This window comes from Ornithodoros turicata, chromosome 1, assembly GCF_037126465.1.
Source record: "Ornithodoros turicata isolate Travis chromosome 1, ASM3712646v1, whole genome shotgun sequence".
Lineage (NCBI taxonomy): Eukaryota > Metazoa > Arthropoda > Arachnida > Ixodida > Argasidae > Ornithodoros > Ornithodoros turicata.
The window spans coordinates 58,972,244-59,044,332 of NC_088201.1; the positions used below are offsets into that span (position 1 = coordinate 58,972,244).

At 45.2% G+C, this 72,089-nt stretch overlaps 1 protein-coding gene and 1 long non-coding RNA gene across 4 annotated transcripts; one reads left to right on the forward strand and one right to left on the reverse strand.

The window, feature by feature from the left end:
• Positions 1–1,589: 1,589 nt before the first annotated feature.
• On the forward strand, positions 1,590–2,239 carry LOC135399189 (uncharacterized). Its single transcript, XR_010424213.1, has 2 exons — positions 1,590–1,625; positions 2,050–2,239. It is a non-coding gene; the product is annotated as an uncharacterized LOC135399189 (long non-coding RNA).
• Positions 2,240–11,554: 9,315 nt separating this feature from the next.
• LOC135399193 (shematrin-like protein 2) lies at positions 11,555–41,328 on the reverse strand. Of its 3 annotated transcripts, none has more exons than XR_010424223.1 (3): positions 41,305–41,328; positions 12,323–12,616; positions 11,555–11,667 (listed from the first exon to the last, which is right to left on the reverse strand). XR_010424223.1 is itself a non-coding variant. In XM_064630970.1 (3 exons), exons 1-2 carry the CDS (start codon positions 13,654–13,656, stop codon positions 12,323–12,325), a joined length of 306 nt encoding a protein of 101 aa, XP_064487040.1. In that variant the 5' UTR covers positions 13,657–13,868; the 3' UTR covers positions 11,555–11,667. The 3 variants fall into 3 exon arrangements, 1 of the variants encoding a protein (XP_064487040.1); XR_010424224.1 differs by lacking the exon at positions 41,305–41,328 and adding an exon at positions 14,617–14,751; XM_064630970.1 differs by lacking the exon at positions 41,305–41,328 and adding an exon at positions 13,645–13,868.
• Between the last annotated feature and the right edge of the window lie 30,761 nt (positions 41,329–72,089).

Below are 72,089 nucleotides of genomic sequence, written 5' to 3' on the forward strand. Positions count from 1 at the left end.
CATGCACCTGCGTGGCTCAAGGACGCGTACACTGTAGACAGGGGATCTATTATTTATTGAATCACTATCCCATGATTATTTCCTTTATTCTTCTATAACGATTGCATAGGAAACTATTGCAGAAGAGCACCATGCATGAAAGCTGATCGTAGGAATTCCAAAGTCTTACTAAATGAGACTTGCAAAAGAACAAAATATCCTAACACGTAACTCCATCAACGGCAAATAAGAGGACTAGGTACTCAACAAATCAACACAGAGTACGGGTAAACAGGAGCGCAGAACTCAGGGCAGCACTATCGTCAAGACAACAATGTTCCTTGTCAAAAGAGAAAAAAATACTAAGTGTCAACAAAGGAAAGCATGCATATCGGGGCATGTCAGGACACGTCAGGACAAATCGTACGACTGCTGGGCAACAGAGGAAAACAAACACTTGAACAGAGTGAAAAAGGCACTCACCATCATTTTTCCTGTTCACAGCATTCCCTCATTGTAAATCCGCTCGTCACAAAATCCACCTGCATCGTCGAACACCATTCACCAGTGACGAACCACACATCCGAACCGCATCAGAGGCAGACAGAACCCCACCGAAGCTACGCTCTTCCACTGACGGCCAACGCCAGGAGCAGAATTTGCGTGTCGACACGCAAATTCTGCTCCTGGCGTTGGCCGTCAGTGGAAGAGCGTAGCTTCGGTGGGGTTCTGTCTGCCTCTGATGCGGTTCGGATGTGTGGTTCGTCACTGGTGAATGGTGTTCGACGATGCAGGTGGATTTTGTGACGAGCGGATTTACAATGAGGGAATGCTGTGAACAGGAAAAATGATGGTGAGTGCCTTTTTCACTCTGTTCAAGTGTTTGTTTTCCTCTGTTGCCCAGCAGTCGTACGATTTGTCCTGACGTGTCCTGACATGCCCCGATATGCATGCTTTCCTTTGTTGACACTTAGTATTTTTTTCTCTTTTGACAAGGAACATTGTTGTCTTGACGATAGTGCTGCCCTGAGTTCTGCGCTCCTGTTTACCCGTACTCTGTGTTGATTTGTTGAGTACCTAGTCCTCTTATTTGCCGTTGATGGAGTTACGTGTTAGGATATTTTGTTCTTTTGCAAGTCTCATTTAGTAAGACTTTGGAATTCCTACGATCAGCTTTCATGCATGGTGCTCTTCTGCAATAGTTTCCTATGCAATCGTTATAGAAGAATAAAGGAAATAATCATGGGATAGTGATTCAATAAATAATAGATCCCCTGTCTACAGTGTACGCGTCCTTGAGCCACGCAGGTGCATGATGACGTCATACTGTGGCTTCATTGTAGATTGACCAAAGGAGCATTAGTGGAAAAAACAGTGTAGCCCTGAGACAATAGGATGATGTCTGGACCAATGAGAACGGCCAGCAGGGGGCGCAGGAATGCTCTTCTCTCTTAGCCTCTCGCAGGTGGCGGTAGGAGCGCGCAGAGGGCGCTACGAGCGCGCGCATGCGTAGCACCCGTAGAGTGGCGCTTACGTCAGTCCACCTCTGGCTCTCGTTGGGAGAAGACGTGCGGTCGTTCGCTCCGTCGTCACTTGATCCCTGGCTGTGGACGAGAGCAGTCGCATCGGTCTGCGCTCCTACTGTGGTGAGGTGATTTGTTGTGTAACTAATGATTTCGCCAACTTTGTTCCCGCTTTGTTTGCGATTTTCGTGCCGTGCACGTCGGGTGCTGGTTGCTGTTGTCCGGGCATTCCCGCCATTTTCTATCATCTTCTGCCTTGGGACCGGGAGTAGCGCTGGCGTGATTCTTAATAATTTTGTTGTGAGATTAGTTGAGAAAGTAACCGCTAGGGGGTGCAGCTGCGGGGCTTTATACAGGAGAAAAAAACCATTACGAGTCAGTTCTCTGCCTGCCTCTCGGATGGAGCAGTCGCATGGTTCTGCGCTCCTGTTCTGGTGGGCTCATTTGTTGTGTAACTAATTGTTTTTTCTTGTTAGCTATTGATGGTTTGCATACTCTTGCTTTCCCAGCCTCTGTATTACGAGTGTTTTTCTCCTTGCATGTCCAGAGCTGTCCTATCTTGCCCAGACATGCCATGATGACGTCACAGCTGACGTCACAGGATGTGCGGAACTGGTGCTGCGATGCTTTGCAACCTGCCTCTGTGCTCCGTCGCCCAGCGACGGTCAGCGGCCGTTCCGGGCCGCTTTCTTCAAGATGACGTCGTTGATCTTCAACTAAACTCCTTCTCTCCACTCTATTTCTATCTTTTCATTTTATTTTCTACCTATTTTTTTATTTTTTTATCAGCTCAACTAGCCGGCAAGTCACATCTTCGTCTGGACGTGTCTTAGATGGTCCCCAATTAGTGTAATGACTCCCTGGTGGGTCCTGATTAATGTGGGGGGTCCCAATTAGCTCTAATTGCTCATTAATGGCGTCCAGACGAAGATGTGACTTGCCGGCTAGTTGAGCTGATACACTACTACTCAGTTCTGCAGTTAGGGTGGACACCCTGTATAGCTGAGGCTGATTAGTATATTATTATAATATATGTCACTTCATGAATGCTACCCAAAACTGTCGTTGATCCCTAATCCTTATACGTGGTGTTTCAGTTAAACCCCCAGGCTAAATAATTCGCGAACGGGTGCGCCAATCGAAGAACTTTCTTTTTTACAAGTATCTGTCCGATACCACCTACAACCTGCGCACTGTGTGAATGAGTAGGAGGCGCTCATTATTTAAATAAAAATTCAAATGGGTTTCGAGAAAAAACAAAACTTCTAAAGCACGGCGCCGCCGGCATTCAAATGGGTACTACCCAATTGGGGACCTTCAGTGGACACCTTTTAGAGAAAAATCTGGCAGACGCGCTAATTGCATTGTATGTAAACCGCGAGTAGCACCTGCACAGATTTCACGCAACGCTTGAAAGGCGTCGGGAATTCTTAACCACGGTTATGTTGATGCGCACCATTTTACTTATCCACCCAGAGGAAACTGTGGTGTCGCAGTTAATAGCGAGTTTATTTTGCCCGCATCCGGCATACATTCTTATTTTTAGTCCGAATATTATTTCATTACACATTTGAATACAAAATGTGTACACAGCACTACATCCGATGCTTTGACCAATTAAGCTTTCCGTAACATGTGTAGGCATTCGAATTTTAACTCTGGATCTACAGCGAACTACCCGGTGTTCTTCGCAAACTACAAAATTCCTAGTGTGCACAGCATGAACAAGTTTCAGTAAGCAGAGCCAAAAATAAAATTATGAAAATCTTGCTTGTGCAACGTAGCAGGGTTAGCAAGCATTTTAAATTCCATATTACAGATTAGTGATAACAAACATTTTGCTGTGCTTCCGCTGAGCGCTTTGGTCAGTGTAACTTTGCCTGTTATGACAGCCTGTTGTCGAACTGTTTTCCAACAAATACAATTATAGAAAAAATGAAATTATGGACATTATGAGCTAACATTCAGCTCTACCACCGACTAATAATAACAATCAGAGTTAATGATGCTGTTGATATTACTCTTAGAGTGTGAGATCCTTGCTTAACATGCGCACTTATGTTAATGTTTTGTTCACTCCAACACTAATCAGCAAGCCTTCCTGAGAGAAAAATTTAAATGTTCGAAAGTGCGTAATATGTGACAGGAATAATCTGGTGTAAGAAGTAAGAAGAAGTAAGAACGGTGATACTTAATTGGAAATGAATACAGTGAACAGTGAGCTTCACCCGTGAAAGAATATGTGAAGACAAAAACATATAATGACGGGAACAATCCATTGAGTACAAGCCACAATGTTGTCGTCCATCGCGGCAAACTGTAAGAACGCTCCTTTAAGACTACACCACGTATACACAGAAAAATAATAACTATGTTCGATGTATGGTTCAACAAACTAGAAACCGCATAGAGCACCTGCGGTATCGCAGAAGTTTATTAGGTAGCATACCCTCTGATGACTACTGTTTTCGCTGTTTACTTCTAAGCCTAAACGAAGCGCGGGCGTATAAAGAAAAATATACACTTATGCATCTAAGCCGAACAACGAACCGTATCCCGAACGCACGGCTTCGCCAATGGACGGAGCAGGAGCGCCCACAGTCCCCGCATGAAATGCCCGCATTGTGGCGCCACAGTCGCTACAAAATGGCCGCGCAGTCGATATGGCGAAAATTCTGGTCTAAACACAAGATGTAGCGTAGAACAATAGGTATGTGTACTATGTACATTACAGCACTAGTTTCTAACGACACTCCGTAAACAAGCATCCAACATACAACACTACCCAAGCGAGAGGGCGGGAGGGAACAATACGTAGACACAAAGCTGTCTCAGTAGTCAACGGGTCCAACCCGAAGGAGGTCAATCACATGCAACCACTTCTGGGATGTCTCCTCACAAGACGTGCATATTAAAAAAATCACCGAGCGAAAACAGCATTCGTCGAAATATGGGCCACGAAACACGACCCTACAGGCGGTTCATTGGCGTCATGTATCCTACGCGCGACCCACAACCAGTGTTGTACGTATCGCCGTTATAAGTAATGCCGTTACAGTAATCGATACTTTTTCGGTATCGGAGTGCGTATCGCGATACTTTCTTAAGTCGGTATCGGAAAAGTATTTCCATTACAAATTTATGGTAACGCGATCTCTGTATCGCTACCGATACCGATACTTTTTAGTGCCCCACCCTTTTTTCACCGACCATATTTCTCACTCTGATTCATTGTCAATGGTCCGCCTAGCCCTCGACAAGAAGCTTTTGGACACGCCTTCGTGTTCCGTAACCGGAATTATGGATTTATACCACACACGTGTTCACCGTTTTTCTTTGAAGCTGAAGGAAATGACCACCTTGTGTTCAACAAAAGAGTTGAGGTCAACGAACAGAGGTCAAGACTTTGACAGTGCGCTCTTGATTCCACTACTAAGCTGCCGTGTCGCACTGAGTCACGCTCACATATACTGTGGCATTGTTAACCTCGGATAGGATTCCTTGGTCATTGGACTCCATGGTATGTGTGGGCGTGACACTAACGTAAATGTCACACTGGCCTCTGTCAGCTGCCGGAGAGACCACGGCTTGCAAGGATGGCAGAAGACGATTTCAAGAACCAGCTATTGATAAAAGTCAATCATAACGTTTCCGAAGCTACATATGAAATATGCTGTCTTTTCACTGCAAAACTGTTCAACTGTGAACGATATTTCTATGTTGCGTCATCTCTGTATTTCAAACAAAAGTATCGCCCAAAGTATCGCATTACTTTTTTTTAGTAACGGTAGCGGTGCTCCGTTATTTAAAAAAAAAGTATCGATATCGGTATTTCGATACTTTTGCTCAAGTAACGATTATCGGTATCGCGATACCATATTTCGGTAACGGTTACAACACTGCTCACAACGATTACAATCCCAACAGGATTAAAATATCCCAGGTCAGTGCGCTACCACCCGCACAGGAAGATAGTATATTGGACGGGGGGACAAGAAAATATCTTCCCTGAAAGTGCGCTGGAAAACGTCCCAGAAAAAGATGGTATCAGTATCACTACAGCCGAGAAAAGCATGTTCTATTGTTTCCCACTTCTTGCAGAGACGGCTGTTGAAATTATTCCAGAAGCCCCGGTCACGAAGCCACGGGCGTAGCGGCAACGTTACCGTGTGAAGGCGGAAGAAGAAAGTTTTTGCTTTTGCGCTAATTCGGAATTTCGCATAAACGTGCGTAGGCACCTCTGAAGGCGGTTAACATAAGTCCTAGCGCACGGCAGCACTTGCAGATCTTCCCTCGGGCTGACTTTTCGTGTCGAAATAAATAGATCCCCCCCCCCCCAGACGCAAAAAAAAAAAAAAAAAATTGTTCGCACTTATCTTAGCTACTTCACGTGTGAAGTTTTACCTTCCGTTTCCACAAATGTAGTTTAAGATGGTGCGTATGCACCGCTTTATTATAGTGAGATAGAAGCAGAATTCTACACGTATTCGAAAAAAGGTAATTGGTTACCGTTACTATTACTCGTGTGGCAAAAGTCATCTTTTACTAACGAGAAGATAGAGAGGTAGCAAGCGAGCTGATGGTATAGATCCATAACTTAAAAACCCGAGACTAGGGGACAAAAAACGACAACACAGACAGTAGAAGACCTTGACCAATTGAGACCTTGTCTGTGGTGTCGTTTTTGTCCCCTAGTCTCGGGTTTTTAAGTTATAGATCAGCTTTTACTGTTACAAAATACTTGACTAAGAATCTAACGGCTAAAATGGTAAGATGTAGACGCGTGGGTAAGTAAGTACACCGTTACTTCCCATAATAATAGGTAATGTGGTAAAAAAAAATCATCACATTGACGTGCTTTCTGAAATTGGAGTTCGTCCCCTTTAAAGAGAACATTTTCTTTAGGTATACACATCATGGGGGGCTTTAAACAACAATGAAGACGCTGCATTAATTCATCGGATGCGGCTCAATAGTGAGTTTTAGTATACCGTTGATAAGGTTATCGTGCCTATCGGAACCAATCGCAGTGGCGCGTGACTCAGAATCTTATTCACTGATTGGTTCCGGTTGATATGGTTGGACGCAAGCCACCCCCGTTATCAACGGTCTACTAAAACCCTCTAACGCCACTTTTACACCGTATACGGTGTAAAAGTGGCGTTATCGTTTTCGACAAGTTGACTCTCCAAGATGCCGTCACTACTGTGATATGGAAGATCTCGAGCACATCCTTCTCCATTGCCCGCACTGGCAACCTTTCAGAACATCACAAACAGTGTCACTAAATCAGGTGGACTTTCGCCCTCTTACTACGTCGAAATTTTATGGTACATGGTCGAATACAGCCGGCCGTTCTACACTAAACGCAGGGGCGGCGGAAGGGGGGGGGGGTACAGGAGTTACCGTAGGCCCCCTGAATTTGTGAACGGGGTCACAAAACGTCCATGGAGGTGAGGCTCCGAAGTGTTATCACAGATGCCGCAAGCCAATGAAATACCATAAACCCTTTCCCGAATCGGTCAAATTGCCAGTATAGTCAATGCCTTGTCGATTGTTGTGGTAGAACTCACGACGACATGACCTGAAAGTGTTCACGGGTTCGAGGATGTTTTACAGAACCCTAAGTCTCATGTGTGCCATGAGCAGTAGAATCGAAAGCTGCACCTCACAGCACGGCGCGTACAATTCCAGGCTCTCTGGTTCCCGTCCGCGGTGACTGCCTTCCAAAAAAGCCGCCACAGAAAAGACAGAGACCCAAGACAGAGTGGCGAATCGGGCGCGCCGGTTTGGATCTAGGGTGCCCCTGAATTGAGGACGTTGCGCCGCCCCTGACTAAAAGCATAGACCTTTTGGACACTGTAAGACTTCTGTCCTCACTGCGAAGTGACCCATTATTATATTTCACCAAATTACCACTAGCTATTGGGTAGAGTGTCGCCCTTGGCAATGAAACTCCCCAATCAGCAACATCATTAAAATAAGGTTGTTGGTTCATACGAAACGCTGGAGGATACGGAGCATATGGTCATCGCCTGCCAACGCTTCGGCACCTGTCAGCAAACATTGAAGGACTCCCTCAATAAACTAGACCATTTGACACTTGAGGGTTGAGACGGTACTGGAGAGTTGTACAAAGCAGCATCGAAAACCCACACTGTGCGCCCTTGCGCACTATCTCAATCATACTCGACGCTCAGTACTGCTCTCATGCACCATGCGTCAAGGAGCAGTTTGTCGGATCGGTACGACTATGGTGGGACTAGAATTCATTCTAGTCCCACCATAGTACGACATATGTTTCCATTTTTTTCTTTCGTCCGTCTGTCTGTCTGATGATGACCATGATGATTGGGGTGTTTCATCGCCAGGGGCGATACTCTAACCCATTGCTGCACTCTAAATCTTTTCACACCTTTAAAGGTGTAATAACGTGCATGGCGCACGCCTTTTTAGGTGTAATTTTCGTAACACCATAATGGAGCACGGTTTCGCACAAATTTTATTTACTCGAGTGTTGTCTGTCCTCCAAAAATTCAGTCTTGCAACATCTCAACATTGTTCAACAGTATTGTAGACACTTGCGCGTGCTCGATTATCGATAGCGATGCATATATGCATTAGCTCGTACGTACGATATCCAAGACATAATGAAAGCAAGATTTGCACTGACACTTGATCTTTAGTAATGCTTTCCAAATTTTGTAAAATATCGTCCTGGAGATGCAATGTTACGCAACCAGGTTGAATGTTCATAGCGCACACCTTTAAAGGTGTGAAAAAGTTTACAGTGATGGAGGTAATCTGGTGTGATATAAGCACCTAACAGTGAGGACCGAAGTCCTACGGTGTCCATCAAGTTTAGGTGTACTTTTAGAGCAGAGCACTGGTGATTTGGATTGTTTGGCCATGGACCAAGAATTCCATCCCATTCCGCCAATTCCCATTTCGCCTAATCCGGATTATCGGATTAAAGCGGCAGGAGGGGTAACAGGCGTTAGGCGAAATGGGACTGCCGTGCAGTCTCATTAGGCGAAACAGGACTGTCGGCAAGTGACCCTTTACATTTGCAAATGAAGGTGCGATGGAGAGCAGACAATTCCTCAACGGACATTTTCTCACCGGACATTTGCTCGCCCCGTTCTGTTTTAACACGAGCCCACCCTAGCAGGTTCATAATTTATCTTCATCTTTTCCAATGCGTGAAACAGTGAATTATAGTAAGATAATAAGCGTTGCAATTTTCAGATCAATTTTATTTTTTCTACCTTTCCGAAACGAATACATCGTTCGACAGCTGATAAAAAAAGAAAAGAACAGTTTCGGTCTTCCCTTGGTGGAGGTAATGACTCCCATAACGTAAACTATGGCAATCTTAGATGCTAGCAGTTGTTTTGGCCCTTTATAGCCGTGGCCACAGCTCGCTTTTCTTTGTTGTGTGGAGGCATTGAACACAAAATTTTAGTCAACATTTGTGTGGTACTCATTTTCAAGAAACAGAGAAATATGGGGGGGGGGCACCTTCCAGTGCTCGTTATCTGTACGGGGATCACTAGAAGGAATAACACCACCTCGCATACACTAAGCAGGACCACTCCCTGAGATATGAAGTAGAAAATTACCATTCCGACGTTTACCTACCCATGGAATTTCCATTCCTTGCAGTAGCTGTTGAAGCATACCATTAAAAAAATAATTTTGGTTCCAAATTTTCACGCGACACGACCATATGGATTATATGCGCCCCCAGTGCATTCGCGAAGTCAGGGTTGAAGCATGTGACTGGACTAGTTTACTTAGCGCTGATCCGATATGACTCTCACAGCATCTCGTAAACACATTAGCTTTATTCGCTTTTGCACTTGCCATGCCCGCGAAATTTTCGCTAGTTAAATCAGTCAGCTGCGCAACTATTAAAGATATTTTTTCGAAGTAAGTGAACGACCAATAAATGCCTTCAATGAACGAACTTTCTTCCCGCCTCCAGCCTCTCGACCAGCCTCTAAGGCCCCCTTTTGTGTTTCTTGGATTTTTTGGTTTTCTTTTTCTTTTTTAAACGAATAGCAAGTCGGCCTATGCCTGACTAAGCTTCCCCCTTTCTCTTTTCAATAACCATATCCCCCCAATAAATACTCGTGCTCTGCCTTTGTCGATATAGCGTACTATCTCTTGAGTCCTACATTGCTTCTATGCTTGCGCACATTTATAAATTATTTTACTATTAACGGGAGCTACAGTAATGCGCGTGGTTGTAAACATGACGCAGAAACTTGATGTTTCCCGGGTCCCATCACTCCCCCCCTCCAAAAAAAAAAAAAGACACAACAAGGTATGTTCTCCTGTGACAAACATTTTTCAATTCTACTGTGCCACCAGACACGACACCTAACTTACGGGGGGGGGGGGGGGGGGGGGGACAGGCGCATATGAAAACATTGTGAACGTTTGTCCGCCTTGAGCGTTCGTACGGTGAACAAATGTCCTGGATCTGTGTGGTACCACTAATATTAAAATGGATAGATTATTACCGAGTAAAATGTTTTCATTGATTCATGAGTGGATGGGTGGATGGATGAATTAATGAATGGGTACGCCGCAGTGTTGTTGTTGCGCCGTTACAGTAACCGATACCTTATTTCGGTGCCGGAGTTCAGGTCACGATATATTTTAAAAATGGGTACCGGGAAAAGTATTTCCGTTGCAAGTTAATCGCCCGCAATTAACACGAGCGAATAAAACTAGCAAAGAGTTAGGGTTGTTATGTGGAGTTGCGTAATTAACGTTGACTTTCCGATATAGAATAACGAATTTCTCACATTGACTGTTGAGGAACTAAAAAAATGCATCAACTCAAGGCTATGCTTGGATGAAACCAACAAGTTTGTAAAGTTACGTGAAGATGCGAAAGTGACCTTTGACGGCACGCCAGGGGACCGCCTTCTTTCCTCACGTGACACGGATCAGTAAGCGAAGTGTGACTGTCCGCAGCATACATTAGACCAAATGGGACCCCCTGCAGTTCGAAGTCGGTGAACCTGCTAAGGGATGGCGAGATAATCCGCTAAAAAGCATTAGGCAAAATGGGAATAGGCGAAACGGGAAGACACGGGACCAAGTAATTTTGACATAGTGAGAGGGCGAGAGCCCACCTGATTTAGAGACACTGAAAGTGTGGTCCTAAAAGGTTGGTAGGGGGGGTAATGAGGAAGGATGTAACGTAGTATTATTCAACTGAGGAAGGATGTGCTCCACATCTATACAAATGGATCCTCTGAAATGGTTCCTCTGAAAGTTACCACGGCGCAAAAGTACCGAGTTAAGTTACAAGTTATAAAAAAAAAGGAACTTAGTTACAGTAACGAATTACTTTTAACGAGTTACCACGAACTCTGGTTTCGCTTGACGTACTTCAAGTATCCTTCTGTGAGCCTTTCTAGCTCGTCACATGAGAGCCGGTACCGCACCCGGTCCGCTACCGCAGTGTCCGCGTATCTCGGCCTATTTTAGCGAGTCCGCAATTCTGTAAGAGCCGATGAACTAGCACGCGTCAACGTGCTCTTCCGCTTGGTGTGCTCATACATATAGCGTCTGTGTGTGATTTGTCTAAGAGATTGCATTGGAACGTATGTATGTGCATATTAGACCCCATATATGTTGTAATTTATTGTATTTGTGGGCATTTAAAAAAGTACTTCCCGTACATTTCGCACTATTTTACTTTACTTACACTATATAGCGTCGGCAGGACTTTCTGCTGTATTTAACGTACATATTTTTGCAAGTACTTAATTACTCCAAGTACTTTTCCTCGTACTTGTCCTGTCACTGTATACGGGGAGTCGTGAAGGAGAACAGTACTAGATAACTTGTATTGTTGACTCTATGAGATGAGCCACAGAAGAAGAAGGAGTACTAGAAAACTTGCTACAACAGAGACTGTACTTCACGACTGTGCATCATCAACAAAAATAGATTCGCAACAGTCGTTCGTATATTTATCAAGTTGACAGGTGAACAGAAATAGTGGTGTGAGGTATGTTTATTTACAAGAAGTGTGTACACGAAATCAGCACCCTTCATTTCAGCCTCCAAGAAAGACGGCGTTTAAATGGTACTGCAAGAGGGCTTCCTATGTCTTCCTTAATTCTTGTGGATTTCAAACATCCTATACAAGGATATAAAAAGCAAGACATTCGTTAGAGTGTGTTGAGCTCGGGCAAATGAAAATACACTTCTCTACAAAAATAGCGCAGCGCACTAGTACACGTACACTGCGCACGCAGCGCACGCGATATTAGTGAGTTTTAGTGAATCGTATATGCTATCGCCTTTGCGTGCGTAAGGCATAACGTTGGTAGTTCTGCGCACGCACAAAACATCAAGAGAGCTTCGCGCAATGCGCAGAACCACCACGCTATACCTTACATACGCAAAGGCGATAGCGTACGATGCACTAAGCCTCACTATTAAAATGCACTTCAATTTAAACATCTACTGATACCCTATATAACAGAAGCACAACTGACACTGTGTCTTGAACGTATTGTCGGCGATACTTTCCAGGGTGAAACTCCACGACATATTAATTACAATTAATAGATTGCTTATTACATGCTTGCAATTACTTGCTTACAGAGCGTGTGCAACATATTCATGGCCTAAGCTGTTAATGAACGCTCAAAATAATAAAATAAAATAAGCGTTGTAACGTAATTCAGATGTTCGGTTTGGGGAGACACTCGTTTCCTTCTTCAGCGCTGCAGAACTAAAGAACAGGTGGACGCGTTGTGAAAGCTTTTCTAACAACATAATATACTGACCTATCGCCCGTGCCAGCCATGACTTCCGAAGCCGCCGAATCCCTTGAGGCCAACGCTGAAGCCATGCCCGTAACCACCAAGGTGTCCGCCTCCGCCGTGAAGCTTCTGCACGTGATGAACAGTTTTCACCAGGTATGTTGGTCCTCGAAGGGCATGCACCTCGTGGCCATGGCCACCGCCAAATCCGAAGCCAGCACCAAATCCCCCATGGCCAAGAACGAGGCCACCGCCATGGCCGGCAAACCCACCAGCCGTAGCTGTGGTGAAGAGGCCGAAGGCGAAAAGAAACACAACCTGCAATAAACATTACAGGAATGAATGAAATAAACGAAAAAGAAACAGCGCTATAAAATAAAATAAGGGAGAGGTTGATTTATACACAGGTGGATTTGCTATTTGTATCATCCCATTTATGTGTGTGTGTGTGTAGAAAAAGAAAAGGTACACAAGCATATTATACGACACATCTACCCGTTTCTGGTCAGGCGTTCAGTATAATGTGCTTACTTGCACACATGCATATATATGTTTATTTGTAGCATAGAGGAGAGTTGAAGCCAAACCTTTATGCACCCGTCCAGAGAGAGAGAAAAAAAAACAAAAGACTGGCAAAGCGTAGGGTCCATGTTTCTATCGCCCTATGCATATCTGTGTAAGTCATCCGGCGTAATATGTAGCGTAGGTGACGATATCAGCTTGAGAGCATATTGTGTTGAAGTTAGTGTTGGAAGAAAGCATGAAAGTGGATTCAGAGAAAATTTTCAGCAAACCAGTGTTATGCCAAGGCTCTTGTGTTGGGCAGTGCGGAGCAGACAATGCATTATACCTTATAAAGTTATCGCGCTGCTGGATCAAAGCTGGAACAACAGCTACCTGTAATATAATTTAACACCTAGATATGCGCACCGCGTCATTCCTTTTTCTAAACGACCATGTCACGAAAAAAAAAAAACAAGAAAGAAGAAAAAGAAAACGCTGACAATAACATTTAAATACTCAGTTAAATAACTCGTAATTCATGAAATTCACTACGAAGGAATTATACTGATACGTCGATTCTTCTTCATTTTTCTTACTTATTTTTTATTTTTTTTTTATTTTTAGTGTTCGCCGCGTCTGTCAACCTCGGCAATCGTACCTTCCCTCTATCCCGACGTCCTTCTCGCGGTTCGAATATATACGTTAAGTGCCTGCAGAAAGTGAGAAGTGTCGTGGTTATCTGGAGAGTTCCGAACAAATACATAGTCGTCAGCGTGCTAAATAGCGGCAATGCGTCAGAGTACTCTACGCGCCTTCTTGGAATACCGTACCGACGTACTTACCAACTTGTTCATCCTATAAGCTCAGCGATGCAACTGACATACACCTTCTCAGGTAGCCGCACCTTTTATATTAGTCGGCAAGACGGGTAGTGAAACTCCCATTTCCTTGAGATTCACCCGTTTGACAAGTTGGGCACGCGAGAATTTTCTTCTTTATTCTTTTGCGTTTCAACGCTTATCAGAGAAGGCACGAAATGGAAGGAAATTGGAAGCCGTAGATTTCATGCTCGTACAGCTGAACGAAAACTGTTAGCCTGCCATTGTTCCGTTTAACCCAGTTAATAGCAAATGAGGATCGATAAAATTTTTCTCGTCTTAAACAAAAAGTACAAAGTGTCCTCGAGGTGACCGTTCCAAAATAGCTTTGTGTTATGTGGGAGGAGGAGTGTCGTTGGGAGGAACCCGAGAGGTCTGCCTGCCTGATTAGGCGGCATGTTTTCTCGGGAAGGGAAAGGTGGTGGAGAGGAGGAGAGGAAAGGGTGAAGTGGAAGACCGAGCGGAATCCGCTCGGGGGGAGGATAGCTGCGTCCACGGGCCGACTTCATGGGAACTGTGCCGGCATACGCCTATTACACATCTGAGGGAAACCCAGGAAAAACCCCTGACGGCACAGCCGGCCCGCGGATTCGAACCGCGGACCTCCCAGTCTACAGGCGCACGCGTTACCGCTGCGCCACCGGAGCGGGTAATGTGTTATGTGAAAGAATCAAGCTACGGCATTTTTCCTTCCAGCCTTTACTTGCAACCAATGATATGCAAGGGACACGTCATTTTGCAGATTGCTTTTAACAACAAAAGAGTAAATACATTAGAAGGGGAGTGGACATGAATGTTTATTGAAGGAAAAAAGGAAAGGTCAGCAAGACAGAGGTCGGCTTGCTGTTCCAAATAAAAATGAAAAACGGAAAGGAGGAAAAGGGAAAAAAGGAAAGAAAGAACAAAAAGGAGAAAAGAAAGATAAATCACACACACCATCACCGGGCGTTGATAAGGTCCGTAGTTTGGAGAAAGCTGAGGAGGGCAGTGTTGACGGCCCACTGGGTAGGCAGGGGGTTAAATTTCCGTCTGCAAAATGGCCTGTTTCGAAAAGTTGAGGATTTCCTACCGTGTTCTCGTCTTCCATTTTTTTCATAGCTGCAGGTCTGCACGGTTGAAGCATTCATTTGTAACATAGTATACTCAAACAAGGTTGCAACTCTTCATGCGGACACTTACCCATTCACGAAATTCACGAAAAAGCCAAAGAGTGCCATCGCCTGGTGTTGAACCTTATGTGGCCGCACCTTGTGTGGCGAATTTCCCCATTCATTATCATTAATTTATTTGTTGGCAGTGGTGGTGTTGAACCTGGACCCTGCTGATTCTTGGTCAAGGATACCTTTACACCTCATTGGTCTCGATTCGTCGCCAATATGCAACAACGTCTCCGTCACTTTTGGGAGTTTTTGTCATCAATCGGCCCCTCCACCGTGCTCTGATCACCTGAACTGCCATCTCCATCATCATCCTTCATTCTCTACAAACTGCATGGAGGAAGGAAACACAAGGAGCGGCCCTCCCTCTGCTTTTCTATGGGAAGCTCGCGTAGCCTCCGGCGCGCAGAACTCTGGGATACTCCTGTCTACCACGTGGTCAGGTCACGTCACCATGCGCGTCACCCAAACAACATGGCGGCCCCTTGAGATCAAGCCAGAATCTGTGTCTCCTGCTTTCAGAGTTAGTTGTTCAGCTGGACTGCGCTAAGTTACTTTATCTGTTGAATGTTGTCGTTCAGAGGTGAATATTTTAAGTTCTGCTTGGATAACTGGACAACATTTATAGCTGAATTTGGCACGTGTGTGGCTCACCCGTCGTGCGGACACTTCATCGTGACAATGTTATCGGATACAATAACTGAAGATATTACCTTCTCTGAAGTAACAAGGCAGTTGTTTCTCGCTACTCGTGTGCTCAACCGTACGTCAACAGCCTTCTGGCAGGTGGACACACTATCCTCACACACCAGCCCACGCTCGGCGCTCGAAGATGTTGCTCCACCATTTCGGAAGGTTATTTTTGTTTCATGTCAGGTGCCGCGACTCAAAGCACGGCCTTGGACACGTGATTTTCGGAGACGAAGAAATGCTGGCCACAAAATATTCTCTCCACGGCATATATGGAACATAACACCATTGTGTTTTACTCCTATGGCCACAAGTGCGTGCAGCCACAAACTGTAATACTACCTTAGCATAGTTTTCAGAGAGGAAATCGAGTGAACGCAGCTCTGGGAACTATGCTGCGTATTATTACGCTTTGTGGCTACACGCACCTCTGGCCACTAGTTTAATGCTTCATTTGAATACTATTACAGCAAAAGTTAAGAGAAACCAGAACATAAAATGTAACTATGGAATAATGTACAGACCCCATTCTACTTGAAGCCTGAACTTACTGACCTTTGAACAATGTCAGTTTTGTGAACATTTGACGGATGTGTTCTTTGTGCAGGCTGGCTGTTGCTTCTCTCGAAGCATGGCGCAGGCGTATGTCTAAATACTTGTGCGCTATGCTTTTCATTAGATGGTAGCAATGGTTCTCAAGTGGTGCCTGCTCAAGCATGTGATTATCTCGCAGTGAGTCAAATGCCTTGCCATGAATAACATGCTCAAGCACTCTGGTAAGCATCCTCTGAACCACCATACTTGATGAGAGTCCAGATCGTTCTAGTGGACCGGAACACTTTTTCACTTTGCATGCACACTTCAATTACGCCCTCAGAAGGGTATAATAACCAACCGACACTCTTCTGACGAATAAGAGAGTGTTGAGGGACACAAGCTGCAGGCACTGTCAGGGCCGAAACACAGATTTCACACTTCAGGTACCTTTGCAGATACCGTACTACATAGCCGGCTATGTATGTAACAACCCTATGTGCAAAGTCTGACAGGGCACCAGGTTGCGGGAGATAGCTGTGGTCGTGCTCGACTGCTAATGGGGCTTCACCATCATCTGCAGATAGTTGGTTTCGTTGTGTAGACCAATTAATGACATCCTCAGAGCGATGCATGGTTGAGCTTGACACATGGAGAATTGTTATGTTGTCAAGAGGAAGACAGTTGCCAGTAGTTTTGTTTCCAATCTCATTTTGAACTATCAGTTTTTTGAATGCCGATGCAAACTGAGAAGCAGTTGGGTTGTTATTACATCTTCCGTAACCACGAATTGCGCCAAAAAAGAGTTCCAGATGGTCTTGGCTGACCTTGTATGCTGGAAGATACTTTAGTTTGGATGTATTTTCCACCAAATTCTTGTAGAGGAGATCAATGCTGTTTAGGCAAACAAGAAATCCAAGGAAGCCTGTCTTGCGATTGGAGTTCAGCAGAAGTGGTCCACCTCTATTAGTTCTAAGTGTTGAGATATACTTAGATGCTTCGTGGATAAACTTTCTCGTTTCATTAATGTTTTCCGGGCAAAGTGGCTTTTTCCACGATCGCTGTCTTATGTTCCGTGAATTCAATATGTCAAAGCAGTTGTTGATTATGCGGATAAATTCTTCTGTTGTTCCGGTTTCTGCAAAGCCAGGTAGTGAGAGTTCACGGCATTCCTTGAGTGCGTCAGCAACGGATGTACTGAAGAGCTGAGCTGCCAGGCGGACCTTCATCGGCTGTTTCCTCCAATTAATGTGTGCTTGTCGTAGCTTATTTGCAGCATGGATGCCTTCCTTTTGTTGCAGTGTATGAAGTTCCTGAATGTGAGTCCAGCGCACCATGCCCCCATTGTTGTTGAAAACACAGTGCTTGTCACAAAGTGTGTTCCTCACAAGCTTGAGCATGTGGCAGGCATCTAAAAACGCCACAACTGGCTGTCCGGAATCTGGATGCGAAAAGCTTGTTTTGAGCCCAGTTTCGTGGTTTAGGCTGCATCCTAGGCTTCTAAGCATGGCAACATTGGCTGCAGCACCATCACAGGTGAGTGAGACCACTTCAGCTCCTGCTTCATGGGCAGCAGAAAGCCCTTGACGGACAAGATTTGCTCGTTGCTCCCCGGAAACCCCATCAACTAGAAAGTACCCCAGTGGAAGCTTCCATCTGCTGTTGATAGCAACAAGCATAATGACAAAGACTTCCTTCGCTACAGAGTTGTCTGTTCTGGCACCTGTACCAAAGTCCACGTAACCACGCATGCTTTTTCCATCCCATTCTATATGTTTTCGAATTGCCATCTCGTCAACCATCATACTGCATAATGTTGGTGTGTTCTCTGCTGCAGCGTCATGTACCTTCATTTTCAGTGCTGCTTTAGCCTCTCGACAAAATCCAGGATTTCCATCAATTGACTCGTACCATTTTCTGAGTGTTCGTGGGTTGGGCAGACAGGTGTCGAATGTCTCTCTCACATAGTCATACGCCCGGTTTGAATAGAAATGTAGCGTCAGTGCAAATGCTCTGAGTTCTGGACTATATTTGTTTGATTGTGTGCTGCCTGTCCGTTTTCCAGCATGCCTCATTAGCAGGTCCCTCTTTGCTCCTGCAAGGCTGGACAGAATATCAGCATTCTCTTGAAGAATGATGTTTTTCGATGTCAGGTCATCAATCACATTTTCGAGCTTTGCAATCTTGCGCTTCATGCGACGCCTTTGTTGCTGTAGTGCTTTTATCCTTTTTTTGCTTGTTGTCTGGAGGTTGACTAGCCGCTTCACCTCCTTTTTCAAGAAGGCTTTGACAGGTGTGTCCTGAACTTGTGATGCTCCCTACAGCAGGAGATGGCAGCAAGAGTGTCGTTACTCACGTTGCTGGTATTATAAATTTCCAATGTATTTAAGTGGGTAGATACTTTCTGTAACTTTACTTGAAAAGAACACTTAAGTAATTAGAATGTAATCATTGTTTTGTTTTCATAATCAATAACCATAATTAATTAACCAGCAACCAAATTTTTGCCTTGTCTACTGCAGAACGTAAAAAAAGAAAAAGACAACCTATGCATCAAGTATGGAGCATGCCCATTACCACTGTGTTTCTAAAGGAAATTCAATGTGTGACACTGGAAGAGCCCGTTCGTTTTATTGAAGCTGATGTTGTCATGTAATCAGAATTGTCTGTGAGAAAGAGTTTGATTCAGGAGTCATGCAAATCATACAAATGGCAGTTCATCAAGGGTGTAGCAACGTTTATTCAATCAATAAATTTTTTAATACAGAATGTTTTAGTAGTTTTAGTTATGTAATCAACACATGCTGGAAACAAGACAGTTATTGTAGTGGCTCTCTCCAATAACAATCTCAGAAAATGCATTCTGGGTAGACCTGACAAGTTTGAACATCATTTACTATGCAAATTTTCTAGTGCTTCGGTATTAGTCTTTTTCTTTAAAGGTACAATGTGATGGCAATTTTCAAAGCCCCCACAAAGTAATGTAAATGAGTTTGCATTGAGGGGGGGGGGTTATTGTAGAGAGACATTTAATTGTAAGGTTTGTGACAATTAAAATGGTATGCAATTTATAAGAAAGACTTATGCACGTACCTGTCACTTCACGTTTCAGCTGGTGCATGCAAATGAACGAGAATCAAAGTATGTTGACCATTGTATAAATATTCAAAACATGCAAATCTTTCAACATTAGAACCACTTTATAGTGAAATTGGTTGAGTCATTCAAACCCATTCATTAACCCATTCAAAATCATCAGCTATCATGGTTCATTACTTGGTTACTTTAGCCTCCATTGCGTGTATTCTAAAGACTTCCTTATAATCATTGATATATATGTCTACAATCCCCTATGCTCCACAGTGCAAGTGGAACACACTTCTGTGACAGTGCTTGATTTACCCAAACCATCTGTTTGGACAATGGAAATTATAATGTCCCTCCCGGGTTCAATGCAAGCTCCAATACTCTGTTTGACAATTGCACTGCACATTGGAGTGTTCAGTCCACATACTTGCAAGGAGACTGCACAACATACATTATTATTTTCCTGTAACTGTGTTTTTCTCGAATTTTTCTCAGATATACTGATTTCCCTATTACTTCTCATCACTATACAGATAAGCAGGCAGAGCACTGGACAAAAGTTTACGGAACATGCTCCGGGACATTCTCTCCTCAAAGTGACACGCTAGCAGCAATAAAACCGTACAGACTTGCAAACAGGTGACTGGGTTACCTTGGCACATGTTTAAGTCTGTACGGTCCCATTTGCTGCTAGTACATCAATCTGAGGAAGGAATGCACTGGAGCGTGTTCTGTTAACTTTTGTCCAGCACTGTACATGCTTACCCATAGATCCCAAGCTATCTTCTATATGTGGTGGTTCACTATCTTGGGGTTCTAACATATGTAGTGCTCCTGCATGCATGATTGTCTCATTCACCTTTACACACTTTACAGCAGGAATTGAGAAGTTAGTACATGCAAAGGAGCAATTGACATTCCCAATACTCCCTAATATGTATCGCCTTAAGGTGAGCTTTACTTTCACTGGTGGCTTATGAGAGCACTAGAAAAGTGTGTCCCACAATGTGACACCCAAAGGTTCTATGAAAAAAAAAGCAAGCTGCAAAGCTGTGCTAATTTTTCTATTCACATAAATATGTCCTCCCAAATCATGACAAACGTCTCAACAATCAGTAATCTCAATGCAATCATCGATCTCATGGTACAACCCCTTCTGACCAAAAATAAATAAAATAAATAAATAAAAGACAGTATGAGTATACTAGTCAAAGACCAAAGCCAGAGATTAAGCACCGTCAAGCTGTTGTCAAGGCCACTGCTCTAATCATCTGCTTACCATTTCAGTACGGCTGCTTGTGCTCGGGCTCGCATAATGAGTGGTGCTAGGTTCAGCAATGAGTTGCTGCGAATAAAAATTTATTGTACTAAGTCACTGTACTTCACTGTAAATATAGGCATGTGACCATCACAAGGTCAGTATCTCATGCCTTATTGAGATTGCTACTCTTGTCCCATGTCTGGAATATTCTTGTCCATGTCTGGTTCCACCATCAGAATGGACCGATCTGGGCTGAGCTACTAGAGGCAAGTAATGCATATTGCTGAAAAGAGCTCAGCTGTTTCTTAATATAGAGTGACTTATCTTCTTGTGAAGTCAACATTCAATCCGATCCAATGATTCAATCCTCCCGCCAATCCCCCACCAATTTCCAAGAGCTAAAATATCAGGGTTATTGAGGTTCTAAGAACGTACCCTATATTTTGTGCGAGCCCAAATTTTCTGTCTGCTTATCTGTCCATTTCATGACATCCCTCTTCTCGTCACTCGTTTATGTCCAGATTTTTTCATTATTGTTTCATAGTATACACTACTCTACATCATGATGATAGAACCAGACTTGATATTGAAATTTGAAGCTTTTATCTTTTGATATGTACTTGTGCCCGAATGTAATTTAAAGAACCAAGTATATGAGTGTCCCCCACATTTGCGCTATTTTATTTCATATGGCTGACTAAACAATGTGAGGTCTTTAAAAGTGCTAAAAAATGTGAATTGTTAATTCCTATAAATTGAAGAAGGGGATGCATGTGTGTCAGCGTAGGTTCTTTAGTTTTGGGAAAAGGCTTCGAAGCGAAGTCCATTTCCTTCTTAATAAAAATGCATATGACATTGTGAATATGCCCCCTGTTGAAAATGAGTGCTCAGTATTGTGTCCATCCTACATGCGCAATCTTTTCTTGATTAATGTTTTTTAGGCATCAAAGTGTACCAACTTGTCCAAGGAACAACTGTAACTAGCTATGCAGCGTGGACTTCTACACACTTAGATAGATCACTTTGGTAGCGTATAAAATGTAGCTTCAGTATGATATCATCTGCTGGTAAAAGAAAGCAAGGCTGAAAATGACACACAGTGTCTTACCACTTCCATGATATCCGGGTGGCCATGTGTGCTCGTGTCCTAATTAAGGTATAGAATAAAGCATAAGTCTTACAATTTCCTGCTGCTAAGCTGAACACAAGAATGAAAACTGTGCCAGAGAGCCAGCTCACCACATCAGTCAGTTGCTGTCCTTCTTGATAGCGTATCTTGCCCTGGGAAGAACAGTCATCATATACATTTTCTATGTGAATGGAAGCATGAAGGAATTGTACAAGCCAGATATATAGTCCTCTTCTCAAGAAAATCTCTGTATTAGCGTTTTCTTCAATATCGAAATGTATTATAAGAAATTAAGCTTACCAGCTCGTCTACAAGCCCTACAAAAGGGTTGAATGTGATATCACAACTGAATCCAGTGCTGTCCTATAAGAAACAACATACTGCAAATATATGCCACCACAAACGCGATTTCACTCACATTACTGAGGTCAAGACTTTCCTCTACACATTCTGAAGCAGGTGTCACGTCTGATGTTGAAGCTGACATGCTTTGTGTGCAGGCGACATCCTATATGCAACAACACCTCGCGTCACATTGCCAAACATATATACAGAGAAACAACAAATGACACGCATTAAGAAAGTTACCTGATGAGCGCCGAAGACAGGGATAATCTGCGGAACGGCACCAGCCCGGAGTCGGACACGCAAGGGGGACGTTCTATCGAAGTCCGTGTTGTGGAAGTGTTTTGAACACACTACGCTCCACTTCGTTGGGGACCATCCTATCCTCCCGATGGCAACAACCCAATCATTGCGTAGTACAGGGTCAGAAGGGAAGCTACCGATTAAAAAAGAACAGAAAAGGAAAACATCGCCCACGAATCCGCCTGTACAAACTGAAACAAGATATGTACTCACGAGTGAAACGTTATTCCAGTGACAGCGCTACTCTCTGTTGACCGAGAGCCACAGCCAGGACAAGAACAAGTAACCATCACTGTGTTTTCACGGTTCAACCTTCATGTCAGATAAAAGCCTCACGAACACAGGCCCAGCGCGAACTGCGTAGCAAACTCCTTCGGCGCATCCGGCAAGCTGTCAGCGGCGCAAACCGAAACTCAGAAGAAAGGTCACGTGGTGGACAGGAAGCAATGGCGGTTTTGACACGAGCACCCGCCAGAGGGTGGCTACGCTAGTCTGGAGGGAAGAGCCGCTCCTTGTGTTTCCTTCCTCCATGACAAACTGGCACTGGGGCAGCGTCCAGCCTGCTCGGCGGCATCAACCCCATCTCATAATCGTCTCTTTACGTCTGTGTCGTCTTCCTATCCGGACACTTATCTTAGCTAGTTCGCGATGTAGAGTTTTACGTTGTTCCGTTTCCATAAATTTAATTTAAGATGGTGCTTGTGTACCGCTTTGGTGTCATGTTCCTGAGATAGAAACAGTGTTTTACAAGTTACTATAAATAGGCAATCTATTACCGTCACTATTACTCGTGTGGCAAAAGTAATTTTTTTATCATTGCAACGTTGTAGTGGATGAGGTAATTAACCACACAAGGACAAACACAACACAAGGCTCACAACGCCCAGCTGCATACTTCAATTGAGTAATGACAGTTGTACCCCACTTCTGGTGCCTTATATCTTCAACTGCCATCATTCAACTGAACTACGTGTTTTACCGTTAAATTACTGTACTAAGAATGTATCGGATAGAAAGGTAACGCATTACTTTGACCGTTACGTCCCATAATAATAAGTCATTTAATGTGAGGTGCATAGGGTACACAGTCAGGGGTGGATTTAATGGGGGAGGGGGGTCCAGGCGTCCTGACCCCTCCTCAATTTCAGTCATTACATTGAGTTTCAGTTGACCTCGGTGGTGTAATAGCATGCTGTCCAATGCAGGACACCTCCTCAGAAAAATCCTGGATCCGACTCTGTACACAGTCGTCTGTCTGCAAGTGTATCTGTTCCCGTTCCCTGCAACGTGTTGCTCCTATTAAGGTATACACCACAATTTTTCTCTGCATTCACATTCAAGAGTCCCATCTCTTACGTGCCAAGTAAACGCATGCAAAAGGGGTATTGACAAAGTGGCTCACAAAAGTTTTTAAAAATGTGCTCATGTTGTTTTTTGTGAAACTAGAACATAAATTACAAATGTGGCTACTGCTAATGTGGCAATCAACTTTTGTTGTCACATATTGGACAACTCATGTTACAGATGTGTTTATTAGCACCAGCTTTATGAAATTCTGCATGCTGCATGCAGGGTACACAATTTAAATCTGGGTTAGAAAGTGTTTGACAGATTTTTCAAATGCTGTCATAGTATGAATATTCGTATGTGGCTATGAATGACCATGAGCTGTACTGGACCAACTTATGAACATAAACTGTCCATATAGTAAGTCCACTCTTTCGTAAATATGAACGAAATGATGGAAATTATGGTAAGACGTACCTCCACCTAGTATCTTGGATATTGGATCTTGGATATCTCTGAACATGCTGTGACAACGAAACCGGCTCAGAACAGTAGTCCAATGTCCCAATAATCATAACACAAATTTTCTCAGATGTGTTTTTCGAGCGATTTTTTAAAGTTGCCCTGGTGCCTGCAAGGGCCGACCTTGTCTCAGCCGAAGCACGCGCGACACGGCGGCTTCTCTTGTATTTCTTGGAACAAAGAGAGATTAGGGCCACCTACAGCGACAAACCTGTGCTCATTACACCGCCGTGTTGACGCGACATGAGTCTTCCGGTGGCTTCTACCCATGTCACCGTGAGGGACACTACCGTGTGGATGGACCTCCATGAGCAACTGTTGCCTTCCGTACTGTAGGACGAAAGACCTTGATCAGCTAATCGTTTCGCGCTAACATAGACCCGCTGCCGACTTCGTCCTCTTAGAATTCATTCTCAGACCTGGCGGCGTCTACATGTAGGAAGTGGTGGATGAGTGGAGGTATAGTTAGTGTACATAACCAATTTCGTGAGAGAAGAACAGAGAGAAGAACGCAACATATCCTTGAGCCTGAGTAATAGAGGGACAACACAGGGAACGAGTAGAGACGAAGTGCACACGGAGACTCACAGAAACAAACAGAGAGAAGTCAGTGCTGTGATCATTTGTGAAATCCCACTGGTTTGCTTCTTCAGTGACTTGTGCATTGTAGTTGTGCGGCCGGCGACGGTGCGCGTTGCTTATGGAAGGAACAGCTGGTGACAGTGGCTCAGTCGCATGAGATCCTGATTTGCCGTACTTATGCTCGCTCGGACGTCAGAACTGCACGGAAACTGGATTGCTTGATTTTTCGTCTCTAGAAGATGACGAGCAGTCCCTTATATCGTCCAGGGCTTGTCGTGACGGCAGAAATATCACGAAGATACGCCTGTACCACTATGACATGTACGTTCGGCACTACTCGCAAACTGCAGCGTCGAAGAACTGTGTTAACCCGTTTTCCAGTCACAGGAAGAAAGTGAGGGGCACGAAAAACATTAACGTGAATTTGGCACGAAGGGCTGCATCACTGTCTCTGTACCTGGCGATCGTCTTTGCGTAACGTGCTACAAGCAATGCCTGAAGTTTGAAGAAGAACGCGTTCCCGCGTCGCAAGGAGCCCAAGCTTCTTCCGGTAGTAGCACAAACGATGATGAGCCGTTGGCACTGTTAAATGCATCGCTGGAACTATTGGGCGAGACACCGGTGAAGAAGAAGCGGTCGATGCCTCAACGGGAGACATATGCCAAGAAGAAGGCTATAAAGATTCAGACGCGTGCGAAGCCGATTATATCAAAAGGGCTCGGAGTAAAACTCGCCGGAGACTCAACCGACAAAACAGCCATGGCTCGTGACTATGAGAACTTCCTGTATGAGCTCAACGAAAAATACAAAAACGAAGTTTTGCCAGCTGGGAAGACTTCAATTCTGACCCTAGCCCCTGCCTCCTGGTCGAGGCAAAAAGTGATGGACTTCGTTGGAGCCCCCGAAAGGCAGGTGCGAAAAGCTAGGGAACTAAAGCATAGCACTGGGGTCCTCGCGGAGCCTTGGCCTCGCAAAGCAAATCCCATGGCCGAAGAAGTGAAAACGAACATATGAAATTTTTACGAAGAGGACACAGTAGCCTACTGCCTTCGCGAAAAAAAAAGACGTTATTAAGGGGCATCAGAAAAGGATAGTTCTCGTAAATCTACGTGAAGCGTATAAGGCATGGAAGAGCAGCAATCCCAGCATGAGAGCGGGGTTCTCAACATTTGCTAGCCTTCGCCCAGCATGGTGCGTTCTGGCTGGGGCACCTGGAACACATTCCGTTTGTGTGTGCCTATACCATCAGAACCTGAAGTTGATGCTGCAAGCTATAGGGTTTAGAGAAAGTTACACGGAGCTTGTGCGACTGTTGGTGTGTGACATCGGGAAGGAAGGATGTATACTTTCACACTGTGTCCGTTGCCCTGGGGTAGGTCATGCCAGGCAGCACCTTCAAGACCAGGAACTGCTGTCAAAATAAAAATCAAGGCAAGTAGTTCTTGCTGTCTGTGGTTTCTGTTCGCGTTTTTGTTTGAGCAAAGGTAGGAAAGCTCGGTCCCTCCCCGCGTACCGCGGCTGAGACAAGGTCGGCCCTTGCAGGCCGCCTGCGGCACCAGGGCAACTTTAAAAAATCGCTGCGCGCCTTAAACGAAAAACATCTCTGACAAAATTTGTGTTATGATTATTGGGACACTGGACATCGGTTCTGAGCCGGCTTCGTTGTCACAGCATCTTCAGAAATTTCAGGGCGGCTCAACGAAGTTACTGGTTTTTCCTTGAACACGCAACTTTAAGATTTTTTTTAAAGAAAAACCGTGCAATATTCGAGCTTCAAACTTTTTCTGCGCATTACTTGGACAGGTATGAACTTGTAAAAATTTAGTTGTTGGAAGTTTCTTTAATAGTTAGTCTGGAAAAAAATCGCAAAGTCAGTAGATTTGGAGGATATTTCACCGAACGCTCCCATGCGAATGTTCCGCGGCGGACGGGTGTGGACCGGTGCAGCGGTAGTACCTGGATTTGTAAATACGGTCCCGTTTGAATTTGTTACCAATGTGAAGCCGCACTCGCTCAGTCCAACTCAGGACACACGCACGAACGAACGAGCGCTCAGCACTGCCACACTAGGGGGTTACACTAAAAACACATTGTTTTACAATAAACCGCGTAAAATTTTCCGATAAGGAGTCAACCGCGCAAAAATCCCCCTTCAAAAACAATCGCTCAAGAATTCACAATGAAATATATACCGTTGCAAAATATACCCTTAAAAATAAACCGTTTCAAAATATTTCCTGTAGTCCAATACGACAGCGGAGTAATACTTATGTATCTCAACACAGAGGATAGCGGTACGGTGTAGCTTACATTGGTGGTTTTGCTGTTGTTAGCTCTCACCCCCACCTAGTGGACTGTCATGGCTGCCATGTTTTTTTCTGTGTTTTCGCTACGTTTTCTTTTTTTAGTGCAGAAAGGCTATGCATTATATGCATGTCTCGCGTTATTTCGCTTGACAAAGCATCGATAGGAAGTGTGACACTGACGAGCACCCGCTCGTTCGTGCATGTGTCCTGAGTTCGCTTTACTCGGACGTTGAAGTGGAGCACGGTTGTTCCGTGTAGTAAGTATCGAAGTGCGAAGTATACTCATGCTCATAGAACCCCAATGAAATTGACCGACTTCGGGACTATTTCTCGAAGCGGATTTTCCATTTCACTCGCGGCCACACGACGTGACTGTAGCAACCGTAGGGCAGACTTGGGGGGGATTCTGAAACGATTTATTTTTAACGATATATTCTTAACTGTGGATTCCTTAGCTTTTTATTTACACAAGGATATTTCAGCGATTATTTTTGTGCGTCGATTTTTAAGCGTATATTCAGGGTTTTTTATTTTTAACAGTGGATACTTGCGCGTTTATATTTGAAAGGTTATTCTTAATGGTTTCAAACGGGCAGACATGTACAAGATACTCAAAAAGTATTTAAGAAGATAATAAATACTAACGTTAGAATGTAATTAAGATAGAGTATAAATACATGAAAATTCAAGTAATTAAGATAGAGTACAAAATACTTCAAAAAGTATTTGAAATACAATTAAGATACTATTTATCCTTGAACGCAAAAAGTCACCGGTCACTGGTCAATGTGGCAAGTCGCCGCTATGTCACATGAATCATCTAAACCATGCGCACTACGCTAGCCGCTGCTGTGTGATAGGAGTCATCTAAACACAGGTCCCAAAAAGATGACATAGAGATACCACATAACTCCACTAAGTATATGTGACCGAGAACAAAGCAAACTTCTAGCAGGTCCCTGCTCGGCGAGGTCAGAATTCGGCGTCACCGCGTCAGGGCACATATAATAGAACCCTCACTGGCCAAGGATTAGTACACACAGGGCAAAGATCTCTAAATGGAGACTTCCAAGATGGGCCTATGTCTGGGTCTAGAGTCACTATCCGGGTCAAGTCCGAGGGACGCAGGAAATTTCCACTGAACAAGCAAGATAATGGAAAGACGAGACACAGAATGTTTGAGAGGGAGATCCAAAATATGTAATTAGAGTATTGAGTAGAAAATATCATAAAATGTATTTTAAATAGAGTACAAATACACAAAACAAGAAGTATTGAGTAGAGTACCAAAATACCGCAAATTGTATTTAAAATACGGTATTTTAAATACAATACTTCAAATACGTACAAGTCTGCAAACGGGATACACCCGTCCTACTTCCAACTCTGCACTAGAAAGGAAAACATAGCAACAACACACACATAGAAAAAAATAATGCAGCCATGACAGACCAGACATAGGTAGAGGGTGAGTGCTAACAAGGGCAAAAATCGCCAATCTAAGCAATGACTTACTGCTGTCTTCTGAGGAGAGAAACATATCTATCACTCCGCTGTCGTTTGGGCTACAGGATATATTTTGAAACAGTTCATTTTTAACGATATATTTTCAAACAGTTTATTTTTAACGATATATCTTGCAACGATATATTTTTAACGATATATCTTGCAACGATATATTTTTCACCGAGGAATCTTGAGCGGTTGTTTTTTGGGCTAGGATTTTCGCCCGGTCGATTTCTTATCGGGGAATTTTACGCGGTTTCTTGTAAAACAATATATGTTGAAAGAGTTGTTCTTAAAAGATTTATTCTTAAAGATTTAGGGTGTATCCCGTTTGAAACTCTTAAAAATAACATTTCAAAAATAAACGTGTAAGTAGCCAGGGTTAATAATAAATCTCACAAAATATATGCTTAAAGGTCAACGCACAAAAATAATCGCTCAAATATCCCCGTGTAAATAAAAACGCTAAGGAATCCCCGGTTACGAATATGTTGTTAAAAATAAATCGTTTCAGAATCGCCCAAAATCAACCATACGGTTGCTACTGTCACGTGGTATGACAGCGAGTGAAATAGACAATCCGCTTCGACAAATAGTCCCAAAGTCGGCGAATTTAATTGGACTCCTGCCATGAGTATACTTCGTACATCGAACTTCCATGCTTCGTAGGCGAAGCAAGCGTACTTCACTTGAACGTCAGCGTAAAGCGAACTCAGAGCACACGCACGAACGAACGAGCGCTTAGCACTGCCACAGTTCCCGTCGATGCTTTTGCAAGCGAAATAACGCGGGACATGCATATAACGCATAGGTTTTTCTACACTAGAAAGGAAAACATAGCAATAACACACACCCAGAACAAATATGGAAGCCATGACAGATCACTAGGTAGAGAGTGAGTGCTAATAAGGGCAAAAACCACCAATATAAGCTACGTCTTAGTGCTATGCTCTGCGTAGAGATACGCATCTATCACTCCGCTGTCGTGTTGGGCTGCAGGATATATTTTGAAACAGTTTATTTTTAACGATATATTTTTAAACAGTTTATTTTTAGCGATATATTTTTAAACAGTTTATTTGTAACGATATAATTTGCAACAATATATTTTCATGGTGGATTCTTGAGCGATTGTTTTTTGGGCGAGGATTTTTGCGTTGTTGATTCCTTATCGGGGACTTTTACGCAGTTTATTGAAAAACAATATATTTTGAAAGAGTTTTTCTTAAAGGATTTATTCTTAAAGATTTATTATTGTAACCCCCCCCCCCCCCCGAGGTCTGCGCCAGGCGCCTGTCAGCTTCAGCGAGGCCACTGCAGACCATTTTAAAGGTACTGTAAAGCAGCGCCGATCAAAAGTCATTTAGTGTATCTATTCGATAGTCCAAGCCACCAGGACCAAAACTGCGTAAGTTTCATTGAACATGTAGAGAAAGTCCAAATTATTAATTGGTAGCAACGATACTCAATGAAAAACGAGAAACAAATTTAATTACATCAATTTTTGTAATATCTTGCAACAGAAATTTCTAATGAACCACACAGAAATATCAAATGCAATTCAGAGGTATGAGGCAGTCCATCTTAGAGGTACTTACTTATTTCAATCGAGTGAACAATTGAAACAAATATAGACAATAATTATTTCAGGCAGTAAGTTCACAACTCATATAATATCAGTCGAGTGAATACTTGAAACAAAGTCAAAACAATAATTCTCACGACAGGTGGAGATTATAGCATTCTAAACAAGATAATAAAATTTCAATCAATAAAATAAACATAGATATGCTTTTAATTAAGTGTAGACGTGCACTTGAAAACAGAAGAGACAATTGCTCTACATTGAAAAGATGGACAGATTTTGTACTCGATACCATAAGTCATGGGAAGGTGTGATAAAAAAATGCTTCGAAAAGGAGGAGCCGCGAAACGATTTCATTATCGCTGCATTTCAATACGTCCTAGACATGGTCGTATTCGGAGATATAGTACAAACTACAGAACTGAAGGTGCAAGAATTTATATGCCGAATCTACAATACTTATAAAAATATCTGCACATCAACGTCGGAAGCGCCACTGGGATTGATGGCGGAGTTTTCGATGTTTGCTAGAAATACACTAGACCACATGTAATTGTAATGGGCATTGCATTCATCAAGAAAGCAGTCGGATCAAATTATGATATACAAGCGGTCTATATCGCACGATTGATTACGGATTTGTTGAAATTACACATATCTGAGATGGGAAGTACATAAAATCTTATCATATGATATGTTCCAATACCACGACAACGCAATTATTTTCTTCTACCAGTCTCTGCAAAGATGTCGAATGAGCAGAAGTTCAATATTGCCGTGCAAGGTCTGATGTATTATCACTTGTTGAAACTCAACAAACATATCAATCGTGGTGGACCACCAGACGATTTTCATCTAATACTCTCTTGTACGCCATTCAAGAGTCTTCATACAAAGAAATGAAACATCAATAAGAGACTGTGCAAGTTAATCGCGACAAAGTGCAAGTTGTTGAAGCAATACAAACACGACGACAACATATCGCCTGCGTTAATCAACGCTGCATTCAAGCGCCCAATAATCAGAATAAACTATTTAATGTCTTCGGAATTCATCAACAAACGAAAACTTCAGAGTTTGAAATAGAACTGTAATTTATCAAAATAAACAAGTGTATAACTGAAACAATAAATGTAATCTTTGTCATCATTCTAATGAATTCTACGCATCACAACGAAAAAACACCTTGCATTTAGCATGGCTAGACTGAGAACAGTGACCGCTAAGGAAACGAATATTTCACAATGTGTGTAAGAATTCTCATATGGAATCAGAGCTGACCACCAAATAGGTTTTACTCGACTACACTCTGTACAAGTTCAACACCGGAAGGATAGAATTGCCGGAGAAGGATCGGTCATTGAAATTTAGAGGCATGATACATCAGTCTATGATTACAAAAAAAGCTAATCTTTTGTGAAAACTTATTATATTTCAGGAATTAAATTTCACAGTGCATGTATATTTCTCAAACAGTTGCACTAGCCCAGACCTAGCAAAAGAAGAAAAGGCGTCTTATTTTCGTCAACAAAGTTGTCCATTTGTATGACTGGATAGGAAAAATGAGCCGTCCAAGATAGGGCAAAACGGAAATAAGGCAAGATAACTGATTGCGGCGGGAAAAGTCAAAGCGTTCGCGACACAGTGTCATCAACTTTTACAATTGCATTCGGGTTCACTGCCTGCGAGATAATACGAAGCATTCGCGAAAGGCGAATCGATTATGAAATGCCGCGATGCAAATGGAGAATTTTACAAGCATGATGTGCAGGCGAAGTCTACATTTCTAATCACGTAATCTTCCTAACACACGACACACAAACGTATATGAAATAATTTCCAAGTGGCAATCCGATTTTGGGAGAAACGGATCACACAGACGATATCAGAAATGATTAACCAGTATACAATGAAGATGAGCGTTATGCATAAACACAATGGAAGATATCTTATATTAATTATAATAAGCAGATCAGCGCAGGTCACACATAAACGTAGATCCAATTCACAAAATATACTCGAGATTTCCCGTGGCCATACAGAAAAAATAACACATTATTTTAGTGTCATACCATCCGGGCACTACAAATGGAAAGGCCATACTTTAATTTTATAAGTCTTTAGCTCATAACGTTGTAAAACGCAAATTCCACACTAAAGACCATTTCCTACTTTAAATTTTCAAAGTCAAAAACTGCACGCTATTTCTTGCATTTTTTAAAGATATAGATTAAAAAATTGTGCATATACTCAAACATACTATACAAGATATTTGATTGTGGCTTAAATGCTAAAATTCATCGATTATCGATTCACATTCAGGAGAAGTGGTAACTACCACACATCAGTAAGAGTTTAATTAAAATTTGAACGGTGTTGCGATTTATGATCAGTGTTGTAGAATGTGTAATTTCACAATACGCAAGCTTTAGTTCGCTCACTTTGACGAGCACTCTTTCACGATGATAGAGAATTTAATCGAATGGATTGATATTTTCTATATGCACTATAACATAATGCGAATTCTTTATGTCGTGGATATTAAAAGTTAAGAATATTTTTCGAACGAAATTTACTTAAAACTCGAAGAAAGGGTCACCGGCGTCCTCGAAGACGTTTTGGCAACATGCCGGGCCGCGTTTCCCCAATGTCGTACCCGAAACCGAACGCGATTCTGCGCCCGACGCGTTAACGCGGTACCGCACCCGAGTGTGTTGCTTTTTTTCGGAAACGGGTTCGTCGACGCGGGTGACCCTTTCTTCGAGTTTTAAGTAAATTTCGTTTAAAAAATATTCGTAACTTTTAATATCCACGACATAAAGAATTCGCATTAGGTTATGTTTATGCATAACGCTCATCTTCATTGTATACTGGTTAATCATTTCTGATAGCGGTTGTGTGATCCGTTTCTCCCAAAATCGGATTGCCACTTGGATATTATTTCATATACGTTTGTGTGTCGTGTGTTAGGAAGATTACGTGATTAGAAATGGTAGACTTCGCCTGCACATCATGCTTGTAAAATCCTCCATTTGCATCGCGGCATTTGATAAATAAGTTCGCTTTTCGCGAATGCATCGTATTATCTCGCAGGCAGTGAACCCGAATGCAATTGTAAAAGTTGATGACACTGTGTCGCGAACGCTTTGACTTTTCCCGCCGCAATCAGTTATCTTGCCTTATTTCCGTTTTGCCCTATCTTGGACGGCTCATTTTTCCTATCCAGTCATACAAATGGACAACTTTGTTGACGAAAATAAGACGCCTTTTCTTCTTTTACTAGGTCTGGGCTAGTGCAACTGTTTGAGAAATATACATGCACTGTGAAATTTAATTCCTGAAATATAATAAGTTTTCACAAAAGATTAGCTTTTTTTGTAATCATAGACTGATGTATCATGCCTCTAAATTTCAATGACCGATCCTTCTCCGGCAATTCTATCCTTCGGGTGTTGAACTTGTAGTACAGAGTGTAGTCGAGTAAAACCTATTTGGTGGTCAGCTCTGATTCCATATGAGAATTCTTACACACATTGTGAAATATTCGTTTCCTTAGCGGTCACTGTTCTCAGTCTGGCCATGCTAAATGCAAGGTGTTTTTTCATTGTGATGCGTAGAATTCATTAGAATGATGACAAAGATCATATTTATTGTTTCAGTTATACACTTGTTTATTTTGATAAATTACAGTTCTATTTCAAACTCTGAAGTTTTCGTTTGTTGATGAATTCCGAAGACATTAAATAGTTTATTCTGATTATTGGGCGCTTGAATGCAGCGTTGATTAACGCAGACGATATGTTGTCGTCGTGTTTGTATTGCTTCAACAACTTGCACTTTGTCGCGATGAACTTGCACAGTCTCTTATTGATGTTTCCTTTCTTTGTATGAAGACTCTTGAATGGCGTACAAGAGAGTATTAGATGAAAATCGTCTGGTGGTCCACCACGATTGATATGTTTGTTTAGTTTCAACAAGTGATAATACATCAGACCTTGCATGGCAATATTGAACTTCTGCTCATTCGACATCTTTGCAGAGACTGGTAGAAGAAAATAATTGCGTTGTCGTGGTATTGGAACATATCATTTGATAAGATTTTATGTACTTCCCATCTCAGATATGTGTAATTTCAACAAATCCGTAATCAATCGTGCGATATAGACCGCTTGTATATGATAATTTGATCCGACTGCTTTCTTGACGAATGCAATGCCCATTACAATTACATCTGGTCTAATGTATTTCTAGCAAACATCGAAAACTCCGCCATCAATACCAGTGGCCCTTCCGACGTTGATGTGCAGATATTTTTATAAGTGTTGTAGATTTGGCATATAAATTCTTGCACCTTCAGTTTTGTAGTTTGTACCAGATCTCCGAATACGACCATGTCTAGGACGTATTGAAATGCAGCGATAATGAAATCGTTTCGCGGCTCCTCCTTTTCGAAGCAGTTTTTTATCACATCTTCCCATGACTTATGGTATCGAGTACAAAATCTGTCCATCTTTTCAATGTAGAGCAATTGTCTCTTCTGTTTTCAAGTGCACGTCTACACTTAATTAAAAGCATATCTATGTTTATTTTATTGATTGAAATTTTATTATCTGGTTTAGAATGCTATAATCTCCACCTGTCGTGAGAATTATTGTTTTGACTTTGTTTCAAGTATTCACTCGACTGATATTATATGAGTTGTGAACTTACTGCCTGAAATAATTATTGTCTGTATTTGTTTCAATTGTTCACTCGATTGAAATAAGTAAGTACCTCTAAGATGGGATTGCCTCATACCTCTGAGTTGCATTTGATATTTCTGTGTGGTTCATTAGAAATTTCTGTTGCAAGATATTACAAAAATTGATGTAATTAAATTTGTTTCTCGTTTTTGATTGAGTATCGTTGCTACCAATTAATAATTTGGACTTTCTCTACATGCTCAATAACAATATCGCATCCCTACAAACTTAGTCGACTTGACAACCACTTTGACGAAAAATTTCCGTTTCAAGGAAAGGATGCGAAAAGATAGTGATCCCCGCGAGTGATATCGACATCTATTTGCGCTGCACAATAAAATATATCGCATTTGAACTCTCTTATCTGACCTCTAGAGCGCCCCGTTTGCTGGACGAAGTAATATAGCCCCTAACCCTTTGAGTGATAAAGCATGCGCGGTGCTATGGTCACATAGATAGAGACATAAAGTCTCCCGGCTTTGAGGAAATGAGTGAAAACCGAGATGAAAACAGTGCATATTTTCTACGTCTTGGATACCTCCATCAAGGTTCGTAGTGTGTGTTAGGATGAAAATTGTATATTGGTCGATTTTATGATCGTTCAATCATAGATTATTTTCCTCTGTTGTTGTTTACGTGTCGCCGCGTGTTCCTCTGTTCTTCAGCGTTAAGTCTGTGCTGTAGTGTAATATTTCGCCTTTTGATAGATTGATTAGCTATTATTTCTCTATGTGTTGGATGGTGCGCAGGTTTGGCTCTCTATTAATTGTAGCTGTTGATTGTGTTCTTTCTCGTTATTTCCTTACGTCTATGCTGTTCACTTAATAAGAAATGGATTAATTAAAAGTTGAGTAATGTTAGAATATGAAACTGAGATTCCCTATTGCGCTCGAAATGTTATGACAGATATTCACGCTATTGCAATGATGGTTCTCACGTATAGGAATATTAGACTTTTTATAACACAACTTATAATTTTGTTTATAATCATATTGATTAAGAATATCTTCTTTGATTAAATGTGGTGATCGTTTCTCGTTTTGATATGGTGTAGCTATTATTTCCCTACATGTTGGATGATTGGTTCTATATTAATGCTATGTGTTGATCGTGTTGATTCGAATTTATTGCCTTATGTCTGCGCTATTCACTTCAATAGAAATTGATTAATTAAATTTGTGTCATATTGGAATATTAAACTTAGCTTCCATATTGTGCTCGAAATTACTTACACCTATCAGGTTCTAACATCTCAGACTTTTTATAATAAAACTTGTAATTTGGATTGTAATCGTAATGATTAAGAACATCTTCTTTGATTAAATGTGCTACTGCATTTTAATTCTGATTCATTGAAAACTTGTGTGTATGATTACAGTTAATAAAAAATATTGTGTTTGATCTGTGATACCTATTCAATGCTATTGTATCGTACCTGTAATAAGTATATTCTTTGTTACGTGTATTGTGTTTCTTCTGCTTCAGATTTTTTGCTAAGTTTTTCCCATTCACGCAGAGCCATAACAAAATTTCTTACACTAATGACATTAATAAATGTATTTTCACTTGTACTTTTGTGTATGGCTATCCTTTGCATGTAAACAGCCTACTGCACACCTGTTGTAGCTGGAAAAAATTATGATTGAAGTCGGCACAGATTGAAAAATGACGAAAGAAGTCGACCCAGGCTGAAAATGTGAGCTGGCAAGCGCGCACGCAGCCCTCCGACCACGCGCCATCCGCCGGTAAGCGCCTCCAGCCGAGCGCCGCCGCCGGGTGCGGGAAAAAATACGCGACCCAAGTCGGCCAAGGCTCAAAAATGTCGAAAGAAGTCGGCCCAGGCTCAAAAATGTGAGAGGGTAAGCGCGCACGCAGCCCTCCCCCCGCCGATAAGCACGTGGACAACCCTCCACACACCGCGCGGGGAAAAATACGCGCAGGGCCCAGGGCAGGGCCCAGGGGGCCATGTTGTAGTTTCTCATTGTCGTTGTTTCTCAACCTATCTTTACTACTGATATGGCATCGCGGAGTGCGATTCTATGAAGGTCTGAGGATCTACAGGGGGGGGGGGGGCAGAACATGCTTGGCAAGGATGTAACACCTTCTCCACCAGAGGTGAAACGCACAACAGAAGAGTTTTAGCTAGGATCACATAATCGCTCGTCAGTAAACTAATCGGACGATAAGCATCCGAGACGGCCCCTACAACAACAATTGTGTGTATTGGCATCGAGGCGGAAGACCAGTCACAAGGACTGGCTCCCATATAACTATCTCAACAAGCTAGGACTAAAACTAGAACTAGTGCAATGCCAACTCCTGCTTGTGAAATCACGTCACGTCACGTTAAAGATTGCTGTTCGTGCATGTCGTCGCCATGCCGAGTTGCGTACGGGATAACGGCACGAAAGAAAGTAACGCTTAGTAGTGAACAACGTACCTTCCATGCGTTTCTTCGAATAGCACAGACGAAGTTAGCCAGCGTCTTCAGAACTCCATAGCACCAAGGACTGCTCTCTCCCTCTGTAAAACTCTGCGAACACCCGCTCGAACGAGGCTTAGAACGTGTGACGGCCCCCGAGCGCGACCGCCGTGTACTGCTATGCAGCGCGCAATCCACACTTGGTAATTTATCTCTACGGCTAAGAGAATGAACTGTCGTCTATCCCGGATTGGAACGGGGGGTTGAAGGAGCGTTTAAATGGTGCCCCAGCGAATCCGTGGAACCCCATACAGCTCCTCAACTCTGTGCCACAAAACGTCGGGAACGAGACACTCATGAAAAGCGTGCTGCGCAGTTTCATGGCTAGAACAGAAAGGACATCGAGGCGAGGTGAGACCATAACGATGCAAACGATCCCTGAGCGGCAAGACATCGTGCGCAAGTCTCCACTGCAAACTTGCACGACGAGAGTCCAACCATCCTGCAGTAGCGTAGCGCCACGCGATCTGACGCGGAACAGATAGCTCCGGTGCACCCGTGGGTGCCGGAAGTAAGCCCAGCAGGGACACATAGAACCTCCTCACTGACCATGTAGAAAGATCAGCGTCCACGTGGCTCTCGCGGAGGCGACGGACTGATGACACGTACTCTTTTAAGCGGGGAGCAGTAAACTCTGAGCGCGGCCTATTCTGCTGAAAGGAACAAAAGAAACGAATCTCCGGGCCAAGAAGGTAGTGCAAAAGGTCGTGTGCAGGATGGTTAGGCTCACTCAGGGCATCAAAAATTGCCTTTATACCTAAAGCAAGGCACTTCACTTTTACATGTGGCACTCGCAAGCCACCAACCTCACGCGACTGGTACAGACGCGCGCGCGACACCCATTCCACACTGTTACCCCATATGAACTGAAAAGCAATACGGGTCACAGTAAGAAAGATCTAACGTGGCGGAAGCGATATGGTACCATGGTACCAATACTTGCTTAAGAACCACGACGCCGCTAGCCGGGCCTTACAAGTAAGTGGAAGAACCAGACCCTTCAATTCACGGAGTACGGGAATGCTACGCTGGTGAATGCGCATCCACGATGATACTGCGATTCCCCGACTATTGAAATAGTATCCCAGTATGCGTAATTCAGTTTTAACAGGTATCCCGAATGGAGACGCACAGGAGGGGACTGAATTGAGAAAGAGCGCTGCACTCTTATCCCTGTTTATCCGCGCGTTCGATGCTCTACCGTAGGCATCCAGGATGGCTAACACTTGACCTATCGCGTCCTCACTGCTAAGGAATAAGGATAGGTCATCTGCATATGCAAACAACGGAAGGGCTATGGAACTCGGCAGCTGTAGCATGCGAGTACGAAGCGAGGTTGCGAGAGCTTCCAAGAGCGGGCTAAAGACCATGGCATACAAAGCAGGAGATAAGGGACAACCTTGTCGCACCCCGATTTGATGGAAAAGGTATCAGACATTCCCTCATTGACTCCAATGCAGGCAAAGGCCTCAGCATAGAGAGCTCTTATCCAAGATACCACCGCACGATCAAAACCGACAGCTCCCAACACCCGGTACATGTACTCGTGGTTCGCTCTGTCAAAAGCTTTGTTCTGGTCAAAAGACACCAGCGTTGCCGACTGGTGGCGACTATGAGCCCAATAAATCGCGTCTCGCAAAGCCCGAGTGTGAAGCACAAGGGACCGCCCAGGGACGGCGCAGGCCTGTGAAGCAGGGATGACAGAACCCAGGACTGGAGAAACTCGATTTAGAATTGTGGTAGAAATGATATTGTAATCTGTATTTAGAAGAGATACCGGTCGGTAGGCATTAGGGTCACGACTCCGTGTGCGATCTTTGCAAAGCATAGACACTATACTCTGCCTCATGGAAGGGCAGAGGAGGCGGGCAGCCAAGCAGCTGTTAAATAACTCGGTCAGGGGGCGTCGAAGTACCCCCCCAGAAACACTTATAAAATTCAGCAGGGAGACCATCGGAGCCGGGAGACCTCCCAGCTCGCAAAGCCTTAACAGCTGCCGTATACTCATCCTGAGTAAATCTGGCTGTGCTCAGAACGAAGTGTTTGGGCTCTGGCAAAAAAGTCTGATGTCCTGCATCTGGAGGTACCACCAACTCGTACAGGGCGGAAAAGTGATCACGAAAGAGTGACCGCACGGAGTCAGGCTCCGTTAATACTGACCCATCACTCGCCAGTAGCTCCTCGACAGTGTTTCGAGGGCGGCGAAAGTAACGGCCAAGAAGAAGACGAGAGCACCATGCTTCTCGTGACCAGCGTTCGACCGACTGTGAAGCAGCGAACTGGTCCCAGGCACGTAACTTCAAAGAGGTGATCCTCCTGAGTACGTCCTGAATAGCGTCGTCGTTTCCAGAGCCCCTCGAACCTGGGTGACGCAAGATAGAGAGTACTTGCTGGAGGTGCTGTATCTCCTCCCGGCTCTCACGGACACGTCTTGCCCGCCACTGGCGGAAAAGTCTCGCGGCTCCGAGCTTCGTCTGTTCCCACCATTCTGGCGAAACAACAGAGACAGCGCACTGACTCTCGAGCCACAGTTTGACGTTATTACCTACCTCCGAGTCACTCAACAGGGAAGCAGCCTGCCTCCAACAACCTGATCCAGTGCGGTAACGCCGAAAGCCACCAAGAACAAAAAGAACCCCTTCATGGTCTGATAAGTCCCCAGAAGGGCAGACAACACACTCGCGTATATGCAAAACGATGCCAGAAGAAACATAAAAACGATCTATACGGCTATGTGCACCACGAGAGTTTGAGCAAGTGGACTGGTACTGCCCATTGTTGAGGTGCAGAAAGGCATCTACAAGTCCAAGCTCGTTAACTAAGCGAGAAAGCTCTACGTTAACTGGTCTATGGCTACTCACATGCCGGTCAATAACGCAGTTGAAATCTCCCGCAACCACAACATTAGAGTTTCCTAAAAAGAAACAATCAAGGCTCCGAAAAAAATCTGCGCGCTCTCCGCGACGCGCAGGCGCGTACAGATTAATAAGTCGCAACAAAGTTCCTCCCACGTCTAATTCTAGTGAGAGAACCCGACCATCATTGTCACGGTCGTACCACCTTACTCCACCAGGAAAAGAGGGGAAGAGAATCGCTGCCACACCTGACCGATAAGGTGAACCATGGCTAAAAAACGCCCTAACTGTGTGGTCCGCTTCCAACGCTCTAATAGCCCTGGCAGATAAGAGGCGAGTCTCCTGCAGGAGTAGAATATCAACACGAAAATTATTGGCCCACTGAATAACTGAAAACTGTTTCGGACTCCTGCTAAATCCCCTACAATTTAGCGTCATAACTTTTAGACACATGAGTGAAGGTGAAAGTAACATGTCTATTGCTTCTTTGCCCACATAGGAGAGGATAGTGCAGAATCCGAAGCCCTCCGCTTGAGACCCTGGCACGTAACCCCACACATATCTTCCGGACAACTATGGCTACTGTTTACACTCTCCAGCGAAGAATCGCTGGGAAAAAAACGCACAACTTGTCCCGCAGCATCCTCGTTCGCCTGAAGCACTACAGGCACTAAAGCGCGGGGTAGCGAATAATAATTCGCTTACCCCTGACACGCAAGAAATTGGGCACGGGAGACGTCATCTCCATTATCACACGGCGATTGCCGGTCTCAATGGAACTTAACTCCGGGTGCTCATATTTTTCACGTTGGATGTCCTTGATGATGCCATATTGTCCCAGGGCCGAGACAATATGCGCATCATCCATTCCGACGGGCGCTTTAGACACGGACACGACGGTGAGATTGGTTTCAAGAGAAACCAAAGGAACAGTCTCCCTGCCGACTTCAACATGAGCTAAATTCTTCAGGGCCGAAGCCCCCTCGCGGGACATAGCCCGCAGCTCAAAGGAACACTCATCCTGGTGCTGGTCCTGGTGCTGGAAGGAACGAATACACCCTTTAGGGGCCTTCCTGAGCAGGGCCAGCAAGAACTCCACACGGGATATCGCTGAGGGCAGCGAAACGCGAAAATCTAACGGCCTACTGGCCATCACAACCACGTAACACAAGTGAACTAACCCATGGAAAACACGTCAAAGAAATTCACACAGAAATATCTACAAAAATTTGTGTCGGAACAGAAGCTCACCTTGTTCGATCCGATAGCGATGGCGATGGCAGAGAGTGTGTATTGTCATCAAGCAAGATGGCAGAGAGTGTGTTACAGCAATTGTTACTGACTGGTTCATCAACGAATTCAGGTGTGTGACCGTTTGAAGTCACTGTTTTCTCATCATTTAGTTTCGACAGTGTGCAGCAGAGTATGTGTCCCATGCTCATACTTCCTGTGCTAGTTCAGCTTGTCTGGCTGTCCCCCGGTGGACACTGCAGGGATCGAACTGTACATAACCTAACAATTGGATGGGCCATCCAGGTTATAGTTTCAAGTGCCTCTCCCAAGGAAGGATACGAAAGTCGCAAATAACTACCTAGGACGCTTAAATCGTCGTCTTTGTGTGAAGATACCTTAAGTCTGAATGGCAATACGTCGTGGTTCAACGGCAGCATCCTCGCAACCTGGCAACGGGGACGCCAGCGGCATACATCAACTGTGCGACAAGCCTGCAACGACCGACGTGGCACAACGACAGACGAACAGACGTGGTGTGAAATCCGGCGCCAGATGTAAGTCCAAACCGCACGCTCTCAATTAAGGCTAGGCGATAGGGCAGAAATGTGATAATTTTGATATTGTGATTAAACAGCTGTTTGCCATCCTGATATTCGTGCTGTCGTCTCTCACTCGAAGGCGAACCCTTTGTTTTGTTTGTGCGGTTCCTCCTCCGAGTCCGGGGTCGTCACATAGCTTTATTTATGGTTTCCTATGAATTCGTTGGACGTCAGACTAAGCTTAATAAACTATTTATTTTACTTGTTTACGAAATGTGTATAGCAAACTAAGCTAACTAGGACCACTCAGGCGCGGATCTAGGGGGGGGGGGGAGTCCGAGTCCCCCTCAATTCCAGACTTAAACATAGGGTTCAATGGACCAATCTTAGCATGCACCTGGCACATGTCCATAGCGGACCTCCTCCCCCCCCCCTTCGGAAAAATCTTAGATCCGCTCGACTACAAGCTTGCACCGCACTTTTAGATCCATTTTAACAACGACAGTGAGAACAGTTTAAGACCATGTCGCATGTGAATGAACTGGCAAAAAAAGACATCCGTGTGTCTTTGAGATCTATTCAATAACAATAGATAACCAAACTCTGTTTTAACCCTTCATGCATAACGCAAGCATGGAATGCCATTCAATACGAGTAAAACATCTCCCTGGTTGTTGATTACTGCAAGTTGGTCTACCAACCCTCTTGCACCAGCATTCGGCCTTCTTTCTGATATGGATCGCTAACGGCCCTCTTTATGTCCTATTTTAGTAGTCTCGTGAACACCAGATGCGGAAGTTTTACTATTGCCAAGATTTCTGTACGAGTGCTATATATTTTATATAACAAAAGCGAAACAGAAAGGGCGGGAACATAAAGTAGTTTCGTCGCTCGCTTCAGGCAGCATACACCCACACGTGCGTCTTTTTCCTTCTACGGTTTTTCATTTTTTCTCACGGTAAAAGTTTCGTCAGAAGGACAGAAGAATAAATGTTACAACATATCACACGACGTGCCCATATTTTCATTTCAAATATCGACAACCCACGTTGCTCAGTTGAGAAAGCTACGTGCGTATTGTGTAGCGCATAAACGACAAGCTCGTCCCAGCTTCCAAGTTAAGCCCTACTGAATTCTTCCGAAGCGAGAGTGAAGTGCGTGTGAACTTGCTCCTGATCCTCAATAAAATACGGCACTCATATGTGAACAAATCACTGCGTTGGATACCAAATGTCACCATGCTGCGGCTTAGTTGAGTACGGATAGCAATTTACATAGAAGGGCAGCCAAATGAGGAACACAATGTGATCCTGGCGTTATGATCCCCAGTGTCTCGTCGGCTTTGTTTCCGTCTTGGTCGCATTATGCGGAAGTTCTGGCGGCGGTCAAGGCGATGGTGTCGTTGCCGAAATTCGTTTGCGCCACGGCTCCAGAGCCGCTTCAGAAGGGGAAAGATGAAGGGGGGGGGGGGGGCGAGAGTAGCGGACGACACGCCCGGGAGCCCGGGATCTAATAGGTCGGACAATAAAGCGAGAGTCAAGAGAATTTTGGGCTCGGACTCAAGGAAACACATTACTGATAAAGGCCTAGACTAGAAACTTCACGGTATATCCACAAAGACTGGATCCTGGGTGGTCGAATCCGTGATTCGAACAGACACTCAGGGAAAGGGTAGCTTCACAATACTTCGAAAATCATTCATTCAGGGTTGGGCGCCACGTTGTTCACCCCTGAAAACATTTTCACGAATAAACTTATACGTTCTATTTAATACTCGTCAGACGTCTTTCTTCTTTTTGCTAAGGTTTGTGCTGAAGCAAATGTATTGAAAGGTCTGCACACACAAATACCGAACGCAATGAAATAATGCCCTTATCTTCAGAATATCACTTCAATGAGGCTCCAGCACATGACGCCACGAGCAGCCTTTGAGCACACTTGAGCCACGTGACATGGGAAAACATAGAGATGCGTCACAGAGGTCATACTGTGGACCGAATGAGGCAACAGCGTGTGTTTTTACAATAAACCTCTACCCGAGAAACGTCATCATAACGTTGGTAGACAGACTGAAACCGAAAAAGATTGGAAGGGGACGGTAGGGTTCCACGAATGGACACTTGTTCGCAGCCTCCTATTGAGGACCGAGGGTCTCGTCCCTTTCGTGGACCATCGTAACCCCCTCAAGACCGTGGTTTTCGGGCGCGACCTTCGCCCTAGAGCTTCGAGCATAGTTCAACTCTACCAAACTGGTGGCGCTGCCGAACACTATGACGTGATTTGGTTACAAACAGGGAGAGGTCTATTCCCTGTCGTAATTGCACGCATACCACACTCACGGCATGCCTTCCTACTGGGACTCCGGTGCGACAATATGTTTTCCAGAATGACGCGACCAAATGTGACGTCACTGCACACGCTAATTTACCTCAGTAACGTGGAATTGTTACGCAAGACAAGCAAAACAGGAAGCAAAAAAAAGAGGAGAGAGTCACCATAAAAGGTCGCACTGTGTATACCACAGCTCTCCCACTTCATAATTCATCAGAAAGAAAGGCAATGGCAATTTATTTATTTATGTATTTATTTACTTACAATATTGTTGACCCAGCCTTGTGGGTCGTTACAGGTGGCTAGAGTGCGAGGTAATTTCGAACATACAATTACAACGCAACAACAGCTCCAGACACAGACAACAGACATTTATATGACAGTTGCCAACTTAAATGCGAAAGCGGACGCATTTTGTTCATTAACAGTGTTCGCCTGGACATTGTTCTAATCGTGGACTGTGCGAGGAGAGATCGAGAGATAACTTGAAGTCGTCTGTGCGAGCCGGAATGTCTGGTAAACCAATTAAATGCTTATGTGTTGAGACGCGTGCGTCTCCCATCAGGTGTGGCGAATTAAATTCACTTTTCATTAATTCGAACAGATACTCCAGCTGCCTCGAAGTATAGTTATATTGGTATTAAACTAGCTCCGCGGCACAATACAAATGCGAATGTAGCTGTACGGATAATCTTTAAAAATGAAACAGACAGGTTTTCTTTGAACCCCCTCTGATTTCTTCCTATAAATTCTGAGACGCGGGTCCCAGACTATACAGGCATATTGCATTATTGGCAGAACTAGAGATTTGCACGCTATTAACCTAACCGCGAATGTCGAGTACGCCAACGTTGTCTTAACTGGAACAATCTCTGCAGCGACTTTTGTACCACCCTTATCCACATGGTCGCTCCAAGAAAGATAGACTGAAAACACAGTGAAACGCAGGTCTATAAGAACAGACCTGTCTTATATACTTCATTAGTACAATAATTATATGGTAAAGTATTATATTTTTGTCACGTACAATAGTACGGATTTCTCATTGTTTATATTTAGTTGAGACATTTGACACCAGTGGACAACACTTTCCAAAGCACTGGAAAGTGCGACTTGATCGTCACTAGAAGATTTTGATTTGATTTGATTTTAAGAAAAATAAAATGGATATTTTGGCTTCACTAGTGTGAGTCCAGCAACTCCACATCACTTGCGCCAGTTACTTTGGCGGGAAACTTCTGGAATGTTAATGCCAATGAAGAGGATGATTATGGCGATGATGATGATTAGTGGTCGTGGTGATTCCGACAGAAAACAACTGCAAAAACACACTGAGTTGTCACGGAACACGCAAACACGCAACACTCAAACAGTGGAATAGCAAAACCCACAAAGCACTCATAGGCTCAAAACCTTGTCTGCGTCAATGTCTCGGAAAATTTCGCTACGGCGAAACACGCCCCGGTGTCTGACACTGGGCCCAGGGCCCAAGTACTTTTGAAACACTAAGCGGACGGTCATCCACTGCTGCCAAGCTCAGACCGTACAAGGCGACGAGATTCGGTGTACCGTACGCAGGACATCAAAATATGCTCGACATCCTCCACAACACCGCACATCGAGCAGTTTGGGGAGGCTGCTTTTCCGATCATATGTAAAAAGCACTACACGCACTACAAGAAATCTGCTTATACAATACTGTGCCATCAGCATAGACACTCCAAAACTACAAACCTCAGGAGTATCGTTTATATATAGATTAAAGACTAGTGGACTTATCAGAGATCCTTGGGACACCCCAGATGTATACGTCCATAGCAGGCGTGAACTTGAAGGTCCTACTTGAACATACTGCTTTCGGTACACTAGATGTGATTCCATCCATTTTACAAGAGTACTGTTATTAAGCATGCACATTATTTTTAAAAAGCTTGGTACGGGGGATGGAATCGAACGCTTTTGCAAAATCAATATTAAGCAAACGTGGTAACCGCTTTCCACTGCCTCTGCCAAGTCAAAATGAAATTCTAAACGTTGCGTCACAACCGAAAAGTCGTTGTCTAAAAGAATGGTGCCGAGAGCTAGGTATGTTGTTTGCTGCTAAGTACGTAACAGTATGTTTATACATTATGTGCCCCATCAGCTTACAGGAATTAAAGTCAAAGCCTAATTATAATTAAAGGGAAGCTGAGGATCGCCTGATTTATATATTGGTACAACTTTACGACCTTCCACTCAGTTGGGACTAGAGTAGTTCTGAAAGATTCCTGAAAAATGATTTTCAAGTACCGGGCACACCAAACTGAGTAGCGCTGCAGAAGTTCAGTCGGTATCGTCTGGTCCGCAACTCTTCTTTACACTTACTGTTAACAGGAGGTTTAGGATACCATCTAATAAGAACGAAGGATCTGAAAGAGGTGCCGCCGAGGAGTTGAGTTGAGTTGAAAGAGAGAAGAAAAAAATGGAGGAATAGGCACTCATTACGAGAGCCGGCTACTCCAGATTATCTAGAAAGAACAAAACTGGCTAACTAGAATGAGAACAATGAATGACAGAGGCACACAGTCAGTCGCTCACACGGAGAATCACAAAGTGTCCAGTAACTTGGAGTCTGCGCAAAATCGCACAAACGCCTGGGTGGCGTCGATAATTCACGTGAACTGTTAGGTTCCTTATTCTCTTTGGTGAAAACACTTCGAAAATAACCGTCGAACCAATGAGCGACTGGATGTTCGGTTACTTCGTCGCCCTGCCGAAGCGTAATCCCATTCCTACTTTCGCATGTTAGCTACCTCCAGAACTTAAAGGGCTCGTTTGTTACAAAACTATTTAGTGTAATGTTGAAAAACAATCGCTTAGCGTTAGCAAGCTTCGCTTTCAGTTGCGCGCTTAGATGCCATAATTGCAAAGTTAACTCTGTGGAATTGACTTGCTTTTTATTTTTATTTTTCTACCACACGAGATTCTGCGCCTAACATGCCTAATCTCTGTATTAATTCATGGGTTGTGCTTGGCTACCCTCTTAATGAGTTTCGGGACAAGACAAACAGCGCGAAAAACTATACACTTAAATTGGTTCCACAGATTCAGCCGAAACCGAAGTCAAAGTAGAAGGATGACGAAAGCTATAAATAAAACACTCCTGTGATAAGTAATTTGACAGAGTGTAATGTACGATGCCGACAGAGCTACATTTAGGAGAGCCTCCGGGGAGGTCATTTACACGTTGCAAAGAAGAAAAAGAAGCGGAAAGGAAGTAGTAGGGACAGAAAAATGACGCGGACGTGGGGATGAAATCAAACAACCGGCGAGCATGCAAATAGCCTGGAAGGTATTTCGTCGTTTTCATCTATGTGGAGCAGATTATAGGACAACCTTGGTGATGAACAAGTTTTAGCGCCCTAACTGGTCAAGCTAGTGAAAGTGGAAAAGAAGGGAGTGCGGTGTTCGGAGGTTAGTATAAAATGGAAGATCAGCGGATGAACAGCACAGTTCACATCACAAGCTCCAGCAATGAACAGCTTGGTAGGTATTCTGCTTGCGCTGTGGAGGGCGGGGTCATAGACGTTGGATGGTGTTTGAAGACTGTGCTTGCTACGCTATGTCTCGAACACCTGAAGGTGTCTTGACGGTAAAACGCTGTTTAATGTTCTGTTGGTCCCCTTACGGTTGTACTATAAGGTGATGCTTAAGATGGGTGAATGATGCTTAAACAACGATTATGCACGCTGTTTGTGGCAAACATTTGACGTCCCATGTAGTAAAAGTACCGCTATAGGAATAACTTCGGTGGAGAGTATATTTTGGGAGCGAGTCGTGGTTGTGTAAACGAAAAAGCGGTCCCATATCCCGGCGAAGCAGACGACACGCGCTTCATTGGACAGAAACAATCCGAGTAGGCTGACGTATTGCGAGGGCGAGGGGACATTGGAGAGGCCTTCTCTTGTACAGGACCTGCTCGCTATCGACGCGATGTATTGTTAATAGCCCCAACCGCCCCTGGCTATTCTGCACTGAATTGCCATTCGGTACAGGATAGCCGAACTTTATGTGTCACCTGGCGCAGGAGGGGGATTCATTTTTCATTCAGGGCCCCCACAGTTCTCGCTTAGTATTTTGTGACTACCAATGTTCAGGAGAGATTAGCGGTCTGCATCAAGCGCTCGTTGATATCGAGGCCCTTCGCTAAGAGTTCTCTACACACGTACTACAAGATTATCAGTTTGGATGTGAGATGGTGGTACCGCTACGGTCAACCTTAATAATAACACTGAAAAAAATGTGGTCTCATTCCCGAGCGCGATTACAGCTACCCTTGAGGACACGGGGAAATCTTAGTTGAACAAAATTTTTCTGTTAGTTTAACTCAAGGATTTCGTTCACTTAAAGGAGCAGTCTAGAGGTACACAACTTTATTTCTGTTTTTGGTCGGTATGTAATATTAGCCGGCCGAAAACAGTTTTCCCACAATTAGTGCAACCGTAGCGAAATCGGGATGCCTGTAATAGCCCACCGAATCCCAAGTGCGCGAAACACCCTCCTTCGCCTTCACGACAGACACGTGATGAGCGCCGCCACGCGCGTCACTATGTGACGTCAGTGGTAGGGACGCTCCGCATTGGACCTGGGATCACATGATCGAGGTGAGCAACACCGCGCAGGCAGGAGCGTCTGCTACCGCTTCGGAGACGCCAGGCGTTCTCCGGCTGCGTGAAGTCCGAAACGGAAGATTTGAAGGCTGTGAACGACACGACCTCGATTTTTTTTGGACCGCTGACACCACGGTTAGAACGAATGGTGCAGCCCGAACCTAACTGTGTGTTGTACAGCGATACCCCTGTGCTTCCCGACAGTGTGCAGCCTGTCTGACCGTTTTCACCGCACAGTTGGTTCAGTGGCTAACAGGTGGCGCCACAATAGCGCTGTCATCGCTTGCTTTCTGCTACTATGAGTTCTGCGATTGCACAGAAGCCACGGATGTATTACTCTTGTGATCGCAATCTTATTTTGTCAGGCTGCATATATGCTTTGTTTGTTTAGAAAACTTGATATAAATCATATAAAGAATAGAAGTCAACAAGAAACAGCTCGCAATGTTCGTAGCAGACGGTTTTTCCTACCAACGAATGAGGGGGCTTCTTGCCACAAATGTCACACTAGAGTGGGTGATTTGAGTGAGTGGGTGGGAGATTTTCCAAATTAATTGCGCCGCGGTGAAACAACTTTGGACAAAAACATTTTGTGGGAATGCTTTTCACATACTTGCTGCCTTACAAGATGACAGCAGTTTTTGGGCATGTTAGATACCACTTCAATGCTCCTTTAACACTCCCCCAGTGCGCCAAGGGTGGCTGTTATCGCGTTGGCAAAAGAGACCGAATTTTTTCCAGTGTTATTATTAAGGTTGACCAGAGCTGTACCTGATCGTAAGCGACACAGTTTGCATTGTAACGCGCTTTTTCGCCTCTACGAGCAGATTTATCATTGTCCAGATCATGACAAAAATACACTTTATAACTCTTTATAGTATGTTTACAACTCTGGTATAAGACAATCAAGTGTTATGCGATCTTTTTATCTTTGATTTATAGGGCGTTGCTCTCCTTGTATTCGTCTTGGCTGGAGCCGCTATGGGCGGCTTTGTCGGAGGCCTGGGTGGAGGACATGGCGGTGGTCACGGTGGTGGAGTGGTCCTACTGAAGGGCGGATTTAGCGGAGGTTTCGGAGGCGGCGGACATGGCTTTCACGGCGTTCAAGCTCTACAAGGACCCACGTACCTAGTCAAGACAGTTCACCACGTCCACAAGCTTCACGGTGGTGGTGGCCATCTTGGAGGACACGGAGGAGGCTTCGGTGGTGGCTTCGGCGGCGGCCACAAGGTCGTTCTTCTCGGTGGTCATGGACACGGTTGGCATGGACGCTAAGGAGAACCTCATATCAACCTAGACTCTGGTCAAAATTGCAGTATCGAAAGTCCCACGATACGCACTTACCTTGACGACGAGACGGAAAGATCGGACTGTCGCCAGGGTTTTGTACATAATCTGTAAATAAATTCATTCAATTCCTTATCTAAATGACATGACTCAATGATGAATGTTGTGTGAAATGGTGCAAATCGTCCTATTCTTACCGGCCTCGGTTGCTGGAACATTCTATACCGACTCCGTGTTTCTGAGACTCCTGTAATTACTGATATGCTTCACAGGACCTGTCTCAACGCGCTGGGATACACTAAGCAATCAGGAGACATTTTAGAGTTCGTCGTAAAGTCATTTAACAGCAGGAGTCAAAATTCTCTTTACATACCCAGCTTGCGGTAACCATCCTCCTGAAACCACCCTCGAAGCCAGCCTTATGTGAAGATTGTACTAGCATATACGAGACCTTTCCGTGTTTGGTGTGTTTTTCTTTCTTTCTGTATTGTCTTTTTGAAAAGGACTATCGCATCTGTAAACGTGTGTATGCGAACGATAGGGTAATGTTCTGCACCGCTTCACTGTCTACTTGGCCAAGATGCTCTTCCAAAAAGAGCTTACATATTCAATAAAAGAATTTGAATGATTCGCACTCCCTCTGCAGCTAAGGAAGCCCCAGTTTACGGTTGTTTAATGAACGAAAATACTGGTAGCGGTCTAATTTAGCAAGTTTTGCCCACCCTACTCTCTACTCCACGCAATGGATCAGTGTCTCTCTCTCCGTCGCTTCCTCATCGTCTTCCGCGACACTACGCATCTCTTCTTCACCGTTTGCGGCTTAATGTTGCATTTACTCCAGTTATGAGGCAGCACCTTCGCCGTGCGCCATTGGACCTTTGTGCATCATGCAATGTGCGCGCTGGCCTGCACCACCTACTTATGGACTGCCCTGTCTACCAGCGGGAACGCGATATCTTGCAGTACGGAATAATCGACCACCGCCCCTGCACCATAGGCAAGGTGCTGAGGCCCTGGTCCAGTAGGTTCATATGCGCCAAGGTCTCCGTCACCTTCGGGATTTCCTGTCACCAACAGGCCTCTCCACCCTGCTTTGATCACCTGAATCATCATCTCTTACTATATACAAATGGCACTGGGGCACACTCTCACACTCGACCTCACACTCACTTTGAACTCAGGTGAAGGTCGATATCGCGCCCTGTACCTCGCATCCGCAATCACGATATTTTGAACAGCTTAATATTACCAGATCATCGACAACAACGTTGCCAGGCGGGTCTCACACGAGTTACTATGAATGATCGCACTTTCACGGCCATGAAATCAAGAACCAACAACACACGCAATATTGATTGCGCCATATATTAGTGCACTCCCGAGATAATGTGAAGTATAACACACAGACATGTACAGCCGTGTTACTTGATAACAAAACTTGTGTGTAGCGACCTTCATCGAAACTGAATGTCATGCAGGGGCGGCGTTTGACTGAGCGTATCTCTTCATAATGCATGTTTGATGGAGGATGAATCATACACGGTTACGGTTTTGAATTTTGATAAACGGATTGGGAGCACAATAAATATTCCCCATTGTTTTGTTTTGTTTTCCTATTAAAATCCTTAATACGTGACGCCAATTATAGATGCGAGAGCGACAAGCAAATTAAAATTTTGTGCATAATGCAAAACTCTCTAGCCGTACTCCAAAGGAGAAGAGCAGTGTTGAGCAATTAGAGACGTCTTTGCCGCCTAGTTAGCTTCAGTGGCTGCTGGTTCTCGGTAATCAGTAAAAAGCACCAGCGCTCGCGGTCGATGGAAATGATTTATTCACCGTTGATCACCGGGCTGAGCGCATCAAATCAATCAATTTTAATTCCATTGTCTTCATGTTGAACTACAATGAACACAACAAATGAAATCATCCCGAATAAAATAAGTAACCAAGCATTGTATCTCGCTTGCCACAGCCCACAAGTTAAAATTACTCTTGTTTGATAACGAAGCGCGCCAATCTTCAACTTGTCGTTACCCGACAACGCGCGCTACCATAGCATCAATACAATGCGCAGCCAATCAGAGATCTTCCGAGCGCGCGCGCCGGTGGCGACAGTATTTTGGAGGTGGTGCGTTTCGCTTTAGAGCCGGCGGCTGGGACAGCCTCAGAGACGTCATCTCATATGCCAAAGTGGCAGTATTATGACATTCTGAGGATCAGATTTTGACATCCTAGGGATGCCATGCCTGTCCCCATCTGACAACCTTAGGATAGCCCTGGGATGACAGTGTGTTCTTAGGGAGCTGTTTGTCTGCAGGATTTCCTTGGACGTAAAGATCACCAAAATGATTTTCCCGAAATTAGTAGTTTGATTTTTTTCCAGAAAATAGTGTCGTGTCACCTAGAAGAGGAGAGTTTGATTTTTTCCAGAAAATAGTGTCGTGTCACGTAGAAGAGGAGATATCTGCTGTTTGGGGGATATAGCATGATGGGCTACATATAGTCAACCTATAGCCGGGACAACATAATGCGCGTAGCGCACGATAGGACAACCACAGTCCTCTCTTTTTTTTAACGTAACGGGCAGTTTGAAAAGAAGAATCAGCCTGCCAGAAAGGGCAGTACTGTGCCCTTAAAAAAGAAAAAGGGATGCAAACACAAAAAACACGGAAAGGTCCCGTACACGCCTCTACAATATTCGCATAAGGCTGGCTCAGAGGGTGATTTCTTTTCTTCTTTTATTTATGAGATCATGAAATGGTTACCATTAGCTGGGTAGGTACAGGGAATTTTCTACTATGAAGTCTAAAATGAAGTCTAGCAGATCTCTCAGTGTATCGGGGCGCGTTGAGACAGACCTGTCCTGTCAAATATGTGTGCGATTCCAAAAGTCTCAGTAACATGGCGTTGGCAGCAATGTTGTAGTAAACGAGGCCGGTCAGGATGGAACGATTTGCACAATTTCACTGAAAATTCACCGTGAACGCATGTTGCCTGAATGACAAATTGAACGAATTTATTTACAGATTATGTACAATACCCAGTCATCGACATCATTGCTGTCATCAATGTAAACGCGTATCCTGTGACCTTGTCTACAATTTTGCGCATAGTCTAGGTTGATATGAGGTTCTCTTTAGCTCCCATGCCAACCGTGTCCATGATCACCGAGACAAACGGCCTTGTGGCTGCCGCACAAGCCACCACCGAAGCTTCCGCCGTGTCCTCCAAGATGGCCACCACCACCGTCAAGCTTCTGGACGTGATGAACTGTCTTGACTAGGTACGTGGGTCCTTGTAGAGTTTGAATGACGTGAAAACCATGGCCGCCGCCTAGTCCTCCGCCGATGCCTGAACTAAATCCGCCCTTCAGTAATGTAATCCAGTAGTAATGTCCTCCAACAAGGCCGCCCATAGCGGCTCCAGCCAAGATGAATACAAAGAGAGCAACGCCCTGTAAATTAAAAATAAAAAGATCCCATAACACTTGGTAGAATGTTATGAATTGTACTTTCTGTCACGATCACAATCACAGACGCGGTCACGGTAATAAATATGTACATAGCTGTGACAAAGCGCTTTGCAATGCAAACCGTGTCGCTCACGATAAGGTACCACCCTCTCACATCTCCACTGATAATATTTTAGCGCATATGTAGAGGACTGTGGGAGCGTTAGCGGAGAGCCTCCATATCAACGAGCGCTTTATGCATTCTTTTTTTTTTTTGATTGGGTGTTAGCGCCGCGAAGCAACTGAGGCTATGAGCGGCGTACAGACGTGGACGCGCGGAGAGAGGACAGCAGGAAGGAGTGGGGGACAGGGGGATTAGTATGCGTCCTGGGCCGACTTCAGGGGGAACTGTGCCGACGCTTTATGCATTCCGTATATCTCTCCTGAACATACGTTTCCTTCTTCAGCACTGCAGCACTAAACAACAGGTGGACGCGCTGTGAACGTTTTTCTAACAGCATAATATACTGACCTATCGTCCGTGCCAGCCATGACTTCCGAAGCCACCGAATCCCTTCAGGCCACCGCCGAAGCCATGCCCTCCACCAAGGTATCCGCCCCCGCCGTGAAGCTTGTGCACGTGATGAACAGTTTTCACCAAGTATGTTGGTCCTCGAAGAGCATGTACCTGGTGGCCATGGCCACCGCCAAATCCAAAGCCAGCGCCAAATCCCCCATGGCCAAGAACGAGGCCACCGCCATGGCCCGTAAACCCACCAGCCGTAGCTGTGGTGAAGAGGCCGAAGGCAAAGAGAAACACAGTCTGGAAAAAACGTAACGGTAATGAATGAAATAGAGAAAAAAAAAGAGCGCTGTTAAATAAGGGAGAGGGTTGTTTCTACAAAGGTTGATCTGCTATTTGTATGTAAACAAGGAAAAGTGCTCAAGCGCATTATACGACATATCCAAGAGTTTCTAGTCAGGTGACGGTGATGTGATAAAGAAAAAAGAAAACAAGGGGGGAGTTGGGGAGAAATGGCCCGTTCGACGAAGTCGAACTGGCTACGCTTCTAGTCAGGCTTTCAACATAATGTACTTACTTGTACAGGTGCCGGCAAAAGTTTATGAAACACTCGAGCGACGTAGTTTTTGTTTGGCGCGACACCTTAGTGTCGGGCGGAAGGGGCCTTGTTCACTCTATAAGACGAGGAGAGGAATGCGCCGGTAGCGACACCAACCCAAACCATTTTGCGTGCACATTCCAGCGATACCGAAACTTTTGGGGTGTGCTGCCACCGCCGCACTCGCCCATCACTCTGCACGAGTGAACAAGCCCACTTCCTCTCACCGCTAGAGTGTCGCGCTGAAGAAAAAGTACGCCGCTCGCGTGTTCCTTAAACTAGATAACTTGATGCGTCGAGAAAGCTAACACAACGCGCTTATTGGACAGTGGCGTCCCCGCTGTCCAATAAGAATGTTGTGTTCGCTTTCTCGACGCATCAAGTTATCTAGACATTCAGCGAGCATAGCCACCTTGTACATGCATACATAAGTATATTTGTAACATGCGAAGAGAGTTGAAGTCAAAACTTTATGTTCCCGTCTAGAAAAATGAAAACAAATAAATAAAATAATATAAACTGTAGGGCCCATGTTTTCCTACCGCCCTATGCTTATCTATCTCAGATATCCGGCGTAATATGTATAGCATAGATGGCGATCTGAGACTGACAGCAGATTGTTCCTTAAGTCAGTGTTTGAAGAAAGCGGATTCATATATGATTTTCAGCAAATAGTGTTACGACAAGGCTCTTGTGTTCGGCAGTGCGGGGTAGACAATGAATTCTAGCCTAAAGTAAATATTTGGAGAGCTCCGAAGCAATATATCGTCGTCAGTGTGCTAAATAGCGGCAAAGCGTCCGAGTACTGGGTACGCTTTCCTGAAGTGCCGTACAGACGTACTTACCAACTTGTTCATCCTATGAGCGTCACGATGCAACTGACATACACCTTCGCTGGTAGCCGCACCTTTTATATTACTCGGCAGGACAGGTAGCGAAACTCCCATTTCCTCGAGATTCACCTGTTTGACTAGTTTGGCATGCGAGAATTTTTAACTTTTTGCGTTTCAAGGCTTATCATATGATGCAGGAAATGAAAGGAGAAAGGAGCCGGTATGTTTGATGCTCGTACAGCTGGACGATATCTGTTAGCCAGCCATTGTTCCGTTGAACCCACTTAATAGCTCTCGAATGAAGAGGGATAAAAAATTGTTCGCCGCAAACAAAAAGTACTTCAAGGTGACTGTTCCAAAATAGCTTTGTATTATACATATATAATGTGAAAGGATCAAGCTATGTCATTTTTTCTTGCCAGCCTTTGCTAGCAGCGAATGATATGCAAGGAACAAAAAAAAAGAACTCATTGGAAAGAACAATCATTGCGCCTACCTACTGCGATGCACAACAAGCACAGATAAACATTTGAAGGTGAGTATCTTTGTTCAGGGGCCCGATCTTCAACTTGCCGTTATCCCACAACGCGCGTTAAATGCATCTCTTCGGCCCGTGATTCGCCACGAGCGCTTGCGCGAGCCTACCAAAGCGGCTTCAGAGCGCGCAAACTTTAAATTTAACGATAACGATCGGTATGTGAAAGTTCAAGATCCGGTTCAAATCCTGGAAGCGCAAAAAGGAACCTACCGAAACCCCACAAGGAACGCCATAGCTGTAGATGTCACTCTCCCTGCATCCAACATTATGCAGATGCAGCCGACGAACGCATGCGCAATATCGGTACACACCTATTAGCCTCGCCCTCCAAACTCCAACTTTGAAATGCTAAACGACGCAAAGACCTCTCTCGATGACGCTCAGATCTAAAGCGATTCGCTGCTACAAGCAGCGCGCCGCATCGGGAAAGAAACATGAGCCGTTAGGGTTACCTTTGAAAGATGAAAGTCACTGAAGGACTTGAGGCTTTGTGCGTATGTGTCCCTTTTATGTTGTTCCAGCCTCAGAACATCAGTTCTTTCATGTTCAGGGTTACCTTTGTTCAGATAATGCATCACCTTACACAGCACAGTGCATCACTTCACAGCAAGTCATTTCCCAGCTGGTGAGTATGCACGCATATCAGTTCCAGCCTTGAGCACTGCAGATGGGGACGTCAAACGGGGAACGTCAGAGGGGTAGTGAGTAAGAGCTGCTTAGGATCGTTCAGTGGTTGATCGGTTCTGCAAGTCCAAGTTAGTTCAGGCATGCGAGGCCTAGAGTCACTAAATAAGCTACGTAGCTTATTTAGTGACTCTAGCGAGGCCCAAAGACTTGACCTGCACAAATGTCCCCAAGAGTGTTGTCGATTTGAACTCCCGGATTTGATGTAAGGCACATGAAAGGCGTGCGGATTTGATTTGTATTTGGATTAAATCACGTTCTTGAGGAGGGATTTGGACTGAAGTATGGTTTCGGCAGAGGTAGCCTTTCCCATGGATTGATACATTTGGATGCATTTGGACCGAATTACTTTTCTGCAGAGGGATTTGAAGTCAGACTGGGAAGTTATCACTTCACACGTGGACTTCAAATGCATGCCCTCACTCCGTATTATATATCACGCTGTCATAAGTTAAAGGTTCGTGATTAGCTTACTCGACCTTAATAACCAAATACTGGATGTACAGCTGCCTGTCACGATCAGGGCTGCGACGTAATTAGATGTAACTAAGCTACTGTAATTAAAAACTGCACCCAAAATACTTTCTGAATTGAGTAACTATAGCTGTAATTTAATTACACTTTGCCTGTATCTTGTACTCGAGACAAAAAAAAAAGGGGGGGGGGGAGCATAGCTACTTTCCGGTGTTGATTAAACGAGTTCGATCTAAATTTCTGTCTGCAATATTGTCGCTTCGAAAAGCTGACGATTTTCTTTACCACCCGCGTTATCATTCCGTCATCGGAAAGGCACCGTGCGATACGTCTGTCTGGCAGGACGTCCTCAACTGCGGCAGAGCTCTACGTCATCGATGCAGCTCTCCTACACATAGCGTCAAAAGAAACCCCGACTTCATGGGTTATTTTCTCTGATTCAAAATCTGGCCTCAAAGCAATGCAAGGTTCGACGACATCCTCACTTGCGCCGGTCGTCTACAGTGCTATCGCAGCATGCAACTCTGCCGAAACAAAGGGTCACAACATCATCATGGGATCCAGTGGATCCCGGTGAGAAGGCGGACCAGGCTGCTCGAATTGCTCACCATAAAAGAACTACTCATCAAATCTACTTCACGCAGTCCGATGCGAAGTACTTGCTGGCCTCCTTACGTGATCGCCTCTCTAAAACCATGTGGACAGGCGACGTCATGAATCACTCGTTCCACGCGCGAATCGACCCCAACTGCACCTACTGCCTCCCATCGAAGATGCCAAGCCCGTTAGAGTCCGACATCCATCGCCTGCGACTCAACGTCCCGTTCGGAGCAGCATTCCTTCGTAAGATAGGTGTCGTTGGATCGCCGAACTGTTCAACTTGCGGAACTGAGGCGCACACGGCGCACGTGCTGGTCACCTGTCGACGCTTCGACTCTAGTCGGCGAATACTGAAGAACGCCCTCGCGAAACTTGACAACCGACCATTTAGTGTTGAGAAGGTACTGGGGAGCTGGCCAAGGCAGGACCAGCAACCTGCGCTGTATGGATTCACGACCTACCTCAAGGACGTACGTGCTGACATAATCTTTTAATTCATTCAGTGCTTCCACACGTCAAGCGTCCTGGAACAGCTGGTCGCACCAGTGCGACCTACGTTTCCATTTGTTTCTTTCTATTTCTATTCTATTCTTTACCACGTTCTAGTGTTCCCTTTTCTTTTGTTCGTAGTTCGTCGTCTGCACCGGTGTAAGCATTCATTTGTAATATAGTATACCCTTGTATTGTCATCAAGCAGGAGAGCTACCTATGGAGCAGTGGTGTTGCCGACCGTAGGATGGGACAAGCGAAATCTTGCCCACATGCCATTTGTTTGACTCTTTTTGTCTGTTCTTTTATTTGCTTCTTTATGGCGGGTAATGTGTAGCCAGCCTCATGTTCTCTTCAGTACAAGTCTGCTATTATATTCCAATGGAACTCAAGGGGTCTCCGGTCCAAGGTGCCGGAGTTTCGTCAGTTCGCTTGGAGGCACAAGTTTCCATTGTTGTGCATCGCTGAATGTGGGGTCACAGAGGACTTCCGCCTCTCCAATTATGTGACGTTTGTTTCGAGACCGTCTGGTGCGAAAAGCCGAGCTGCTCTGTTCGTCCGCTCCGATATTGCTGCAACTCGCAGAGACATACAGGTGACTGGAATTGCCGAGTATGTTTGTTGTACCGTTCGCTTGGGCCACCTGGACATCTCCATCATTTCGTTCTACCTCCCACCTGCAATTTCCTGCAACGTGGACAACCTTGAAGCACTTCTAAACAGCCTCCCCGCCCCGTACATACTATGCGGCGACTTCGATGCGCACCATCTTATGTGGGGCAGTGTCCGTTGTGACACGAGAGGTGCCTGTCTTGCTGCGCTATTCGAGCGAATTGACCTCTGTTGTCTAAACGACGGCTCTCAACGTTCATCCAGTCTACCCGTATGTCATCGTGCTTGGACCTTACAGTTGTATCTTCGTCGATAGCGCAGCGCATATCATGGCTGACCGGAGCGGACGCCCTTGGGAGCGACCATGTCCCCATCCTGGTCCACCTTCGTTGTGCCATGGGTCCCCATCTCGCGCACAGCGTCAAGAAGACAAATTAGACTTATTTTCGTGCGACTCTCGAAGATGCAATCGTTCGAGGAGAAGTTGACTGGGGGCCCAATTTCTGTCAGACCATCGCTAATGTGACGCGTTCTGCCACAAGGGAGTACCGTGTACCTGTAAAGTTTACTGTGGTCGACTCCAAGTATAAGCGACTGCGGGCAGTTCGTCGTCTTGCCGAACGAAGAGCTCGTCGTTCAGGTCTTCCCTACCATGTCGCTGAGGCTCGCCGTATACAGAAGGCTATTCAAAAGCATATTTACAGGCTTGCAAGAGACAACTGGAGAAGCTTTACGTCCTCTCTCTCTCCGCGAACGCCGCTGTCTCGAATATGGAGTGTGGTCAAGTGCCTATCTGCACCAGTCTTTCAGCGGAACCCTTTCAGGTAGTTATCTGTGGCCACCGCGCGCTCGGAAGTCGAGATTGCGGAGGAGTACTGTGTCCGCCTTACTGCAACGTCTGAAGCGGTGCTACCCTTGGCACTTGACATCCCTGTAGCCCTCGAATCGTTGGAAGATCCAGCTCTTGATGTTCCTTTTTCGCTAACAGAGATGATGGCTGCCATCCGAAACTCCCCTGCTCACACTTCTCCTGGACACGACAAAATTACGTACAAGGCGCTCCAGAACCTTCCTCCGATCGCTCATGAGAGCCTTTTGTCCACTAATAATGACAGTTGGCAGAGTGGCACTGTCCCAAACGACTGGAAGCTGGCATTGGTCATTCCGCTGTTAAAGCCTGGCAAGTCGCCACACAATCTGGACGTGTTCCGACCAATAGCCCTTACTAGTTGCGTTGGGAAAACTATGGAACGGATGGTGCACTCACGGCTGAATTGGTATCTCGAGTCTAAGTTATGGCTAGTTTTCGTCAAGGTCGGTCTGCGACGGACATCATCGACCTAGTGGGCTGCGGTTCAACAAGCGAAGTCCGAAGGCAAGCTTACCGCCGGTGTCTTCCTTGACGTGAAGAAAGCTTACGACAGTGTTTTTCACAGCGCTGTTGTCGCGTCACTTCAAGAAGCCGGCGTGGGAGGTCGCATACTCCTCTGGCTTCAGGATTTCCTCACTGACAGACAACATTTTGTGCGCACTACTGAGGGAGATAGCGCCGTCTACCCTGTGCAGCGTGGCGTCCCACAAGGGAGCGTTCTGAGTCTACTTTTATTTAACGTCATCATGGCTTTACTCCCAGCGCAGCTACGTAGCCATACAAGTATCACCATCTACGCCGGCGATATCTGCATATGGACTTCTGCTATACGCCGCGATACTCTTCACCGTCGTTCGGATACTCTTCAGCGTCGTTCGTCGTCGGATCATCCTAGGATGGTCCACATAGATGCCGAATGAGCACTGGATGGGCCCCAGCTGGGGCACATCCAGTGCTGACCTCCGCCAGGTCCACTCTTTGTTGGTCCTTTGCACCTTAAGACACAGTCTACCAGTGTTGCACGAGTTCAGTGTTTCTGGTGACAGGGCATTACTCGGTGCTCAAGCTAGAAGCCTTCGCCTTTGCTTAGGTGTGCCTAAAACAACAGAGACCTTCTCTGTTTTAGCAGAGGCGCGAGAACCTTCAGTCCACATTCTGCGCGACAAAGAAACTCTTGGTGTTTACGCCCGATTCGTCAGCCGACATACCCGTCATTACCTGCGAGATATCTGTGTGACTTCCCCGTCGTCCGCATTCTGTCGTGCTCTACTCAGTCTTAACAGCTACATTCCTCACAGCGCCACCTCTACTGCGCATACGCGCCACCGACGTGGACGCTGAATCACCCCATCGTACATCGGTCTGTGCCTGGCATTGCTAATAAAAACAGCATACCACCTGTTACTGCATGTCAACTTACCCTGGACCACATTCATGACTTCCATAGCCATAGAACGGAGGTGTACACTGACGGGTCAGTGTTCGTCAGTGCGGAAAGGTTCGTCGACGGCGGTGTACTATGTCCCTAGCTACGACTTCGAGCATGCGTCTTTGCTTCCCTACGAAACATCATCTGTAGAAGCTGAGCTGTATGCTATTCTTGCTGCCTTGAAGAATATGTCTGCTTCTCCGCCTAGTGCCTGGACGGTATTGACTGACAGCAAAGCGGCCCTAGCTATCCTGGTATCTTTCTCTGTTAAGATAGTCTGCGACGTGCATACCCTGATCCTTGTAACCTATAATGAGCTCCTGTTATCGGGCCACACTGTGTGGTTTCAATGGGTTCCGACCCATGTCGGCGTCCCCGGCAATACTCGCGATGACGCCGCGGCGAAACGTGCCCATGCGTTACACTCTTAAACCCGTACCTTTTATTGTAACTTTTAGAACCATGTAACTTCTATATAGACGTAGATTTCGAGATTTCTTATAGGTTACACCACTGTAACGTATATTTAGAGGTTAAAAGCGACCAAGGTCATGTCTTTCCAACAGGAATAGAAGTTACATCTCGGAAAAAACAAAAACAGCTTGTTGTAACTTATAAATGTACCCTCTACTCCGACACTGTAACTTCTAAGCGAAATCTCCAACGATAATTTCTTTGTTAGTTTCTTATCGTTTGTTTTCCTTCTGTTTTTCAGCATAATGGCACGTTTCAGCCTCCCATTCGAGACGACAGTTGCGAATCTACGCTGTTATTTTTTATCTGTTTCAGCGTCATCTACACGTCGACTACATGTTATCAATGCTGTATGAACACAGATTATAAGTTCGCAGTCTGGAATACTGATAGTATGTTTCTTTCTAAAGGGTGGAAAACCACTGTCAATGCCGCAACCACCAAGATTTCCGATTTCGCTGCGTAGCCGAGCCTGGTCTAGGTCTATCCACACAGAGAGCGGTTTCCTTGAGACGCTTAACGCTCGTCGTCCGTCCGTTAACAAGTGTAATCTGTTTTAATCAGTGGTTTTCCTCGCGTTTATCATAGTATCGTCAGGAACAACGGAAAAGCTAGATGTCGCTAGCAAACAAGGATATTTTCGGTGTTCTCAGGGGAAAGTGTAGTGAGTGCGAAGATTGCAAAGAATATATAACCGAAAACGAACGTCACCACCGCAGCCCTAATTCACACACTTCATACACTGGGTAAGTGTACATTTTGTGCTAGGTACGTGTGTTATTTTGATAGCAAGAGCTCTTAGCGCATGTTTGTTGTGATTATGGCAAGCGTTTTGCGGTCCTGCATATGAACGCCACTTACGCTTGCTACTTTTCTGCTCTTACTTGGTCGCCAAGTCAATACACCGGCGTGCATTTTGCGAGCTGCGGATATATGCACCGAGATATATAATTCGCAGCTTCCTACTTGTTGTAGTCTTACGATATTCTAAGACTCAATCGCGGAGTGAACGCCTTCCCGCATTTATGCTGCTTTGTACCTTGTGCTTTGTACGGATTTGAATGGTTCCGTAAATGTTACTCTCATTGCCCAAACTTTTGTTCCCAGGATCCCACATGCAGGTTCACATACGGTCACCAGCGCAATGCAGTACCTCACAAACTCGTCCCAGAGCGCCTCCAACGCTGATAACGCAGTAATGTAGTGTCTCCTGCGTTACTGTACACCCATATTCCTCAAGGTTGTGTGCGTTTTATGTAATACTGTATTGCCATTTGCGCTCGCCTCTGCAACACGAATGTGGAATAAATTCGAATGTGGAAAAAATGTTCTGCTGCAATTCTCCATTTCGTTGGGTCTGTTCAGCTTAGCAAACATAGGTCAGTTGTTTTGACTCGCTGGCTTCCTCGCACTTTTATGCATTGCTTCTCACTTAGAAGATAGTTCTTTTTTCCACATACATGGTAAAGCGGCCATGGTTTCTCCTCACATCAGAATCGCACTTGTGCACAATGTGTCACCTCTCGACAGACTTTTGTTTTTGTAATATACATATGTTTAAGATCTCCTTTTCTGCTGGTTCATTTTCGTACCTTGGTGTGTTCTGTAAATGTCTGTCCATATCCCACGCACAGGGTGTTTGTTTTTATTCGCATCACACCAGCGCTCATTTGACAGGTGGGTTATGTTAATTTTCGCAAATTAACCCATCCGTAGTTACAAACATTTCCGACATTCCCTGACGTATGTGTTTGTAACTACGGATCGATTAATCAGCAAAAATTCACATAACCCACCTGCCAAATGAGCGCTATTCTCTGTTGCGAATAAACATGAACATCCTGTATAAAAAGCCGCACGTTGTCGTAACCTTTACGGGCAGGTTCTGGATTGAAGGCCGTAACCTCTAATTAGCCGGTTTCCTAGTAACTTTTATAAAAGATACTGCTCAGAGGGTACCTGGTAGCTTCTGAAATAGAGGGTAAAATATTGCGTTTTTTTACCCTTTACTAAAGGGTACCGAGTTAAGAGTGTAGAGCCGGCTGGTAGAATACACATCTCGACATCCGCCTGCCAACTGCAGCGACGCCGCTTCCTTACTGTCAATACCAAGCTGTTTGCCAAGGACACTGCCAGGACCAACCCATTTCTTGAGGTCCATTGACCCAACGATGGACTACACTATCTGCGGCCCCGCGTCTGAAGGAGGGAAGAATCTGTCATACATCGGCTCCGCCTCAACGTCGCCCGCACTCCGTCACTGCTGTTCAAAATGGGCCAGCAAGCAACACCCTTATGTTCTACCTGCAACGTTGAGGCAGGTATTCGTCACCTTCTGCTCGAATGCGGCCGTTCCACGTCCTTCCGCGACAACCTCAAGTCTCGCCTGGCCAGCCTCGGGTACTCCATCGCCCTCGCAACACTACTTGGCACACGGAGCAGTGGTATAACCGCGGCGCTTCTCCACTACCTACGTGATACCGGTCTCCTCAGCAGTCTGTGACATAGTGTGTGGGACGGCGGAATAGATCTGACCCCTCATCGCCTTACTTTTGTGGAGGATAGCCATCGTCCTCCACATTTGGTGACCCGAACGATGAACATCAACTTCGCCGTAATTCGGCCCAATACCATCCCAAATTTGTGCAAGCCCACCTCCGAAGCCATCTCCGAAGGTACGGTGCATCGTTCTACCGAGGAACCTCTAGGCGACCCCGTCAATCCACAGCGGTTCCACTCATCGCAACGCTCGACCGCGCAACACCATGGTTCTACCCACCGTACCCATCTCACGTCGCCATGGTCGCACACGTCAAGACGCCTCTGGCTACCACCAGCGGCACCTTCCCGAGATTCACGCTCCTGTACCGGTCGCGGTACGCCGCTGTCGACCGCACCACCCGCATCTGCTACGCCAGCGGTCAAAGAACCCTGCCCGCTTCGCCTTCCTACCGGGCTTCTGTACAAGACACTGGCAGCGCATCCAGTTGCGGCCAAGAGGAACCGGGACCAACGTTCCACCGGGGACACGCACGGAGGCCACAGTGAGTTTTACTCCCGGTCTCCCCGTGCTTCGCGATGGTCCTCCCCGGCACTCTCCTTGGCGACACTATGAGCTCACCGCTCACGAACCGGTCGCGGTTCTGTCGCCTCACTCTCTTGATCGCTTCGGCCTACCTGCATGCTCTCAGCTTCGGCCCGCCCCTGGAACCCTCCCGGCCAGATCTTGTCCGCGCCATTCATACCGCCACATCTGCCCACTCAGCACAAAACGCAAGACCAGCCGTCCCTGTTCCACGTGTCGCCCTTTCTCCTCTTCACGTATCGACGCGGACCGCAACCGCTAGCTCTACACCGCTCCGCGTCTGAGGGGGGAAGTGATGTGGTGACCCGTGGGCGACGATGAAGACGTGCCTCTGCTGGCGCGCGCCACAGCGCCTGCCAGCCAGTTCTACCGGCACCGTCCAAGCGTGAGGCCACGAGGCCACGACCATCTGCGCTGGGACATTCCATCATCGCCGGTCAGGACTCATGTAGAGGGACACCACCTCCTCTACACTTTTAACTACCGCAGGACCACGCTCTAAGGAATCATTTATTAAGGAATAGCAAGCCGTCCTTTCTGGCTGACCTTTCCTGTGGAAATAAATAGATCCCCCCTCCCACATCATGTTTCAAAAGTAATACTGCCCTCGCCCTAAAAACGAAGAGCAGGCTATATTAGGCAGGTAGGAGTATGGTGGAGTATGGAGGAGTATGGTGGAATATGTATTGTCATCAAGTAAGGGAACTACCTTTGGAGTGTGTATTGTCATCAAGCAGGAGAGCTACATATGGAGGTAGTCCCCTTTGGACAGACACTAACTTCACGTTACAACCCTACAAGCTAGGTAACAACACTCTCTAGGAGAGTTTGCTTTTCGTACTGCCCATACCAAGCGAACAATCCAAACACGGGAGGGTCGCTGCGGAGGGCAGTACAATGTGGCTACGAAGGCCCTGCATGGGCCCTGACAGCCTGAAATATAGGTGCGTCTCCGAAGTCTGGGCCACCGAAAGCCAGCCGGACAGACGAATCCAAATTTGAAAATTTATCTCTGTAATTAATAAAGCCAAATTGTTTACGCTGAGTGCGTGGAACAGGCAGCGGTTCTAGGAACTGTACGGTGGCCCAGGCGACAGTCGACAGTTGAAATAAAAAAGTTGACAGATGTGAAACCGGCATAATCGCTCGCGGAGAGGAAGAACGTTATGGGCAAACTTCCACTGAAGACTGGTGTCGCGGGTGTCTAGCCATCACGCAGTGATTCGACCCCGCGACAGCTTCGTCGGCACTGAAGGGAGTGCGGGACCGGACTGCAACTCCCTGACTGCAGTATACAAATCACTGACAGGTATAACTGAATGTCAGCGTCAGGAAGCTGCTGTCGCAAACGTCTCACAACATCAACACAGTCAGCGTATTGATGAGGTGGGACTTCGGTCCTAGGCCGAAATGAGGGACTGTCAGTGAACAACCTGGTGGCACATCCCAGAGAGTATTGCACTAATGCGCACGCTGGGTGTTCGGGAGTGTGCAGTGCCTCGAAATAAACGCGCGACTGAAGCACAAGGCACTTGTCGAGCACCACCGGTACGGCTAAGCCGCCGTGGTCACGTATACGGTGCAAGCGGGATCTTGCGACCCACTCCACCGAACCGCCCCAGGGAAAACGGAACGCGTGTCTAGTGATGGCAGTATGGGTCAATAGTGGCGGCGTGGCAACGACACCTAGGAACCGCAAGCGACTGCACTACCAAGCCACTAGTAGGTGAGCCCGAAAAGTGATGGGCAAATCAACGAACCTAAGCTGCCGGAGGACAGCTCTGCAACGATTAAACACATGTGGCAATTAAACACATGGGGCACTAGATATCCTAGTGCAATCGAAAGTGACACCAATAATTTTTATCTCCGGTCTCGCTGGAGCCCCGAAAGGAGCCTCGCAGGAAGGCCGGAGGTTCAAAAACAGTGGTGCACTTTTTTATCTGTTCAGTCTTGCCCCTGAAACAGCTCCCTCCTCAAACGCCTTCACAACAGGTCCTAGGGAAAACTCGCGCGAAAGGATCACAGAGACGTCGTCCGCGAAGGCGAAAATAGGTGGAGAGCATCCATGGGGCAGTGCCAAGGTAATAGGAAGCGAGCCCAGTCTCTCGAGTAGAGTGTTGATGGCGTTGGCGTACAATGCGGGAGACAGAGGACATCGACGACAGGCCGCCAGCGACAGAGACAACGCTTCTTGTGCTCCTATATAGCGATTCCACATAGCTGACCCACGCAATGGCGAACCCGTATGCCTTCAGCCGAGAGAACAGTTATGCGTGCCGCACACAATCAAATGCCTTGGATTTATCAAAGGATGCCAGCACAGCGAGGGCATGGCCACTGTTAATCCAGTGGATGGCATCGCGAAGTGCGATTCTATGAAGGTCTGAAGACCTGCAGGAGGGGGGGGGGGGGCAGATCATGCTTGGCAAGGATGTAACACCTTCTCCAACAGAGGTGAAGCGCATAACAGAAGTGTTTTCGCTAGGGTCTTATAATCAGCTCGTCAGTAATCGGGCGATAAGCATCTGGGTGCAGTTTTCGGGACCTGTCTTTGCACAGAAGGACAACAACACCCTTCTGCATGCTGGGGCATAGCGATAGCGACTCTTGGGTTAAGCAGATGTTAAAAACCCAAGTCATGCAAGAACCAATTGCATTCCTGAAGGGCTTGTAGAACTCAACTGGGAGGCCATCAATGCCGGGGCACTTCACTCATCATTGAGGAGACAGCTGCATAAACCTCATTTTGCATGAGCGGACCTTAGTCAACAAGCTCCATTTTTATCGCCGGAAGTGGGTACTCTCGGCTGACAACAGGCTCGTCGTAAGGTGACTCCTGATAAAGGGATGCGCAATGCTGACGCATTGCTTCCTGAATGTCACCGGGATCAGATAGAATTGAGCCGTCAGCTGACCGGAGCTCAGTGATTCCTAAGTTCGGATTTCTGCGACATAGCGCTTGAGTAACACACGGGAGCAATATGCCTCCCGACACCAGCGCACCACATTACGTTGCGCTACAAATTTGCGCCAGGACTGCATTCTGAGAGACGCTATAGGCGCCTCCGTACGTCATCGATATCGGACGCAGATTCATTACTGCGTGAGTCAGGGTGGCGAAGCACAACACCTGCCTGAGTGTGTCTACTGCCGGTGTTCACCATTGTAACGCCACCGGACTGTAAAAGCCACATTGAGTCGCATCCGATGAACTAATGCAGCCTCCATGTTTCAGTCACGGGCTAGTTTTAGCCCTTAGTTTCATGTGACTAATCTTGTAATTCTAATTTGATAACCTCATCATTCATCAACCATAGTGAAACCTTTACACTGCTATTGTGGTACTTTTCTTTTTTTCTTTTTTTGTTGTTGTCTTAACCGCACTCTCCCAAGCCATGTTGTACGCAATATCTGATGATGTTTCTCATTCTTTTCTTCCTGCAGCTGTCACCTACCCTGCCTGCACTATCTAAACATTTTAATCCATAACCTGATGCATAATTTCGGCTGCCATTAACATGTGGAATATTCTCTTGGAGATTTTTTGATGGGGCAACACGTAATGCTTGACCACATTGTCGTTCAAAAATACTGCTGCAAGTATAACCTGCGTTTTTGTTGTCGTTTTATTCGCTTGTTCATATAAATCCGCCGTGCTTCCTGAAGCCTTAAGCTAGTTAGTCCAAGATAATTCCTAAAACAAGCCCACAGGTACTCAGCACTTCCATTTTAAACTTCTCCTCCTCCATTTTAAACTTCGTCTTCTAGAGCAACAATAGTTACTGACCGGTCCATCAGCGAAATCAGGTGTGCGACCTTTTGACGTCACGATTTGGTCATCATTTGGTTTCGACAGTGTGCAGCATAGCATGTGTCTTGTGCTCGTGCTTCCTGTGCCAGTTCAACTTGCCCTGCACGCTAAGAAAAAGGTAGGCGCCACGACACCCTTTTGGGGTGTAGTCGATTCTCCCGTACATGACGCCCCATAAGCGTCGAACAACACCCCAGAATGAAGGGTGTTCGTGTACACCTCTGTTTACCGGAGGGTGTTCTTGTACACCCTCCTTAAGAAAGTGGTAGTGCACCCCGTCTTACCGAAGGGTGTTCTTGTACACCCTCCCCGAAAGAGTGCTAGTACACCCCTTTTGCTGAAGGGTGTTCTTGTACACGCTCCCCGAGGGAGTGCTAGTACACCTCTTTTGCTGAAGGGTGTTAGTACAGACCCCAACCCTCCACAGGAAACGGTGGTTCATTACACACCTCAGAATTTAATGTACACTGTGTAAATGAAACAGTGCTTCATGCAAGTGAGTGTTTTCTGAATTTCTGATACATGCAAACCACACAACAAGAAGCCACAACAAATGCAATGCTCATTACAAATAGTTCATTGCACATATTTGTACATTTGGAGGAATGAAGGGCTGGAATACAGGAAGCGTTTACGAAACAAAGAAACAAGAACTAAAAATGTTATTTAATGTAATGTATTGTTTGTGAGCAAATTACCGATAAGGAGTATGACACTGCATGGTGATTTCAGTACCTCTTCTTTCTGCTTACACACACACACACACACAGAAATGGAACGATGATGTGGTGGGTCATTCACCGCCGTTATGGCGGTACACTGCCATAAAGTGATGATGATAAAAAGGTGTCCTATTAGAGTTCGTTCATTAGTCGAGTGCTGAAGAGGAACTCAGGAACAACTCGTAGCCCTTGCATCTGATGTGAGGGGTCCGACCATGGCCCGAGAATTTTGGCCAAGTCGAACTGCCGTTGATCGACGCGTTGCACAGCAGTTTCCATGAGGGCGCTCGCTCGCGATCGTACTGTTCGCAGACCAGGAGGATTTGATGGAGGTCACCGCGCACACCACACGTTGGAGGCTGGATGCGCCGACATCGAGGGGGTATTTGAAAGCCGGTGTAAAAGCCACATTAAGTCTCATGCGGTAGGAGACTGTGGTAAAGGAGAGTAAGGGACAATGTGGGGTCAACGGAGTAAAACAGAGGGTGGGTAGTGATGTGATGTTTCCATTGAGAGTGCGTCTTGGTGCCAGTGAGGCGAGTGCCTGAAAGACTCGAAGACATAATCACGTTTGCGTTCTCCACGGATTGTTATTTTTCTTCTGGCCATACCGGTGTCACAAGGCAGACGACCTCCATTATGGCGATATGGTCAGTATCTGGAAACAAATAACATTGTTCATGCATTCTGTTGAACGCTAACACAGGCACTGTGCTTTGCCGCGGCCGGTATCAACACGAAGGCTGTCAACCCCTGATGCTGCCACACAAACTTTCCTTGACTGAAACACGCATGACCTGCAACACTCACGATAAGCTTATTACGCGGTTGATCACGCAATGTGAAAATGAACTTTCAAACTTACCTGGCGTTCACAAGGATCGTGAAGATTCAACGCTGGACAATCTGAAGCCGTTAGCCATTCGCACTCAATTGTCAACCGCGTCCCAAACTGGATTATTGCCTTTTCCGCATGCCCACGTACTGCGCGCTCACGGGTGTAGTTCGCAGGCTATACACCCCAAACCCATCGACAGGAAGAAATAGGTTCTACAGCGGTGTTCTGTGACACCACCGGGAGTACGGAGCAAGCGTGGGGTGTATGCCCTTTACACCCCGAAAACACCTTTTTTTCTTGGAGTATGCTGTCCCCCGATGGACAGTACACGGATTGAACTTTATATAAATTAAGTAAGAACGCTTCGTGAGAAGTAAGTGGAGAACTAAATCTTATAAATGCATTTTTCACTTGTGTTACTTTGAAGAGTTCACCTGGGATGTACACGCTTTGGACCGCAGCTATGATGTGGTTAGCGCATGACATGTTAGCGCAGGTTCTCATATCGAACGGCGCAAGTTAGAAGGTATTAACTGAGTCAAAGCAACGGTTTGGGTAGGATGGCACATAGTAACACGAGGAAACAGCGCAGGGACGGGACGATGTACGAGGTACGGGCAGCGCTTCATTTGTCTGTACCTCGTCCCGTCGTTGCGCTGTTTCCTCGTGTTAGAAAGCTTTGTAGGCTATAGTTGTCTTCGTGTTGGTACCACGCGTAAATAAGCATCTGTCAGATTTCATTATATCAGGACTCAACCCTCGTAATGATACTCGCAACATAATTTATTTTCTATTATGTTCACTTCAGTAACGGATAAAGTAACTGGTTTCCTCTTAAGTCAATTTCTTCAATGCCCAGAAACCAGTGGCATTTCAGGTAGTTCGCGAAAAAGCCGGTATATCTAAAGCCTGTCCAAACGAAAACTGTTCGTGTTGTCCCGAAAGGGTTGTTATCTGTCTATGGTGCTAGTTGTTCGACATTATACTTGTCACTTCCCTGGCGTCTGAATGTACTAATGTATGGGAAGAACGTAAAACAACTACGCATAGAATTGTCCATCTTGTACCCGAGGCGGCACAGTTCACAATAAGGCCCGTGCAGCAGGGATACATTTCAGGGACCTACGCTCGGATTCCTTGGACCTCAAACTAAGCTAGCTAGGATCACTAACTTGCGCTGCACTTTTACATCCATTTTGAACACGACGGTGAGGACAGTTTAAGACCGTGTCTCATGTCAATTAACTGAAAAAAAAAGGACATCCGTGTGTGATGTGATGTTATAGAAAAAGAAAAAAAAACTGGAATTTAAATCGCGACAAAGTCCGACTGGCTACCCCAGACCACTTAGCCGTGGTTAGTCTAAATAAATAAAAAGAAATAGAGACATAAATCGAAAGAAGGAGAAAACGCAGTAGTTGGGGGCCGGGAGACAAACATCCCGAACTAGTGGGAACACTCGGGACATCCGTGTGTCTTTGAGATCTATGCATATATATATATATATATATTTATTTATTTATAAGTCCCAAGCGTCGCCACATCAGCATTGGAGCGTCCAATGCTGGTGTGGCGACGTTTGGGACTTATAAACATATGTTCAACGTGCAGCCAAAGAGCCTATGCTATTTTTCTTCTATATATGTATATATAACCAGATTCTGTTTTAACTCAAAAGCACAACTTTTAATCACAAAAGAGCATGGAATGCCATCCAGTACGAGTAAAGCACCTCGCTGGTTGTTAATTACTGCAAGTTGGCGTACCATATTCTCTCCTCTTGTGCCATATTCATCCTTCATTCTGATATGGATCGCTAACGGCACCCTTTAAGTACTATTTTAGTCTTGTGAACACCAGATGCGGAAGTTTTACTATTACCAAGATTCCTGCACGTGTACTATATATTTAAAAAAGCGAAACAAAAAGGGTGGGAACAAAGTATAGTTTCGTCGCTCACTT